The 70,578-nt window shown below is 46.2% G+C and overlaps 4 protein-coding genes across 8 annotated transcripts in view; 3 read left to right on the top strand and 1 right to left on the bottom strand.

Moving 5' to 3' along the window:
• The window catches only part of TMEM72 (transmembrane protein 72), a 23,658-nt gene extending 18,258 nt beyond the window's left edge, over window positions 1–5,400 (top strand). The window contains exons 3-5 of one of the 2 annotated variants that reach the window (XM_056130518.1): window positions 2,231–2,302; window positions 3,673–3,812; window positions 4,922–5,400. In XM_056130518.1, the coding sequence (XP_055986493.1) occupies window positions 2,231–2,302; window positions 3,673–3,812; window positions 4,922–5,400 (691 nt within the window). The remainder of the gene's footprint in view (window positions 1–2,230; window positions 2,303–3,672; window positions 3,813–4,921) is intronic. The other variant, XM_056130519.1, reaches the window with a different exon arrangement.
• A 21,675-nt stretch (window positions 5,401–27,075) lies between these two features.
• RASSF4 (Ras association domain family member 4) lies at window positions 27,076–64,535 on the top strand. Of its 3 annotated transcripts, XM_056130502.1 has the most exons (11): window positions 27,076–27,172; window positions 37,103–37,194; window positions 42,698–42,773; window positions 53,580–53,722; window positions 55,172–55,263; window positions 55,859–56,013; window positions 59,290–59,391; window positions 59,648–59,699; window positions 60,444–60,565; window positions 61,395–61,492; window positions 62,728–64,535. In XM_056130502.1, exons 2-11 carry the CDS (start codon window positions 37,112–37,114, stop codon window positions 62,786–62,788), a joined length of 984 nt encoding a protein of 327 aa, XP_055986477.1. In that variant the 5' UTR covers window positions 27,076–27,172; window positions 37,103–37,111; the 3' UTR covers window positions 62,789–64,535. The 3 variants fall into 3 exon arrangements, with proteins under 3 accessions (XP_055986477.1, XP_055986479.1, XP_055986478.1); XM_056130504.1 differs by lacking the exon at window positions 59,290–59,391; XM_056130503.1 differs by lacking the exon at window positions 61,395–61,492.
• DEPP1 (DEPP autophagy regulator 1) lies at window positions 48,207–51,321 on the bottom strand. Of its 2 annotated transcripts, none has more exons than XM_056130506.1 (2): window positions 51,258–51,321; window positions 48,207–48,891 (listed from the first exon to the last, which is right to left on the bottom strand). In XM_056130506.1, exon 2 carries the CDS (start codon window positions 48,862–48,864, stop codon window positions 48,238–48,240), a length of 627 nt encoding a protein of 208 aa, XP_055986481.1. In that variant the 5' UTR covers window positions 48,865–48,891; window positions 51,258–51,321; the 3' UTR covers window positions 48,207–48,237. The 2 variants fall into 2 exon arrangements, with proteins under 2 accessions (XP_055986481.1, XP_055986480.1); XM_056130505.1 differs by lacking the exon at window positions 51,258–51,321 and adding an exon at window positions 49,469–49,649.
• Window positions 64,536–68,223: 3,688 nt separating the features above from the next.
• ZNF22 (zinc finger protein 22) overlaps window positions 68,224–70,578 on the top strand; it is a 3,923-nt gene continuing 1,568 nt past the window's right edge. The window contains exons 1-2 of the mRNA XM_056130443.1: window positions 68,224–68,268; window positions 70,230–70,578. The exon at window positions 70,230–70,578 is cut by the window's right edge and continues 1,568 nt beyond it. Coding sequence (XP_055986418.1) covers window positions 70,313–70,578 — 266 coding nt within the window. The 5' untranslated portion in view covers window positions 68,224–68,268; window positions 70,230–70,312. The remainder of the gene's footprint in view (window positions 68,269–70,229) is intronic.

Genomic DNA, 70,578 nt, shown 5'->3' with positions numbered 1-70,578 from the left:
ACCAAGTCCGTGAACAACAGGGCCCAGATCCAGCTCAGATCCATTTAGTTCTGCAGCCCCGGTCCTTTCTTTTCTGCCAGCTGCCTCTTCAAACCCTTCCTGAAGGGGAGGGGAGTGGGTCGGCACTGTGTGTCGGCATTATAATTACCCTCAAACTACCAAGAAGGAAACTGCAGCACAAAAAATGTCACTGTGATGGAAGAAGAGAGCCTATGGAGTGGGGGTAGAGAGGTCCGACAGGCTCTCTCCCCAGTGCCTCAGCAGTCAATTCTTAAGGGTACAGGAGGTCCCCATGCATCCTAAGTCTGTAGTCCCACTGGCTGAGAGAAATGCCTGCTATTCCTGCTACATCTTATTAACTCTGTTATGGTCAGTGGGCTCAAGTTTCTCTGGAATTCAGAAGCACACCACATCACCTCCTTTTCACCTGGTCCTCTAGTTCACCCATGAAGGTCAAGTTCTGGTAGAGGGCATTATCCTACTACAACAAACAATTCGGGTCTGCTTTTCACCCAGGACCCTGCACATCTGGTGACTCTGTGATCCAGTCCTAGAAGACACATTCTTTAATTCTGGCCTTGGGTCCTTCAGCCATTACTCTGAACTAGTTTATGTTCTCTACCCAGAGTACACTGTGAGATCAACACACTCACACTCCTCAATGGCCAGACAATCCTCTTCCTTCTTGTCCTCCTTATGACCAAAGTAAACACTGGAAGGCATAAGTAGAAGAGGAAAGAGGAGAGATTGAATGGTAAATGCTCACACAGAGAGAAACATACCTAAAATGTATATAATGATCAACATGTACCAGGCACATTCATAGGGCTTTATAAAAGTCAACTTATTTGGTCCTTAAAATCAGTTTTTTGCTTTTTGGGTCACACCCAGTGATGCTCAGGGGTTACTCTGAGCATCTGGCTCTGCACTCAGGAATTACTCCTGGCAGTGCGGGGGATGGGGGGGCCATATGGGATGCTGGGGTCATCCGCGTGCAAGGCAAATGCCCTACCCGCTGTGCTATCGCTCTAGCTCTGGGAGCATTATAATTACCCTCAAACTACCAAGAAGGAAACTGCAGCACAAAAAATGTCAACCCCCTCGCCTGTGATCATAGACCTTATCAGTAGCAGAAGCGATGTCCAATGTCCATAACTATAAGAAAAAAGGAACCCCCTGTCTCCCTTTCCTCAGTGATTACTCTTTGCTCAGTGATTACTCAGTGATTACCCTTTGCTCAGTGATTACTCTGAAGCATACCCATGGAATACATAACTACAAGCCTTTCCATGGTGGGTCCTGGCCACATGGAGGAATGAGCAGGATCTTCCCTCGGCAATTCACAACCTGACAGATCCGCTCACATTTAGAGCATAGAGAAAGAAAGAATTACCAGACAGATAAGAAGAGAAAGGGGGGATCCTTCAAGAAGGTAATGCAAGACCCCATGTCACTTCACAGCTTTCTGGTGGCTAGAGAGATGTGGAAATTCATCTGTGCTTTAAAAAATCATACAGGAAAATTTAATTCTAAAAGTCAACAAGACCCTTCTCTGGTGACAAATTACATTCTTTTCCCAAAAATTCTGATATGGGAATCATGAACTGACCCAGAATCTATGATTTTACAAATTCTCCAGGACATTCTAAATCGGAAATAGGGATTCTGGATTAGAAGAGTAACATCCAATTCATATGTCAGGAGTCCTGAGGGCAACCCAGTGGCGACAGACTAAAGAAACAGGAGAGTCAGGGAAACCAAGAGTCAGTACCAGGTACTAAGATCCGGGTGGAAGTCCCCAAGCTCCTGTGATGCAGTTGAGGCAAGAGAAAGGGAGTGATAGAGTGACAGTGATGCTAGGGCTGTTTTGAGAGTACAGCCCTCGCAACTGTTTGAATAATGGAATGTCCAACCAGACAGCGGGTGCCCATCTACTGACAGGAGGTCTAAGAACATCAGAGTCTGCATTTCTCTGCTGACCTGCAGCTCCCTCCACATCCATCTAATGGTCCTCATCCATCATCCCTTCCAAGACCAAGCCCCAGTCCAAAGTAAGGTCTGGCATCAAATCAGCTTTCTGGGGATAGGGCCATGGAGACAGAAACAGATCAGAAAAGTCTGGATCAGTGGCAGCTACAGATGCTGGGGAGGTCCAGTGTGCTGTGAGATCACAGTTCCGGAATGGCGAAGGGAGTGGGGTAATGGACTTACTCTCCTGTGTCCACCACAGGTTCACAGGAGCCGCGGTCTCCATGTGTGAAGGAGCCTTCTTTGTGGCTCAGTTGCTGGCTTTCTGCTTCAGGTAAGTAAATTTCAGAACAGCCCCTCCATTGTCTCCAGCCCTGGGCCCTCCCAGAAGCTGCCACCTGTGAGGTCACAGTCGGAGTAATGTTTCACTCCCCAAGTAACTGTGGATGTGAGACCCTCTCCCCTCGTGCAGAGAGTGCAGGACTTTGGATGGGCTCAGGCCACCGGGACCAGTGGTCCCTTTTACCAAGGGGATAAGTTAGCACATGCATTCAGAGACAGTTCCCACCCAGAATCCCCTGCAGAGCCCATCATGCAGTGAAGGACAGGATGCCACAATAGCCTGGTTTGGGGCAGGCAGAACCGGGCTGGAAAGAGTTGAGTCCATCCCCTACCAGGACCCAGGGATATGTCAAGGTCACAGTAGATCAGGCAGGGCCATGTCCTCTTGTGGCCCAGCAGTGCTAAGCTCCTGAAAGCTGTGGTCAGTGAGATCAAGGACTGTTTGTGAAGCACTGTTTCAGAACCTACACAGCTGGATTTCTCCATGGGCAGCAAAAAACCCAAATTCCAAATCTAGCTGTCTTGAAAAGCTTCCTTCCTCTAGGGGTCACTGAGACTGCAGGCTTCCCTGCTTTCTGCTGAAAGTCAGGGATCCTTTTACTAGCAAAGAAGGGAGGAGTCCTTGGCATAAAGGGGCATTTTATCTGCTCTGAATAAATTATTTACCACCAGAGGGCACCAAAGAGCCATGTCAGCAGTGTTGGCAGGTCAGTCTTGCCTTTAAGCCACCCTTTTCCCCTAAAACTAACCTGGAGCGTATTGCTTTCCAGAGTCCTGCTCCAGAAGCTTTCAGATAAAGGAGAGGAGTCTAAAGGCTGTCACTTTCCCCCTTTGAAAACCTGGAGGCAGTGACCCCTAAAGAAACCTGCTTGAGATCAGGCTTATATGAGTGGTCCACACATGCAGGTTAAGATAGAGATCCACCGGGGCTGATGCTGTCTCCTGACATCAGCTGCATTCCATCCCTCTCTCCAGGTCCTTTGTGCAGTGCACAATCTACATAACAGTCCAAAACAATCCAAGTCTCGGTGTTTTCCATGCTACATGCTTCCCTCCCCTGTGAATGTCCCTCATTGTCTCGCTGCCTTTGCCATGTCCTGGGTGATATTTTCCCTCCCCTCCCCCCTTCAGAAGGATGAATGACCTTGCAGAAAATGTGTAACCTCTGTGGAGAAGCTAGTAAGGACTTCAGCGTGTGTGTGTGTGTGTGTGTGTGTGTGTGTGTGTGTGTGTGTGTGAAGGCACAGAATCAACCAGAAGCTACTGCAGGACCTGCCCCCAGCCAGTGTCTGTGCCCATCACAGGGGCTTTTTCCTGGGGTGCCTTTTGCTTCCTGCTAATCCTGCACTCCCTCCCTACCAGGTGCCAGCCAGGGTCCCTGGCGTACAGAGCAAGGGAAAAGGCCCAATGGCTGGGCTGCTTCCAGAAGTTCCTGGCCTACATGCTGTTGTCTGTGGCCTGCTTCCTTCACCCAGTCCTGGTCTGGCATGTGACTATCCCAGGTAGGACCTCCAGGAAGTAGAGAGGCAGGCAGACTGAGCACAGGGCCTGAAAGCCCCCTTTCTGCTGGCACTGGTAAAAATGAGGCAGCAGCTCCTGCTGCCTAGATGGCAGGAATGCCCCCAGAGTGACTCCTCCCTCCAGAATCTATATCAACAAAAGAGGCCTTATCTCAGAGACACAAGCTTGCAGGGGATGCGAGAGGGTCACTTTTCTCCCCAACTTAGCTGTGTCTCCCTACCACCTACCCATCCATGCCCAACACCTCTGTGTGCGGGAAGTCCTGTCTGAATGGGCTGCAGCAGACTCCCAGGCCTGGCATCTCTCCCCACTCTCCCTCCTCCACACAATTTTTTTAGCATAGAAGCTCAATCTTGAAGGTTCCTCCTCCCTGAATCGATCCATTACCTTTTATGTCAGCACCTTCTCCCTCTTCCTTAGCTATGCAAATTCACCACTTTTTCAGGACCCAGCAGGGGAGGCCCAACAAACTCTCTTGAGAAGGAGGCTGAGCACCTTGTGAGAAGCCTGGGGGTGACAGCACCAGCATTTACTCTCAGGCTTGGGGCCCAAGGCACAGGATCCCCCACAAAGGGTGAAAGTGAGAACCCCAGCATGGGTTCTCTAACATGGCTTCCCCCCCCCCCTTTTTTTTAAATTTTTATTAGTGAAACACCATGAGGTACAGTTGAAGACTTACAAAATTTTGTGCTTAGATTTCAGTTATACAATGATAGAATACCAATCACTCCACCAGTGCCCATTCTCCACCACCACTGATCCCAGTATCCCACCCACCCCCCATCTCACCCCCCATCCCACCCTGCTTCTGTGGCAGGGCATACCCTTTTGCTCTCTCTCTCCTTTTGGGTGCTGTGGTTTTCAAAAGAGTGCAATCATAACATGGCTCCCTTGATCCTCACCATGCTGACCCACTAAGTCTGCGGTGGAGGTGGAGGACGAGTTAGACATGAAGGTCTGAGGCTCAGGTGGGGGCTGGGTGTGACCACACAGGTGCACTGAGGTGGCCTTTCAGAACCATGAGTGTGGACAGCTCCTGACTTCTTTCGGGGGGCAGATCCAGCATCCTGAACACCCAGATCTTTTCCAGGCTCCATGCTCATCACCACTGGACTGGCTTACTTCCTGCTGAGCAAGCGGAAGAAAATTAAACCTGCGCCCAATGGGCCGGCCCCTGTAGAGGAGTACACAGACCCCGCTAGCAGCGCCATGAGCACCACTGGCTCTGGGGACACGGAGCAAACCTACACCTTCCACGAGGCCCTCAAGGAGGGGCCCAGCTCCCTCTTCCTCCACGTGAAGAGCATCCTCAAGGGGACCACGAAGCCCAAAGTCCTCCCGTGCCCCGAGGCCTTGACGGAGCTGACGCTAGAGCCAGCTGACGGGCTGGCCAAGAGGAAGCAGGTGCACTTCGAAGACAGTGTGGTCAGAATCATCCCATCTCTGGCCGGAGGCCTGGATGATGAGGACAGCGAGCCTGAGGAGACCACCTCTGACACCACCCCCATCATCCCTCCCCCGCAGGCCCCACCCTTCCTGACCTCTCTCTCCGGGGCCGGCCTTTTCTGAACTGCTCGCTCCTGCTCTAGGGACACTCCGCAAGCGGTCGGTCTCCAGAGATCCCTGCCTAGAGTTCCTGACGTCAGTCAAGACCTTCCTTTCTAAAGCAGAGCTTTTTAACGGATCTTTATCAACTCTGCAGAGCTGGGGCCTCTGAGAGGGATCTCAGTGAACTTCACTGGGAGGCATCAGTGAAGTTCACACAGCTTCCAGCCTACTCAAAGCCCTTCCTCCTAGATGCAGAAGAGACTTTCCCCTCCGAGACGGTCATTCCCACCCCATTCAGGGCTGCCTCAGTCCCAGGGGAAGCCATCCAGTTTCTTCTGCTCCTGACAGAGGGCTCAGCTCTCAGCCATGACTCACGTCCACTCTACCCCTGCCCCAACATCTCAACTCTGAAGGCCCAGGGATTCACTGATAACATAAACCCCTTGAAGGCGAGTGTTGAGGGTTGTCCCGGGTGGAGAGGGAGAGGCGAGTGTGCGGGGCCTCCAGTGGGAGCAGCACCCAGCAGCGGCCCACATTCTTTGCATACTCTTGGGCTGGCGCCGGGATAGCAGGAGTCACAGAGCCACTCGACAAAACAATGCCACTCTGTGCTCACTGCAGGGAAAGCCAGGCCACATGAGTGGCGCTCATTCCAGAGCGCTGCTGAACACTCCCTGCATCCACACCATGTGGACTTTTTCAAGATTCTGAGTAGATGACATAAGCCAAGAGATCCCAAAAGCAGTGACAACATTCAGCAGGGAAAGCCACAGTATTTGCTCTTGACAACATTCAGCAGGGAAAGTCACAGTATCTGCTCTATACAAGGACCACAGAGGATTGTGCCCTAGAGATTCACACAGCACAGACTGGTGGCTCTGTGACACCTATGCATCTGGTGGCAGAATAGGGGACAATTATATGTTTGCTAAAAATGGAGGGAGGTAGGGAAAGGAGGGGAAGTGGAAGTATGGGGATTGGCAGGTAACTTCCTACCATGGGGATATGTAAGCAACAGTTAAGTTATAACAGATAAAAAAAAACTTGAATTTTTCTTTTTGCTTTTTGGGTCACACCCAGTGATGCTCAGTAGTTACTCCTGGCTCTGCACTCAGGAATTACTCCTGGCGGTGCTTGGGGGACCATATGGGATGCCGGGGATCAAACCTGGGTTGACCGCGTACAAGACAAATGCCCTACCCACTATACTATTGCTTTAGCCCCCAAACTTGAATCTTTTATCTTGTAGCTAGAGGACTTGCAATACAGTTTAATCATGAAATGAGTCATTGGGAAAGGGAGGCAACAAAAGCACATCAAAGAGCTGGAATCCATGCTTTGCATACTGGAGCCCCCAGTTAAATACCTGACAACATATGGTACCTAAATCAACACTAGGATTGACCCTCAAGAACCACCAGGTATGACCATTCCCCCCAAAAGGAAAATATCATTTGGTTCTTTGGTTATTGCAAGTGAGGCAAGATGCATTGCTCTTCATAAGAAAACTCAATGAGCAATATGAAAAAAAAAAACAACTATGTTACTTTGCAGGAAGTGTGTGCAACACTAGGGTTCTATAGAGCAAGCCTGGAATGCGTGTTTTAAAGTCTTAACAAGAATAGTATGTTCATTCCTGTGCATCTTTCAACATACCCTGTAAGTTATTTTGTAAACACACAGAAATAACAGCCAACCAGGAGCTAGAATCAGTTTTGTATCTAAATATACCAGACACCCCGTAAAAGAAAACTCTTCCTCCATAACCCAGTTCTTCTTAGAACCAAATGAGAAAAGACAAACTCGCACATTCCCACAATCCTCAGTGGTGGAAGTAGTGAAACTGTTTCTTCATTGGCCATTCAGGGTTCATGTTAGGATTTTGAAATTCTATATGCTGGCGATGCACCAGTAAAGGTTGGCTGAGATGATTGCCGTCTGGTTTATATCTGATGGATAGTGGACAGTATAGAGGATATGAGTCTTCAGGAATTCCCTCCAGTTCTTAAAGTTCCAGGTGGATCTGAGTAGCCTTCTGTGCACAGAAAGAGCCCAAGTAACTGGAACAGAGACCTTAAATGTGTCCTGTGGAGAGTGCAGGTGTGATCTGGACACAAACAGCCTCACAGCCTCTGGGGAAGAAATACCAAATCAGCAGAAATGAAAACAGGAAGCCAGACTGCAAGTATAAAGTCAGAGTTGAAAGATTATGTTTAATAATAAACACTGGCAAAACTAAGTGTGAGAGCACAGTTCGGAAAGCATTTTAGAGGTTAGGTATGTATTGGGAGTTCCAAAGGTCCAATATACATGTGGCTCTGAGACATCTGTGTTTTCTAGTGGTTGGCATCAGTTAAGAATGTGTCTTCTAGCAATGCACCAGTAGAGGTTGGCCAAGATGATTGCCGTCTGATTTAGACTAGAAAAGTAAAGTTCCCCAACACGCTCATAAATGGAAGCAAAAAGAAAAAAAATAAAGAAAAATCTGGATTGAGATCATTAACTGAGTCTAGCATTCTCACCTGAGTCAGTGGATTGGTCCAGAAAGGTAACTCCTCATAAGCACATGAACAAATGCTGTAGGTTTCCGTAGAATTTTGTTCCATAGTGTTTCCAGCCTGTGGCACACTACAGCCACATCCAAACCACTGCTGTCCCTACAATGGGACATTTTCTTCAGGTGAGTCTCTCTGAGGAAAGGAAAGGCTGCGTATCAACAGATCTTAATTTAGACATATAAATTCTAAAGAATTCTATTTCTTTTTGTCCTTGGTGAAAAGTTAAGTAGGTCCCAAATCTACATTTTACAGAACACAGGGTTGGTGGCATTAAAAGAACCTGCTGCTAGCGTGAGCATGACCGCAACCAACCTTCTGCCTCTGTGGTTCTTGGGTTCCCCTGTAAAGTGGATACAATTGCAATTCTCTCAGGATTGATGGCAATGGCTCATTCAAGAAAGAAGAGAACTGTGATTTAAAATAACCTTCTTTGTGTGAATGTGAGTTCTTGTTCCTCTGGGATTGGGTATTATAAGGAAGTGCGTCATCAAGACTTGTCTCTGGGGCAAGGCTGTTACTGACTCTCCCAAATGAGAAAGGAGCTTCTTTCTCAGTTCCACACTCCAGGGCCTTGACTTGGGAGGGTGCGGCCACCACCCTCCAGCCTATACAGAGCCAAAGAAAATCCCGGTCAGGAGGATCTGTGACTGGGAGTCACCCACTATGCTCTTTCTCTTCAAAACTCCTATGGAATTACTTTAGATTTTAAATATTTTTGTGAAGAGGTATATAATTCGAGTACCATAAAATTCACCTAAGTGCTTTTATTAGCATTGATAATCAAAAAAACCTAATATATATTGGATCCCCAGCCCACCCCACTCAACCCTATGCAACCATTGATCTACCCTTCTGCTTTAAACATTTCCCCTTTCTGGGCATTTCATATCAACGAAACCATATAATTTGTGGTCTCTTGTGCCTTGTTTTAACAGTGTTTTCTGAAGTGGGCAGTATCAGCCCCTAGGGGGTGCTAGAATGATCCATGGGGATGGTGATAGTATTAGGTGCAACTGGGGTTGGGGAGGTGGGGTTGGGTACATTTTGTTTTTCACTTGAAGGTAAATTTCCTGAGTAGGTGCTGAGTGATTTTTTTTTTCTGAAAAGAGGGGTGTAACGTAAATAAATTCAGAGACCGCTAACTTAGCATAATATTATTGGGGTTTAATGAAGGCCATGATGTATATATTTATTTCATTTGTTTTAAATGGCTGAATAATATTCTAAAGTATAGATATTCCACACACACACACACACACACACACACACACACACACATATATATATATTTATCTGTTGATGCTATTTTAGGTTGTTTTAATTTCATTCATATTATGAGTAGTGCTCTTTAATATTCAAATGTCAGTTTTAGGATGGATATACCTTTCTATTTCTCTTATACGTATACCTATAGGTGAGATTGCAGGGTAGATAGTAACTCAATGTTTAGCTTTTTGAAAAGCTGCCAAATTTTGACCAAAGAAACTGTATCCCTTACATACTCACCAACAGTCTTATTTCTCCACATTCTCACACTTATTATCTGTAATTTTAATTGTCATTATCCATTTATAATAGTTTTAATATGGATTATGCTAGTAACTAATGATGTTAGTCATCTTTTCAGGTAATTAATGACTAATAAATGACTATATATTCTTTGATAAATTTTCATTCAAATGTGTTGATTAATTTTTTATTGGATTATTTGCCTTGGCCACGCGACATCTTATTATCTACTTCTTACTCTGGAGAACCTGGCAGGCTACCAAAAGTGTCCTGCCCACCCGACAGAGTCTGGCAAACTCCCCGTGGTGTATTCAATATGCCAAAAGCCAGTAACAAAGATGGGTATCGTTCTCCTGACCCTGAAAGTGCCTCAAATGTGGCACTTTTTAAAATCTCAGGGCTAGGACGAAGGAGACGTTACTGGGGCCTGCTTGAGACAACCGATGAATAACAGGATGACAGTGATACAGTGATTTGCCTCAGTATTTTGACTTATAAAGCTTCTTTACATATTCCCAACACTAGGTCCCTATTATAAATATTTTCTCCCATTTCTTGAATTGTCTTTTTACCTTCTTGATTATGTTACTTGAAGCACACACACAAAACAATTTTGGTGATCCAATTTATCTTCTTTTTCCTTTTATTTTGTATTCTTTTGAATTCAAATCTTAGAAACTACTTCATGAAAATGTGTTCCTACAACTTATTATATGAGTTTTATATGTTTGGCTCTTAAATTAGAAATCTGATCAATTTTAAATAAATAGTTTCTGTTTGAGTAAGTCGCACACTAACTTCCTTTTTTTAACCTGTGGATAGGTAGTTGTACTATCACCATTTGTTGAATTAAGTTATTTTAGTACCTTTATCAAAAACACATGTACAGGTTTATTTCTGGACTTGCATTTCTGTTCCATGGATCTGCTTGTGTATCCTGTGACATTACCATCATAAACACTGCAACTGTGTGAAATAGTATAGTTTTGTAGTTAAGTACTTTTTAAAAACAGGAAAGTGAGCCCCAAACTTTATTTTAGCTGAAGGACCCTTATGCTTCCAATAAAACCTATAGGATAAATTGTCAATATTTGCATCAGTGTAGGCCATATTCTTATCTTAATATTAAATCTTCCGAAATATCAGTAGGGAGTATATTGTATTTATTTGTATATTTATTTAAGTCTTTAATACCTTTCAGTGATATTTTGTTGCTTCCAGTGTTATCCTTCTTTTAAAAACTATTCCTGAACATTGTATTCTTTCATATGATTTTCTAAATGGAATTTTTTACTTTTTCAGCTTTATTGTGGTGAAATTAAAAATATATATATAATTAGATGTACAGTATAATAACTTGATATATTTACATTGTGAAATAATTTCCACACCTACAGGTATATAGCACCTCAAATAGTTACCTTTTTGTTTCATTTTCAGGTGCTAGTGTATGTAAATAAAATTGGTATTATGTATTAATCTTGTATAGTGCAAATTTACTAAATGGATTATTTTAAGTCAATAATTAATAAAGTTATCAACCATGGTGTACCAAATTCTCAGAAATCATATTCATCTTAGAGCTTAATTTCTGTGCTTTCTATCTTGTCCTGAGCAGCTACAAATGTCTAGATAGTCACACTGCACCACCCACTACTTCCCACCCCTAAAAACACATTGTTCTATTTTTTGAAAGGTGAAACTGAGTCCATGTTTCACACCTTGCACAAAAGTTAATTCAAGCTGGAACAGTGCCAGAATCCATAAAATACATTGAAAAAAATATGAGCAGAACACTCCAGGATTAGGCCGCAAAGGTTTTTTTCCAATATGATTCCTTTAGCAAAGGTGACGAATAAAAATGAACAAATGAGGCTCCATCACATAAAAAAGAGTCCCTGCATGGCGAAAGAAACATGAGCTAAAACTTAAAGATACCCAACTGAATGGGACAAAGTATTGCAGTCAACACATCAGATAAAGATTTAATATCCAAGATATATATAAGGAACTGAGATTAACAGCAACTACAAAATCATATCCAAAAATTTGGAGAAGAAATGAACAGGCACTTCTCTAAAGAAGATAGACAAATGGTGAAGGGCACATAAAAAAAAAACGCTTATCAACAATTATCCAGAAAATAGAAATCAAAACCACAATGAGAATGACATGTATCAAAAATAATGGAAGCAATCTGTTGGCAGGGCTGTGAAAAAAGGAACTCTCATCCATTCTGGTGGGAATGTGGTGTGGTGTCAACCCCTATGGGAACAGTATAGAAATTTTTTCAGAAAACTAAAAATAGAGTTTCCGTTCATCATTGAGCAATGAAAGGAACGAGGCCCTGTTGCTCCATCCCAGCCTGCAAAACATGGAGATTTCTCTTCAGATTAGTTAATATTTTAACCTTTATCTTCCCATCAAAACTCTCAGTTCAGCTGCAATCTCAAGTTGCTGGTTTACTACCATATAGCCAACTATTTGACCAGTAGAAAGGATTGGAAAAGATAACACTCTTGGAACACAAAGAGGGCTGTCCTCATTGTCTGGATCCCAAGGCAGAAACTGAATGGTTATCTTTTCATTATCCCTAACATAAGGAAGCACTGATAAGTCTAGACCTTTGCTCAGGAATAAATGTAATTGCCAAGGTTCATTGAAGTGAACATTATGCTCACAGTTTCGCATTATGACAAGATTAAAAGCTGTTTTACAGAAGGACTGGGGAGAGAGCTCAAAGGACTGGAGCACATGCCTTGGATTCATGAAATTCCTTACTGAACATCACTGGTTGTAGCCCTAAAGGTCCCCTCTAAGGTGTGTACCTCGACACCATTGGGCCTAAACAGCTTTTCAACACTAGGCCCCATCTGGATTTTCATCACTATCTGACCCCACTGGATCAATATCACCAGGAGTGATTCCCAAGCTCCCTAAGCACTATTCAAAAGAAAAGTCTTCATAGAAAAATGCTTCCAAGAGGCAAGAAACATGGTTCCACTTGGCTCTGCCAAAATTTGAGGTCTTTCCTCTTCAAAAATTTGGGTCTTTTCTCATCCATAACGAAATGAATGAGATCATCTCTAAACATCCTGCCAGATTCAAGTTTTATTCTCCCAGCTGTGCACATTAGCAGAGAACATTTGCCCAGACTTCAAGGTAGGCCTGAGGAAAATCCAATACTGAGGCTAAATATAAGCATTGCAATTTTTTTAATAGCATGAGTTTCTGGGAAGTTTACATCATCTCTTAGGACAGTGATCAGGAAAAGTGGATAGCATTAGAACTGGAGAAGCATAATGGGAATAGTCTGGGGCAGGTGCAAGAGCCCATCCAGTGGAATGTTTCCCCATCTAATGGATATTGAAAGCCTCTGAGTCTCTAATCAAATTTCCCTTAACGAGAAGATAACAAGTAGTGTGAAAGAGCAGTGCCTGTGATGATTCATTTATCCCCAAACTGCTGCTTCTCTCTGAAGCTCCACATAGTCCAGAATGGGTCCACTGTCACTACAGTTTCCAGGAAACTCTGAAAGATGTTTTGAGGCCACAAGGCTTGGGTTCCTCTTTTCAGAATAGAACATGTTCCTTCATTATAAACCAACAGTGTCATTGCAATACGTCTCTCTCTCTCTACATATATATAGACATACACTTATACATATATGTATATCATTCAGTTATGTGTGTTTGCATAAGAACAAATTTAATTTAAAAAACATTTATGAAGCATCTACTGGTGGGCCAGGTATAAGGCAGGGTGAAGCCTGAAGAAGTAAGCCAGGCAAGCTGCCTAATCCTATCACTAAAACCTAAGTGTGGCTGACACGAGCAGATATAAAAGTTATGATGGAACTGTTAGCAATCTGGCAAGAAGATAAATTCAGAGTTAAATCTAAGTAAGTCTAGATGTGTCGAGCTTCAAGAGTAGGACTAAAATAGTATCATATACTTAATGGTCTATCCAGGGACAAGAGAAGCATGGCCAAGCCTATTAAAGTCTGAATCCAGCAGTACTATAACAAAAAATATCTCTGCAATAAAAGAGTAAAAGGCACCATTTTAACAACAGTGACAATAACAAAGGACAGACCTGACCTGAGACCTGGAGTATGCAGGGGAGGGGAGAGTGTGAAGGGGACCTCTGTGTTTTGCAAGTTCGATCTCTACTGATCTATAGAGTCTGTGAAGCAGGGAATCCTTCCAGTAAAGGCATCTAAGATTCTACTGTTTGTCAGGATTAGGGAGAGAAAGAGAACAAGACAGGAGGGATAAAGGAAGGTACACAATGGGAGAAGTAAATGAATGGGGATGAAATAGAAAACCAGCTCTCACTTGTGTTGTGACCATGTTGTGTTTACCAGTTTTTGTGGCTCACATTCCTGGGAGCAGTTTCTAGTCTAAACACAAACCCCTAGTTGCCTCCAAGCACATGCCTGATTCGCTCTCCTCCCCTGAAGGATCAGGGCCTCATATGCTGCTTTCAAGCTGCTCATAATTTCTGGTGCCTATTGGCTTTCCCCAGATGTCTGCTAGGCCTGAGAAGAGCCTGGAAGCCGAGTCAAACCCTCCAGCAAAGCCTGTCTCCAAGCCCACGTCAAAACACCCAAACTGAGCAGGGCCTCCTTGCTGGCCTAGGCCAGCCAGAAGTGGCAAAAGAAATACCATTTGGACACAAAGGAATGCAGCACAAACATCCCAGTTCTCCCTCAGGTTTCCTTTCTTTATCCTCCCTGCCTCCCTCCAACTCTCTTGCCGCCCCTGTTTTCTGCACCCCACTCTCTGGGACTCATAAAGAAGGTTAGCAGAGAAAGCGCAGCCAGCACATTCTACCCAAATCTCTTGCTCTTCTGACCTTAGAGCAAAGAGCCTCCCATGGGGACCTTTCTGACCAGAGGAACACATAGCTGCTCTACATTTCTCCACAGACATTTTCAGTTTCTGCTTTTCCAGCTTGGGGAGCTCCCTGTGCTTAGGGTCAACTATTTTTCTCCAGCTAAGATTCTCCCTGGAACCGAACCCAAACTGCACTCCAAACTCTCCAGCCTGTTTCTCTTCTTTCTTGTCCTTGAGACACAGCTCTCTCATCGTCACATGATGCCTTTGCCCCATGAAAATTCAGGCTTCACCTCACTGACTGGGACTGCGCTAGAGCAGACATTGCTGGGCTTCTTCCCACACACTCATGGTTCCTGGATTTCCATGGCTCACCTACCTTCTTCCCTTCGGCTCACGGTGTGCTGCACCTGACCAATTACAGAGACTCTATTCTCTGCTGCACCTGAGTACCCTAGTTTTGGTTTGTGAAAAGTGTAGGCAGAGAGTCCTATTCCTTCCTGATATGTACATCCTTCTTCTTCCCCATAATGTGATCATGTCAGTTAGCAAATATAAGCCTTTGTACATACCAGAGGGAACTAAAGAAATGTACTGAAGATTGGGAGCCAGAAAGACACAAAGCAGGTAAGGAGCTTGTCTTGCATGGAGCTAACCTGGGTTTGATTCCCAGCATGTCATATGGTCCCCCAAGCCCACGAGGAGTGATTCCTGGACCAGAAGTTATTCTGGAGAATCACTGGATGTGGCCCAAAAACAAACAAACAAACAAAAAAACAGAAATGTGCTGAAGATGACAGAATGCAAAAATGGAAAGAACCTAGGACTTTAAAGTTATCTTGAAGAGCTGAGTTAAAACTAACCCTGGACCTAATCATTTCTACTTTTCTTCTTATGTGACATAATGAAAAACTTTTTGCTTTTATAAAAAAATTCCTTAGCAGTTGAAAGCTTTTCTAACCCCAGATACAACTATCTGCCTTCTTTGCCCAAATGTGGCATAGTAAAGGGGTCTAATATGACCAAACTCTTCCTTAACCATGGACCAAATCAAGCTCTCTGCCTACTTTTATAATGAAAGTTTTATTGTAACATAACCACATCATTTATTTCAAGGTTGTCTGTGTGTTCACAAAATAAATGAGTGAACGGGTGGTTGTGTGGTCTCTCACCCGCCATGTGCGTTCAATGGCCAAGAGCCACTTCCCCATCCTGGCCTGCCACCGCCGCCAACAGACATATGAAGGAAGGAACAAAGCTGCCAGGGTGGTTGGTGATCTGTCACAGTTTATTCCAGTCTTGTCTCCCTCTGCCTCCTTCCAGTCTCACTCCCATATTCCTCCTGTCCCACATGCTAGTCTCTCCATGCTCTGTCTCTCGCAATCTTGGTCTAGAGCCCTCTCCAAGCATCCAAGCATTCCAGGTAGCAACTACACCCCTAGGTCAGATAGCACAACCACATATGAAAGCCCTTCCTTCCTGGGGAAGTTCTTCTAGGATAAGACAAAGATCTCCTGCTAGGAGATTCCCTCAAGGGCAGAATTTCATGTAGGGCCATATTTCTCCTTTTCTTAGTCCATAGCCATTTAAACAGTCACCTTAAGTTTACTTCTTAATAATCTTTCTAGTCATTTGGTATGGACACAGTAGGAGCTATATTAAGCTTGTAGAGTAGCTCTCGTGGGGACATCTTATTTTAGATCCCAGACTACAGTGCTCAGGCCAGATTAGTCTTTCCCAACCCTAGCAGGATCCTATTCAGTTGTTTCTCTTTGGATCATGACAAAATTTGTCCATGACCGTGCTCTTAACTTATAGTCAAGTATTATGTCACTTGGTTTTTCTCGTTTCGATGCTAGAGTAGCTCACAGCTTGCCCTGGGTCCATCCAGTCCCTTCATCGGCCCCCCTGCTTTTGGGGTACTAGGAACTAAGGGCATCTGGGGCTTAAGTCAAGTAAATATGACAGATGCCTAGAAGTTATTCGAAGTCAATTAACTCCCAAGTTACAAAATCATAGCATAACTGTCTTCCTGTGTCTAGACAAAAAGGACATTTCTCTAAAGTAAACTATGCAAAGGACATAAGGAAAAGAGAAAGGTGATAATTTCACTTACAAATACAAATCCAGAGATCTCTGAAGAGTTTGACTTTACAAGTTACTTTACAAGTCACTGTGTAAGGGAAATGAGTGATTAACAGGTAGAGAAAGCAGAACACAGAGAAAATACTGAGGAAATGGGAGTGCTTTGGGAGCATTGTGTTGGGTATTACTCAGTAAACCTAAGACCTTGTGGCAGAGAAGAAAGCAGAAGTCAATGTTATCTGACAGTTGTCTATGGATACTTTTACTTGGATAAGAGCAAAATGATACTGGGGTACAAATATCAAAATTTATGTGATCTGATCAACAGCCTAGTTTTACTTTATAAGATGGGGAAAGTTCCTCAAAATTTGTCATAGCCTTTATCAGTACATTAAAACATGAAATCCATGAATAAGGTGACACTGCTACATCCTATAGATTCTCATAATGCCTGCTATCAGACCACACCTTGCCAAAGAGTCTGCCCTGAGAGAGACATAAGTAGGTATGAGCTTTTGGTCAAACTCATGAGTTGTGATGGTTAACTTTATGTGCTCATATGACTAGGCCACGGTATCCATTTGTTTGGTCAAACAATAATCTAGATGGCACTGTGAAGACATTTCTTTATAAATGATTAAGGATTTAAATGTCAATTTAATTACATTAGTACATTATAGGGGCTGGAGCGATAGCACAGCAGGTAGGGCATTTGCCTTGCACATGAACGACCTGAGTTTGATTCTTCTGTCCCTCTCAGAAAGCCTGGCAAGCTACCAAAAGTATCCCACTAGCATGGCAGAGCCTGGCAAGCTCCCCTTGGCCTATTCAATATGCCAAAAACAGTAACAAGTCTCACTATGGTGACATTACTGGTGCCCACTCGAGCAAATCAATGAACAATGGGAGGACAGTGCTACAGTGCTACAGTACACTATAAATTATATTTAACTGTTAATGTTAACTTACTCAATAGCCATGAAGTAAAGCCAAATACTCAGCCCACTGTGGAGAATCTCATCCAGTCAGTTTGGAAAAGCAAAATCAAGTTTCCTCAGAAAGAAGCAAATCTGTCCCAAGGATGCAACAAGGAAATCCCGTCTGATCTTTCAGCTTTCTAGACTGCAGATTTCAGCAGATTTTAACAACAAATCTAATATTAACTTTTACATCAAATAAATATCTTCAGCCTGCCAGCCTTCCCAAAAGCTTCTTCCAATGTCTCTTCTTATCTCAGCTGCTATGGTTCCTACTGCTTGTTTTCTTGGAAAACCTAAAAAATACACTGACCATTCAAATTCTGCCTGAATCAAGCAATCATCATCTTATTTGGATTAATTATACTATTAACGTTTATCTATAATGCTAAAATTTTTCAGAGTGAAAAGCCAGTGAGGATTGCCAAATAAACACAAATTTTAAGAAATTTATGATCTGATGGCACTATCCTTCCTTGAACACACAGGTGCTTTGCTCACAGTTATAAAGGTCGAAACAGAAACTTGGGGACGGACAGTGCCTGCCACCCCAGGAACTAAACAGAGTTGGCTTTGATGGTAGGTTCAGAGGGGAGGTCAGCTCAGCTGAAACAGCTTTTCAAACACAGGGTTAGCAGGTCAAGTCTGGCCAGTCTGCCCCTTCCCCACTGGGGATGTTTGACATTCCTTGGGAAGCAGTGCGCCCGGGAGAAGAGGTAGAAGGGGCTGTTCTTCCCTTCACGACTCAGCAACAGCCACATTCTCTAGCTGATGAGTCTCCTCAGAGTGCCTTGGGGATGATCCTCTCCAAAATACAGGCTTGAGCACTGGACAAATGGCCCTTGTTTATATAAAAGCTCTGTACTTTCTCAAGGTTCCTTTCTTTTCCATCTGAAAGATCTCTACTTCCTTTGGCTGTTTAATATCCTGGCTTGAGGGAAGGTCCTGATCGCTTATTAGTTCTCAGTCTTGAACCTCAGTCAGTATCTTGCTATTCATGGAGATTCTGATTCCCAGGCAACACCAGGCTCTTTGTGGAGGGCAATCCTTACTTAACACATTCTTCTTGGAGAATGGCCTGTCCTTCTTCTTTTTTTTTTTTTTTGATTGTCTCCCTGGATTTTATTTTCAGCATTTCCCTTGGACACTAACTTTCAAGTTTGTTTTGACTTTATTTTATTTATTTATTTATTTATTTGTGAGACATCATAAGGTACAGTTGTAGACTTACAAATTTTTGTGCTTGGGTTTCAATTATACAATGATCAAATACCCATCCTTCCACCAGTGCCCATTTCCCACCACCACGGATCCCAGTATCCCTCCCACCCCTCATCCCCCCCCATCTCACCCTGCCTCTGTGGCAGGGCATTCCCTTTTGTTCTCTCTCTCTTATTGGGTATTGTGGTTTGCAAAAGAGGCAATGGGTGACAATCATGTTTGGTCTATAGTCTACTTTTAGCATGCTTCTCCCATCCTGGGAGGATCCTCCCAACACCTTTCTTTGGTGTTCCCTTCTCTATCTGAGCTCCTTTTCCCCTAGCATGTATGGTTGGTCTCCAGGCCATGGAGTAAAATTCCTGGTACTAATCTCTGGCCTGTCCTTCTTAAGCCCTTCAGACTTTCTAATGTTTCATGTTTAAATCCCTGGGCTCAAAAAGTGTCTTGAAATTCAATAAATGAATCAAAATATTGGATAGCACAGAACCATTTTCTAATATTAAATTTCGAATTGTATTGACAATGTAGTTTGTTAGTATACTGCATTAGTTCGTTTTTATTGTTCTGTTAGTTTTATTTGGGGGAGGTAGACTGGGGAGCATCCACAAGCACTGCCTAGAGAACCTGAGGAGCCCTTCTGGTGATACTCAGGCAGTCAGGTCAGATGGTTCAATGCTGGGGCCAGGAAAAGCTGAGGGCCACCAGGGCCATACCTGGTCATGCTAGGGACAGAAGGGATGGTACTGCAGTGTTAGAGATTGAATTTAGAATATTGCACAAGCAAAGTATGTGTCCCTGACATGTGCGCTCTCTCCACCTTTGGCATAATTTGTCTAAGTCATTATTGACTCATAACTGTGATTATCAATAATAACAACATTTCTGAAGCCACAGGAATAGTTGCCAAGTGGAAGGATGTAGGATGTGAGGGCGTAAAAGGAGGTTACACAGGTCTGAGAGAGGTTGGAGAAGGCAGGGAAGGGCTAAAGAAGTGGGAGACTTTCCTTTCCCTATATTTCTGATTTGTACTGTTGGATGAGCAAAAAACATTTTTTTCAAGCATACATTTATGATATTAAAAGTTTAGGGAGAGTGAAGAGAAGTGTGTAAACACACAAAAAATAAAAGGCCGGCGGTCTGGCCGTTTCCCCACTCCAGGGAGGTCGATGGCGATGGTCAGGCGAAGGAAGGAAACGAGGCCAAGCTGGTTGGTCTTAGCAGCCGTTTATTACATGGAAGAGATGTATGTCATGGAGGTCTTAGGAATCCTCGAGCACGTGCACCTTTGTTCTCTCCGCTTCTGTCCTCAGCCCCATCTTCCCAGGTTCTCTGATGCACGTGTCCCCCAGAGAGCCCTGAAATCTCCCTTATATAGATCATAGTACCTCTGAAGGGCGCAATATAGTGATGTCATCAAAAGGAGTTACAGAAAGAACACTGAGGCGGCAAACATACATTGTTTCCTTACATCCGCAGGCCAGTAATCCTGGCCTCACCTTTTCACAAGCTACAAGCACTTAGATTAGCACAACAAAGACCAGTCTGCTAGAGCTTGGAATCTACATCTCCAAAAAAGCAGTCTCATCCAAGCTAGTCAGGACACACAGGAAACTGCTTCTAGGACGTGTTTCTCCTCTCCTTGTCCAACCAACATATAAGCATACATAATATTAATCATTTCGTATGGACACAGTAAGAAATACTTTGAGCTTATAGAATCGCTCTCCTAGGGCCATCTCGATCTCAGACTGCAGTGCTCAGGCCAGATATCTTTCCTATTCCTAGCAGCAGGGCCCTAGTCTTGTCATTACTTTTGGATCATGACATCATTTGCCTATGATCAAACTCTTAACTTATAGTTAAGAATCGTGGCACCTTGGCCTGGCCCATCGCAATGCCAGGGTAGCACATAACTTACCGGCTTGCCCTGGTTCCATCCAGTCCCACGTCGGGACCCTGCCCTTGGGATGCTAGGAAGTGAGGGCAACTGAGGCTTAAGTTGAGAAGGCAGATGCCCAGGAGTGAATAATATTCAAAGCCAATCAATTCCTAAGTTATAAAGCATAATATTAATTAATTAATTAATTGCATTACTTTAATGCAATGTCTATACAAAAGGACATTGCATTAAAGTAAACTGCTCAAAAGACATAAGGAGAGGAGAAAGGCAATATTAACTTACAATACAGCTTCAGTGTCTAAGAAGGATGAGACCTTACAAATTGGTTGGGGAAGAGAGCATAGAAGTGGTTACAGACTGACAAAGTAATGGGAGTGACTCGGGAGCACTGTGATGGGTACAATCTGATATACCTAAGCTCCGTGTACTCCAACAGAGAAGGACCTTTGACTCATACAATCATACACTAAGCCTATCCATCATACTCTCTGCCCATGCACCAGTATACTTGGAGCAGACTTCCAAAAAGCTATGTCCTTTTCTTTTTTTGGAAAAAAATAATTAGGGTATAACTAAATATAGCATCTAGTTATATATATATGTAATTATTTTATATTTATGTAATTGTGAAATGATCACAATAAATATAGTAAACAATGCATCAACACATAAAAATTTTTCCTCCTTTAAAATCCACCCTTAGCCACTTTCAAATATGTTGCACAGTATTGTAACTATAGTCATTATAGTTACACATGACACCTATAGTTTATTTTATAACTGGACGTTTGCAACTTCTGAGGACCCATCCATTTTAACCACCCTCAACCTCATATGAATTCACAGTTGTGAGAGTTTGGGGTTACTGTGATTTTTTTTTAGATTTTTTAAAATTTTATTGATTCACTATGAGATATAGTTACAAGCTTTCATGTTTGAGTTACAATAACACAATGATCAAACACCCATCCCTCCACCAGTGGACAAACACACTTTCTTTTTCATATTTTTTTTTTTTTGCTTTTTGGGTGACACCCGGTGATGCTCAGGGGTTACTCCGGGCTTTGCACTCAGGAATCACTCCTGGCGGTGCTCGGGGAACCATATGGGATGCTGGGAATTGAACCCGGGTCGGCCGTGTGCAAGGCAAATGCTCTACCCACTGTGCTATTGCTCCAGCCCCAGACAAACACTTTCTTACAGAGCCAAATAGTTCATCTTTTAGACCTTGCAGATCATATGATTTATGTTCAACAACTTAATTCAGGTTTTTCTTTTTTTCAAAAAAAAACCACTTCACATGTAAGTCATACTCTTTACTCAACATCTAGTAAAGTCTTTAATTAAGCATATGTTTTCTCCAAAAAGTAAGCTTTGCCCCAAGTTTGCTGTGTCACCTTTTAAAGCAACTTCTCTTACTTCCAGAGAATCTTGTTCCTAAGAACATATCCATTCTTCAATGTGGGGTACAAATGATTTTTCCAAAGTGTTACCATAAAAGAAAATTAATAGATGAAGCCTGTGGATGTGTAACATTGAAGGCATTTATGTGACTTACATCATTGAAATTTGTGCCAATCTGGAACATAAATTCTCATTTTTATGCCACCTCCAGTATGGGTTGATAAACTTTATATATTCAACCTAAATTTATTATTTATATGCTAACAAATGAAGTTAATGAAAATCACTTCATAAATAAAAGAAGGATAGAGTGTACACAGACTATTTGAGAAATCATCTGAAAACTGGTGGTGAAACCCTGCTGTAGGTGAAGATCCTACAGTGAGATGCCCTCACTCTGAAGGATTCCACCAAAACAAAGCTGCAGGGAGCACTTTGTTAGGGGCCCACTTTCTGCTGGTGGGTTAAAAAAACGGACCATTAAAGGCAAAGAAAAGCTGTTTGGTTGCAAATGGGTCTCATAAATTTCAATCAAGTGCAAACACCCAATTGTTTTCTATACATTTGAAATTATATGGACTTTCTGAAAAATTTCTATGAAAAGTCACTTGCTATAAATCTTATGTTAGAGGAAGTGAGGGAAAAAAATGAATCATATGAAGTTATCTATGAAATATCCTTAACAACTAACCAGCCATTTGAATGCAAACTCGAATTTGCTGTTCCAAGGAAGGCGTTCTGAAAATACTCTCATTATTAATATCGCTTTAGTTAAACGCAGAGAGCTATTTTTCAAGATCAGAGAAACCTAAATTGCATTTCAACATGTGATTATGTGTAACCATGTTCACCATTTACACTTGAAACACCAGAGGGAAGAAGGCAATTTCTCTATGTTCTTGGAGCCCTGCCCTGGTGCCAAGAAGCCTCAGGCAATAGCCTCGCTGAGCACCTGGCCCCAGACACAGCCTCACTTGACACAAGCAGTCACATGTCTCCTATCAGACTCTCAGTCTCCTTTAACCTTCTTGACTTGCAGATCAAATATAAACTATTTCTTTGTCACTCTTCTTTGATTTGGGGGACTAAAACTATTGACCCTGTTTTCTTTATATATTTTACAAGTCAGGCTGAACCATTCACCAACTAATGACTTTTCTTTAAAAAGTTCTATTGTAGGTTTGCTATGTAAGAGAGAGACAGAGAGAGAGAGAGAGAGACAGAGAGAGAGAGAGAGAGAGAGTTTCCAAGTTGAACAGAATAGAATCCTATTTCCATTAAGGCTTATTGGATTCCCAAAGGCCCATGAAGGGAGCAATACCCCAGAGCGGGTAGTCTTGCAGAAATCTCTGTGTCGCCTCGGCTTACCTCCTCTAAGGGGATCTTCCAGTAACAGTAGATGTTGTTTTACCTTCAGTCCCTGGTGGCACAACCATGACTACCTGAACCAGGACACAGATTGAATTTGCCACCTGACTAACTCACTGTGTTCTTGCTTGTCTGAGTCTGTTTTCTCAACTGAATCTGGCAGAAGGAGGGAAAAAGCAACCATGCACCAAACACGGATTAAGCCCCTGTCACCTTCCTGGCAGAGTAGTGACCTAAGGAAGTAAGCACAACCTCCTCCTGACAAAGAGCTCATGGAAAAGGGAAATACACAATACTCTAGGAGCAGTATGTGGGGGTCAGGAAATGGTGTCTTAGTTACAAGCCACGAAGACCTCAATGAGAAAGCAACCAGTGGGGCTTGATTTGAAGGAGGTGATTGATCAGTCCTATAGACATAGTGGGAAGCTCAATTTAAGTTGCGAGAAGAACAAATGTTTTAGGTCCTAAGAAAGGAGCAGCCCTGATGTGTGGGAAAAAGAATATGACCAAGGTAGAGAGAAAGAGAGGAGGCAGGAGGAAATGAAACCAGAGCAGCGGTAAAGAGGACAAGATGTCTTCAGGAGAGGCACTGGACCTCAGTTCAACAGGGCATGGCTTCTATTTTAAAAGAGAGGAGAGTATAAGATCATCGAGGGAAAGAGTTAGCAAACTCTGACCCATGGATCACATGTGGCCTACCACTTGTTTCATAGTTTGGTTGAAACTACAGCCAGGCCCTTTGTTTTATTTGTTGTCTATGGCTGCTTTCAGCGTACAAGAGCAGGGCTAAGTACTAGCAAGACAAAAATCTAAATATTTACTCTATGATCATCTACAGAAAAGGTTTACCAACCTCTGATTCAAGCATGCAAGAGTTTTCTTAGGGAAAGAAGTGTAGAGCAGAGAGTATGGCGATTATGCAGCTGCTCTGTGGTGCCAAGAAAGAGTCTGATATCTGCCTTTTGTTTGTTTGCTTCGCGTGTCCTAACATATGGAAATATAGTATCTTGATCTCAATGTGGCTGACAACACTCCAGACCTTACATATTACATCCACATTTGAGACAGAAAGGCTGGAGGAAGCAGTATCTATTTCTTCTGTCAGAAAAGTAAACGAGTCTTTATCATTCCATGTATCTCTCTTCATGCATTTTCTCCTGTCATGTGACATGTCTAGCTTATAAAAGAGGCTATAAAAGTCATGAGGAGGATTTTCAAGAATGATACAAAGCCAGGCTGAAGCTATAGTACAGCAGGTAAGGCATTCGTTATGGTCCCCTGAACCAGGATGATCCCTGAGAGCAGAGCCAAGAGTAAGCCCTGAGCACTGCCAGGTGTGGCCCCAAAACAAACAAATTTTTTATAAAAGAATGATGCAAGTAGAAACTTTAAAATTTGGACTGTGACTCACAGTGAGAAAGACACTTTATCTCACAGCCTAATGTATGCAACTAAAAGATAAATAATGCAAACAAAAGTCTTGTGAAACGTCATATTCATTTACTGAAGGTAGATATGTCCTCTTCTGCTGCTCTGTGAGGGAAAGTCCTCCAAGAGGTGCTCAGGAGCCCCCGAGGCCCCTGCTGGAAATTCTCAGCCAACTGAGAGTTGAGTTCAATGTGAGGACCCAACAAGGGCGATGCTGGGTTTGGACTTTTCGGTGGGGATTGCAAGCTGCACCTGGAGATGCTCCAGGAACCATGTAGTGCCAGGGTCTGAAACAAACTGGGGTTGGCCACATGGAAGACATACAACTTAATCCCTGTTCTCTGCCTCATGTTCCTTTTCTTCTACTTTTTGAAACGCTAGTTCTATATCAGTTACTAAATTAATTTCATTACTTGTTATTAGGTTTAATAATTTTTCAGTTTGAGAAATTGAAAACCGGTCATGACCCATTTGGGGCTGGTACATTGTTTCTCAAAAAATCAAGTTTTTCTCAAGTCCCCCGAGTTCCACTGGTTTGGTCCTGGAGAATCCCGAGTACCACCAGAATGGCCCTAGTGTCACCAGCACCACAGGGCTTAAGTAGCATCCTCAGACCTAGTTCTGAGCCACTAATGTTGCCAAGAGTGGCCACTGGGCCTCTGATTGCTTGGGAGTTCTCCCACAAGTCTTCTCTCTCTCTCTCTTTCTCTCTCTCTCTCTCTCTCTCTCTTTCTCACTCACTCTCTCTTCTCTCTTTTCCTTTCTTTTCCTTCCCCCTCTCTTTTTTTCCCACAGAAGGGAATAGATATTGTTTTGGCAATTTACATTATCCACAACACCAGCACAGGTAAACTGAAAGTCAAATAAAATTCCATTAAATACTGACGTAAAGCGTGGCCCTCCTTCTGAAGGAGCCGCAGCCTTGAGCAGGAGCACATGTGTTCTATGTAAAAGACAGGCATAATCCAGCACTGTCTCACCAGGAGTGTGCAGTGGGTTCTTACTAGAACCCAGATGTAAAACATCTAGCAAAGCACAGGTGCAGGAAAAGTCTGGCTGCTATTTCAAAAGCAGTCATCCTGTGGGGCCCATCCTGGTAGCCTCGAGTTAGTCAGAAGGAATGATTTTCATGCATGTGCTGCAAAGTATCAGGAAAATTTCATATTACCTAATGTTAGTTTTGTTTATGTATTCTTTTGGACATGGATGAGGGCTGAATTTTATGCCCTGATTTAAAAGTCTCTTAAGAAGCACCCAATTATTGACCTCAGTTTTGGTAACCAGACCTCTTGATGGTGCAGGAACCAAGGCCAGGGGAATCCTCTGGGCCAGCAGAAGATGAAATTCATCCTGGAATTCATCAGAGACAAATTTAAAGGACCCCTGAACTAATCATTTTTAGCCCCTTTAATTTTCCAGATAGGGAAACTGAGGCATAGGTCACACAGGAAGCAATGACAGTGACAAATCTCTTAAACCCAAATCCAGTAGACCTAAAACAGGTTATCTCAAGTGGGACTCAGGGGCCCATAGATTCAAAACCCAGACTGGGTTTACCTCTACATTTTCCTGAACAGTCTTTATCTGCTGTCAGGTGCCAGAATGGTCATTTAACTCTTAAATGATAGGGAACCACCAACTGAGTGAAGCTAAAATGACTTATGTCTCAGTAGGTGGGGAAGAGGTTCCAGCTCAGGACTAGAGATCGTGAGATAAAACAGAAATTGCAAATGTTTCCATGACACCCGCCCTCGCCCTTGCCCCAACCTCTCACCCAGAAGCAAAAAATTAAAGGCCAGTGATCACTCTCACTGCCTCTACGCAGTCAAATCCTTGTCAAAAAGGCAGTCACTGGGAAGGAAGTTTATTTTTCCAATCATCCCATCTTGATTTTTTAAAATTTTTTTTCAATGCAGTGGAGCTGAGAGTCTACGACAAGCAAACAGCCAGCATGCACTCAGGTAACCCTTGAGCAAAAGATCTGGCTTCTTAGATAAAGTCCTCCCAGTGACTCGGACCCTCATGGCATTGTCCCTGCGGCAGTCTTTGTTGGAAGCCAGGGGTCCGCATCACCTGCAAGGATCTTAGCCCGCGGCTTGGACCCTGCCGGCACCGCCAGGGGTCTGCTTCCTCAGTTCATTCCCGGACTCCCTGCTGGTGGTCCGGGTACACCCCAAGGCCTAACTAAGGTCCAGAAGCTTCCCGGCCACTTCTCCAGCACCTTGCAGCGCAGACACGCCTTCGAGCGCAGTGGGCGGGGCAAGGAGGGCCGGGCAGAACGAGGTGGCACCATTGGCTGGCGCGGGTGAGGGGCGTTCCCGGGGCGGGGCTAAAGGGACGCATGGGCCGCACTATTGGCCCGCGAGGGACGAGGGGCGGGGCGGGGCGGGCTCGACGAGCGGAGCCCCGGAGGCCGGCGCGGGAGGCACTGGCGAACGCAGCACCCGTGCCAGCGAGGGCACTGCAGCAACAGCAGCTTCGGGGCGGCGGCACGATGAGTGAACGGTGAGTGCTGCGCGGGCTGAGAGTTCGGGGGCGGCCTCGGGGCACTGGCCCAGCACTTTACCAGCCCGAGACCGCCCCCGACTCTGAACTCTGGAGGCCAGGCACTGCTGGCTTCAGCTGCCCAGACCTGGTCCCCTCCCCCTGTCTGCCAGGCGCTGCCAGGGCCTCAGGCACTATGCTGAGAGTGGGCACCGCGCCAGGGACCTCCTCCCAGGGGAAGGCCCTTTAAGGGGGTGGGAGGGTAAAGCCTGAGTAGGACAGGTGAGCATGACTCCCGGGTACAGACACCACTGCCCACCTCGTCGTTCATCTCAGCCCATGGTCCAGAAGCTTTGACCTCAGAGTTGTGGAAAGAGGCTCAAAGAGCCTTTGCCACAACACTCAGCTTTCAGAGATGGAAAATCGGGGCAAATAATTAAAGAAATAATAGAAGGGGGCTTGTCTCACCCTTGCTGTTTATAAAGGAATTAGTTTCCTTGTTCCAAGATCTGTGTTAAGGACTTCAGCATAATAAGCCACCTACTCCCCCACAGCCCTGGTCTTCCAGTATTCCCCGTTTCAGAAGAGAAAAGAGAGCTACAGTGTTATGGAAGGGAGCAGGTTTTCCCAGAGGAGTCGGTGATGGAATCAGAAACCTGAACCCCCAGCTTTGTTGTCTCATGCATTTTGCCCACTGATTTCAGCACTCATTCTGCTCTTCCTCATGTTCCTGACTGTCAGCCCAGCCTGGTCCTCCCATCTCCTGGAGATGCTTCGGTGGTTTAATTAATCTGACACAGTCACAGCCCTAGGGAACAAGGCGGGAGTAGGCGGAGGGAGTCTCCTCTCACACCAGAATCAGTGCTGGGCCAGTGATTTCTTTAAATACTGGAAGGACAACATGGGTGACCTCATTTAGCAGAGAACTTGAGTAAGATCACAACAAATAAAGGTTGGGGTTCTGGAATTGGATCCCAAGCGGGTGAGATATGAAGCCAAGTGATTTCATTGACACAGGAGAACCTCCTTGGCACCTCTGTAGTGTAAAAGCCAGCAGTACAGTCAATATTTGTTGTCTTGAGGTTGGAGATATAGTATAGGGTTAAAGCACTTGCCTTGCATGGGCTGGCCCCGGTTCAGTCCCCAGCACCACATATGATCCCTTGAACACCACCAGGAATGATCCCTGAACAGAGAGCTAGGAATAAGTGATTGTTGCTGAACCTATGATTTCTTAAGAAAGCAAACCACTTGATAAAAAGTAAAATTTTAAAATTTAACAACACTCTAAGCAAATTGGTGTAATTAGCAAGCGAGTGCTGCTTTGTCTGCCTCCAGCTCCCTTGTGTAGTTCCTGAGCTGCTGCCACCAGGGAGGGGGCAGAGGGAGGAGGGGGCTGGGAAAAGGAGAAGAAAGGAAGGGGAAGGAGAGAAGAGGAAGAAAGAAAAGAGAAGATTGAACACATTCAACTTAGGTCAGAATGTTGCTGCCTGGTAGTCATAGGGATGTGTTTCAGGACTGTTCACGTTAAGTCAGCTCTCATTCATTCTTTTCATTTTTCTCTCCACTATGCTTTCTCCACCATGCTCTCTGTAGTACTGGCAATTCAAGACCTTAGTAAGTAAATTCCTCACATGGAAAGTATGAGAGTGAAAGCAGGGAGAGAGGGCTGGTTCCCTCCACCCCACCCCCACCCCCAAGACTCCAGTAGGTGGCTTGGAGGTCGAGAGAGTGAAGAAGCTTTTGGATCCGGGTGGATTGGACAGGGACATGCCACAAAGAACATCAACAGAGTGTAGGCATCTGTGTCGAAGTTTTGATCTTGTCACTGCAAAGCCTCAAAGGGGTGACTAGCAGGTCTGCCAGAGAGCACCCAGGAGACTGGGGCTTCGAATTTGAAAGTGAATCAGCCATCTGTCCCAGCTCATGGCGAGGCCTTGATGGGTCTTGCATGAAGTCCCAGGAGCCCTGCTGTCTCTCCAGAGCCCAGATTTCAATTGGGACCTGTAAGAGGAACTTCTGTTTATGGGCGCTGAGGCCCATCCGACATTTCTCCTGATTCACCTTCAAAGCAGTGATTCAATTTCTAAGCAACCTGAGGTTCAGGGGCAGAGCAGAGCTTTAAACCCAGAGCCTCACTGAAGCTGGTTGTTTCACCCCTCAGAGAATACACCCAAATATTTTGAAATTATCTTAAAGCAAATTAAAATAACTTTGTGATAGAGCACTTACTTGCCTCGCCTGAGTGGGGCCTGGGTTCTTTCAATCCCTAGGCTCTGCAAAAACAAATAAATACTCATAAAATAGGAAGTGACTGCACCTTCCTCCTGAGGCTTCTGTCCTAGTTCTGTTCCCATTCCTGTTAAGGAAAATTTTGTAAATTCTCACTCTCTTTTCCTGACTTTCTGACCTCCTTCCCCATGATGTGTAGCTGAGACAAAGATTTAGAGCCCTTCTCTCTTGCCCTGCCTTACACTGGGGGCAAGAGCAACATGCAGGCTCAAAGCCACAGGGCTGGCAAGAGCCCTGAAGACTCTGGTCAGTTGCTGAATTGATGACTGAGAGATGGTGCATCATGCTGAAGTCACATGCCAAGTTGGATGCCCCTTTATCTCCTGAGCCAGTTTCTGTAGAAGTCTTTTTTTTTTCTTTTTGGGTCACACTTGGCGTTGTACCCAGGTTATACCTGGCTCATGCATTTAGGAATTACTCCTGGCAGTGCTCAGGGGACCATATGGGATAATGGGAATCGAACCCAAGTTGGCCGCAGGCAAGGCAAATGCCTGCTGTGCTATCACTCCAGCCCCTTCTGTAGAAGTCTTAATCTAGGGTAGGGGGTTCAAGGGCACATAGTGCAGGCTTCTTGATGATTAACAGGCACCCCCCTGTGAAAGGGTAAGGATTCCGTGTGCATGTGAGCATGTTTGTGTACGCATGCACACACGGGCAGCTTTCAGTGGAGAACAGTGTTATCTGTCACAAGGTTCCAAAGTGCTCCGGAAGTTTCTGTCATTCATTATCACATGGAAGCTGGCTCCTAGCTACTGTTCCTGGTGTAAATGTCTGTGTCTGGCATTGCGGGTAGCACAGGTGGCACAGCCCAGCCTTGAGGGCCCCAGTACAGCCCTGCAGCAGCCTTTGCTCCCTGTGGAGCACTGCTGGCCGTCTCCCCCACCCAACACAACTTGGATATTGAACAGTGGTCATTGCGAGTACTTGAGAACACAAGTAAACACAATTGAGAGGATTCCTGAGTGTAGAGATTCCTTTACCTGGGGGCAAGATCTGAGCTGGTTTGGGGAGTAAGAATCCTAGTAGGTAGTGAGGTATGTATATAAAGGAAGTAGGCGGTGAAAGGACTGAAAAGGGCTTTCTTTTTTTTTCTTTTTGGGTCACACCCAGCAATGCACAGGGGTCACTCCTGGCTCTGCACTCAGGAATTACTCCTGGCACTGCTCAGGGGACTTATGGGATGCTGGGAATAGAACCTGAGTCAGCCGCGTGCAAGGCAAACACCCTACCCTCTGTGCTATCGCTCCAACCCTGAAAAAGGTTTTCTTGACCAAAGTCCCAGTGCTCTAAAAGCAAGGGCAGAGCCGTAAAGTGACCACCAGAGTCTGAGTGAGCTACTGCCTTTGAAGTGCGGTTGACAGGCAGCCAGGGGAAAGTCTGGCCTGTGTACATGCAGAGGAAGGACAGTGGTGCCACGGGGCCTGGCAGCTGAAATGAACTCAGATGGAACTGAAACTGTGATGGGGATCCAGAACCTGGGTGGCACACAGTGATGGTGAGTTGGGGTCTGCACTGAACCCAGGAAGGTAGTTCAGGGAAGATTTACCCCAACAAAGGCAGGAACCTCTCCTGGTGGCATTTCCATCTAGATAGTTCACAGTATCTTCCTGGGCATCAGGACTTGTGTAGGGGTGTGGCTGAGTCAGAGAGCCATGATAGTGAGAGGGAGGATAGCACTTGGAGGGGGTGTGGTAATTGCATTGCTGAGTCACTGTCTGCCATCCGAATCCCAGCAACTGAGTTTCTCTGCAAAAAAAAAAAAAAAAAATGTACTGTGGAGGGGGCATCCTGTCTGGCCAGACCTCCTCGCAGAGGCAGCTGGGACCAGCAGGCACTGCAGCTTCTCTCCTGTTCAAGCTTCTACCATTTGCTGGTAGACAGGTGTGGGGAAAGCCCCTTGAAAGGATTATTGTCGTCAGTGCCTTCCTGCTGGCCCTACATGACATTTAAAAGTTATAGGCACAGGCTGCAGAGCAAAGAACTTAGGCTTCCCAGGAGTGCGTGAGAGCCACCCCTGTAGCTGCCAGTCACTCAGAAACTCCGATGTCCAGATCTTCCCCCACCCCTCTGCTTCTGCTTCCTATGTCACTTTCTTCCTCTCTTTACCTAAGTGCAAGTTGCATTTTATGAAGAAGTGTTACAACACCGATTACCAAGCTCTCAGATTTCACTGACATATATCAGAAAGTCTTAAATTGGATACCTTTTGCCAAGTAAGGACAACAGCTACCTTTTTTTGTTGTTTTTGCTTTTTTGGGTCACACCCAGCAATGTTCGGGGTTACTCCTGGCTTTGCACTCAGGAATTACTCCTGGCAGTGCTCAGGGGACCATAAGGGATGATGGGAATCGAATCCGGGTCGACCGTGTGCAAGGCGAACGCCCTACCCGCTGTGCTGTCGCTCCAGCCCCTCCCTTCTATTTCTGACATCAATTTAAACAAGAGAGGGCTTCGTCAGGCTACAACATCAGTCCCACATACTCCTGGTTGCAGTTCACTCCCTGGCACTCTTTGAATATGCGTCTGTCAGCCTTCTCTGATTCCTTTTGCTCTTGGTCAACAGGTATTGGGCTGCAGTGGTGACCTGAGAGCCATGAACTGCCTCTGTGATAGCCTGCCCCATGACCACAAAAGAGAAGAAATCAGCCAAGTCTAGCAGTTGAAAGGATTTAGCGTCCTTTGTCCTAAACCAAAGGCCAGGGACAATAGCAGGGCAGACTGGCTGTGCTCAGCAGCCCCTCCAAGCAGACACCAGCCAAATGGAAAGTGAAAACAATTCCCTGCCTGTTCACTGGGGACAGGTAACCAGGGCTGCCACTCCGCCTTGGGGCTCCTTCCCTAGGGAGTAGGGAACCCTGACTGCAGCTGAGACCCTGATCAGGGCCAGAGCCTCCCCCAGCCGGGAAAATCAAGCATAGAGACTTGAGCCATGGGCCCTGGAGCCTGGGGGAGGGGAACAGGACAGGACAAAGGCGGCTGGGCTCCCCAGAGCACGGGCCAGGCCTGCCCAGCTGCATCTGTCACTCTGGTTTCCAGGCTGTGCCTTACTTTCATCCATTTGTGTTCTAGGCTTCTGCCTAGGATTTTATTTAAACATTATATTTTTTATAAAAGACTGAAAAATATCCCAATAGAAAGTCTCTGAAATCTTCCAAGGAATCTCAGTTTTATCAAAGGAATGCACACTCTCTCTCTCTCTTTCTTTCTTTCTCACTCTCTCTCTCACCCTGTCTCTGTTCTTCTCTCCTTTCTCACATGACTGGTAACTATAGAACTTAAAAGACACCAGGAGTATCGCAGACATGCAAATCCTTTCAGTGTTAAGTAAAGGAGACAACATTACACGATGCTGAGAATTGGCATGGGATTGGCATGGGATTCTATGAATAATTCCCAGAGCTCAGGACTGGTGCTCAGGGAGACAGATCTTGCCTTCCTGGACTGGAGGACCAGGACATATATTTGAACCACAACTACCCAACTTGTTGAGAGTCGCACAGATGGTAAACATCAGTTCCCAAAAGATGTGATTTCCTGAAAATAGGGTTTTCTGTAGGGCTGAGATCCCTACCCCAGAAAACTCACGACCCAGACCAGCAAGTTGGCAGCAAGTTGGCAACTCTGTTTCATCCAAGCTAAGTTGTCTGCACCTATGAACCGCCCTTTTCTTTCTCCCTTTACTTCTGTCATCAGCTACTAGAGTTGCCCTTCATTTTCCTTCCAGTTAGTTCACTACACCAGTTGATGCTCTCCAGTTCCAGCTGGACATGGTTGATCATATCTTTTAAATAAGGGGGTTCTTAAGGGCAAAGAACTCCTAAATGCCAATGCAGAGAAGATCTCGTGTCAATCAGCACAGTGCTCAGAAGTTAATATCACCTGGAATCTGGGAAACTCTCAGGATGGGGATGGGGGAGGGGGCCACCACCCAGCTCAGGGCAAACCAGAGCAGCCCTTCTTGTCTGGTTTGAGCAAAAGGTCCTACAGTTGAGAAGTCGTCTCACCCATAGAAGGGTCAGTGTTTTCACTGTAGTTGGGAAAATTAAAACTCTGAGCGGAGACACTTACAACTGACACCACATGGGTTCAGCAGTTCTGGACCCAAACCACTTTCTATTAATAACGAACTGCTGTTTGATGTATCGAGAACACCAATTGTCACAGTTCCTATTGTACAGAACAAAATAGATATATGTAGTGGGAAAATGAAAGTTTTATGAACTAAGTTAAAAAAAATCACAAACTGGAGCCCCTCTAAGGGCTCATCTCTTGCAAGCAGATTTTGTCTGACTTCAGTTTATTTTTCATAACTAATCATCCATTTTAACTGCACTGTTGGCAGCACTCATCAGGATAGTCTAAGGCAACACAGGTTGTGCCACTGAAACACATTCCTGAAACTGCAGCCACTGCTCACAGCAAGGGTTTGTTTCTCTCTCTCCCAGGCCACAGCCATGTGAATTGTCAGGAGACACGATGCACAGACATAATCAGATACCCCAGGGGTCCATTATAAGCCACACTAAATGGGACAACATGTGTGTTTCTGAGTCACCACGATAAGAGATGGGAATGCCGTAGGGCCACAGGCTACCTTCAGTGCATGGGCCTGGAAATGACACAGGCGCTTGTATCTGCAGAGCTTGTCACATGTTCCCACAGCTGCAGGGAGCTGGAGAACGGATGCCCTCATGCATTCATTTCGGTGGCCCTGCTTTTCTCCCCCATTGTATTCGACTTTAGCCGGTGAAATAGAGCCGATGAAAATTCAGTTTCCTAGTTTCTCATCACTTTGCACAAGAGCTTTGCCTTTCTAGGAAGAACGTGTTCCCCCAATTTCCCATGGACTCCATCTGTCATTGTCCCTCCACTAAATTCTCCATTCCCAGGGAGACTTTTACATTGATGACAGTGGAAAAATCTGGAAAAGTTTGTTTAGGAGAGCCTTGTAAATTTGATATTATTGCCATTAAATAGCCATGTGTGAACCTCAAGTCTTGATTCTGGAAGTAGGTGTTCAAGCAAGAAAGCAATGCCCATTGTATACTTTTTCAGGTGTAATGGGGAAGGAGGAGGTAGGAGGAGAAGAGGAGGCAGGCTCAGCATTTGGGAAGCTGGGACCAGTTTCTGGGGTGGGGGTGGGGGGCAACTCCTGGTTCTGGCTGAGGAGGACTGCTGTGACCAGGGTTCCTGCTGTAGCTCACATCAAATACATTAAATGGAGAGTAGAAGGATGCCAGGTTCTGGACAGAAGGTGGCACTGTAAAATCTCAAGCATAAAATGTAATTCAGGGGAATTATGAGCAGGTCGGGGAGGCTGTGACTCAGCAGAACACAAGGAAGTTAGTACAGTGAAAGATGAGGGGGGAAAAATCACCTGCTTCTATTTCTAGGCAAATCTGGCCCTTCCTAGAATGAACTATTAAGACCGAGAGGGGCTGGAGTGATAGCACAGCAGGTAGGACAATTGCCTTAAATGTGACCACCCGGGTTCAATTCCCAGCATCCCATATGTTCCCCCAAGCACCTCCAGGAGTAATTCCTGAGTGCATAAGCCAGGAGTAACCACTGTGCATTGCCGGGTGTGACCCAAAAAGCAAAAATAAATAAATAAATAAATAAATAAATAAATAAATAAAAAAGACCAAGAGAGTGGAACCCTATACCTACAGTTCTCTCTGCACTGAGGGAGAACCCAGAAGCATAGTCTTGCCCTGGGAGTGAAGCCAGCTCTTTGCAGGAGGCCTTTGAGGAACTATCCAGAGAAGGAGGCCAGCAAATCACTGTTTGCATGGGAAAGCCAACGTGCTGAGGAACTGAAACCCTGTTTTGCAATCCTTGTTGCCTAGCAGAGAAGAAGGCAACTGAGGTGCTCTATTCCAGGCCCCATGAGTACCCACCCCTTCCTGTGCCCTAGCAGTGAAGCCTAGATGTGATGCTGTCTGTGCTTAGAGACCAGCTGGCAGGGGCCACCTAGAGGCCTCTGAAAGCCAGGATTTGCTCCATGCTAGACCAAGGCAGAAGCGAGGTATTTGGAAAATGATTCTGAGGTCCCTGGGATGCCACCTTCTTCAAACCGCTCCCCATCTCCACACTAGCCGTTTCCCCCATCTTTGGAGTCAGACACCCTTTGGGGGCAGATGCCCACACAGAGTCAGGCAGATCTTGTATGTGGGAGTTGTCACACAAGTAGAGGGGGATGTGGAAGTAGTCAGAGGCAGTTTCCAGAAAGACAGGAAACAGAGCACTCTGTGGTGACATTAGTAAGCAGGAGCCAGATCTAACATTGGCCTCTCAGTGACATTGGTACAGACACAGGCTGGGGAGACAGGACTGAGCCAGGAGACACAGGCTGGGAAGACAGGACTGAGCCAGGAGCGCATGAATGAGTAGATGTTGGGTTTTGTGAAAGAGCTCACCTCCACTGTATGGAGGAGAGACTGTATCCCGCTTGTGTCATCTCCCAGTGGATCTCTCAGATTCCTAACGACGGCTTGGGAGAAGAGAGGTAGAGGCACGGTCAAGACTAGAGTGTGTGTGAAGCTGTGGCCCACTGCCAGCCCCAGGGGGGGCCATAAGGAGAAAGAACCATCAGGTGGAATCTCATGAGGAGAAATAAGGATCTGTGCTGGAGATGCCCACAGCATCGATAAAGTGTTAGTGGGTTTACTCTTCGTCGATGGAATCTAGCTGGGATTTGAGAGCTCCCCACCCAAACCTTTCCAAGTTGTATATGGGAACAGATAAAATGAACCTGTGAATCTCCTAACAATCCTGTAGCAGAGAGACAACCCCACTGCTTTGATAGGAGGAAGAAGGAGTCTGACGAAGTTGATGTTTAAGATCAGTGTAGAGGCACACCTCGATTCTGGGATCACTTGCATCTTTTCCTTTCACTCTACAGGGTTCTGAAGAAGCTCACATTCTCTGTCTCTTTCTCATATATTCCCTGAATAAAACTATTTTAGTTCATAAAAGAGAGATTGGTATTGAGAAGGGGTTAACCAAGAATTCAGGGTCTAAACGCTTGTATTGAAGCAGAACTTTGCCACTTACTCTTTGGAATTCCAGAGCAAAGTACCTAACTTATGCCCCCATTTTATCTATTTTATCATGCATAAAATGAGGAAAGGAAAGTACTTTTCCTGTAATGTTTTGATAAAGAGTAAATTAAATGATTCATAGGAACTATGCAGCCCAGTCTCTTAGATTCACTGAGCAAGGTGCTGGTTAATCCATCCCTATCAGAGATAGCCCAGGTGGACAGAGGTGTGGAGAAATAATGGAGGAAGAAACCAGCTTCCCAGGTGCCCTGTTCCTGTCAAGAAGGCCTGAAACAGCCAAAAGATTGATCCTGATTCCTGGGCTGATAGGGTTTGTAAGGCTGACTCAGTAGTTCTGATGTTCTCCACCAGGGGGCACTCAGCTGACATGTTACCGGTACCACCTCTTTAAGGCCTCTGAGTCTCACCCTGCGGTCATGGACTCAGGACCCTATGTAGAGTTTGGGGGGAGTTTTGCTAAGAAATAGGGGACGAGGGCGAGGGTGTCGGTGGTGTGAAGTGAGGCCAAGACTTCTAACCTCTGAGTCAAGGTTCTTGGGCCCTGCCCAGACCTGAGCCCTTCTAACCTCAAATGTCTTTTTCATCTTCCCAGCAGGTAACTTTCATGTCCACAGACAACCAGAAGATGAAGGAAGATTGTCCACCCAGTTCTCATGTGCCCATCAGTGACAGCAAATTCATTCTGAAGTAAGCCTTTGTGTACAGATGTCTTCATTCCAGCCACCTTCTGTGGCCACTTCCTTCAGTGGGTATTTTAGGGGGATCCTGGGCTCTTTTCTTCACTATGAAAGTACATCTGGTCTGTGGCTAATGATGGAGGAACTTATTTTGTTACTGCTGCCAGGGGCTTCACAAGGCAGTTCTTTGATTCAACCCAGGGCTGTACACACACAAGGTCTGTGCTCTACCACTTGAGACGCTTCCTCACTCAGGACACTATTATTTTCGAGTCTTAAGAATCTCTTTGGGGTGTGGTTTTGACCCCTCTGCCTTGAATTTACAAAACCAGGAAAGCATCATAATGCTTGCTGAGATTCTATAGAACTGGCATCTAATTTATTTAAATACCAAACTATCCTATGTTCATTGTATCAAGAAGTTCAGGGAGAACTAAAACTTGAGAAAACTTATCTTAAAAGTATAATGATGACATTGGTTTTCTAGTACAATAGACTTTAAAAAAATTTTATTAGTGAATCACCATGAGGTATAGTTACAGACTTACAAACTTTCATGCTTACATTTCAGTCATACAATGATTGAATACCTTGGGGGGGGGGGGAATGGGAGAGTGGTGTGAGGGATAATAGACTTATTTTTTTAATTATAGTTCAGTTAACATTCTTACAATTGTGTTAATGTTTATGGTTTTCATATAAAGAGTTACTGTAAGAACCAAAATGACCAAGTCTCTCTGCCACTGTTCTTATGTCACTTCAAGGCCGCTTCTCCTTCCCTCTTCTCTCCCGCCCATTGTCTGGTGATCTTAGTTTTATAATCCAAGACCAAGAGTTTGTATAACATTGGTCTATAATTTAATTTTTATTTTATTTTATCTCATTCTAAAGAATTAATTAGCAGTCTTTTCTAAATTCATTCCCACATTAAATGAAAGAACTTTTTTTCATTTCATCATCGTTTTTGAGTCCAGAGTTCAAATATTTTCTAAATCTGTGGCAGTTCTTTTATGCCACCCTGAAGACGGGTCAACTCCTTGTGGTCTAGCTTTTGTTACATGGGGTCCCCGTTAGAAACCTTGAAAAGGCAAAGGGATTCCATTGTAGCACTTCACAAGACTGCCCATAGCATTACTTTCCCTATTTCTGTTGTCTGAGAGCAATGCCACAAGATTAAAGAGAAGGTGGAAAAGTCATAATAATTATGACATGATTAATTTTACATAAATATCTCCTAATAATTTAAACGTCGGCATTTCACACACATGTGACAGGGCACCAACAGATCCTGCTTTCTGAAGTAAATTGCTTCCCTATTAATTACCATCATCCCCCGTCACAGTTGGGTGAGCACACCACAGTGTGCTCAGGGAGATGGTTCAGCCCCTGCCAGCGTTGCTGGGTGAAGATAAAGGGAATACCTTGAGAGGTTCTAAAGCAGCACTGTACAGAAGAAAAAGGTGGGACCAACCCACACATGAGTGTGGTTGAACAGGAGTACTTACTCTAAAAGACCCTCCCACTAACAAGCTTTTCTTACCCCTAAAATAATGAGGAAGATCCTGTTAATAGCGTGTCAGATTTCGGAAGGGAGAACATTGGGAACACATATCCATCCTGTGGAATTTGGTATGTCGGCAAGTGGACGTGGCTATCAAAGAGATTTGAGTAGAAGTTATGGATAATCTTCTCCATTACTGTTCTGGAGAATGTGATAGATCCATCAGGATGTCGGAGGACAGTCATCTTGGTCTTGTAGTTGGTGAAGGACAGGCAGGCATTATGAATACTTTTCCTGGCTTCTGCCGCATCTACCAGCACTTCTGCTCTTCTCTCTTTGAGGTCTTCCTTGATCGCATCTCTGCACTGCTTTGCGAGCTCGGACATTCGCTTGCGGTTGCCTGAGGCATGCGCCAAACCACGTTGGTGAATAAGCTCAAGAGTTTTCAAAGACAGGCGTTTTTTCATGGCTATCTCTCTCTTGGCACAATCATGGAGGTGCTGAATCATTCTATCATATTCCTCATCAATGTTGTCAACAATGGCATCTTGTCATGTTGCCGCAATAGTGCCAAAGAGCTCCCAGTTGGTGGTCGTTCTGGGAGTTCTCTTTTTAAACTTTGCAGCCCTTTCTCCCCGCTCTGTGAAGTAGAATTTTGCACAAAGGAGACGGTGGCCTGATCCCGTTTGGAATTTTGGGACAATAGCGACATCGGTCAGGCAAAACCATCGATTGAATATGATGTGGTCTATTTCGTTGTGGAATCATCCACCGGGAGACTCCCATGTCCAACGTTTAGATTCGGCCTTCTGGAACTGTGAGTTACCATGGATGGTCTTGGTCGACATGATGAACTCAGACAGACTCTCACCCTGTTCGTTCCATTCTAGGCCATGAGTCCCAATGTGAAGTTCATCGGCTGATCTTCTCAGTCCTATCTTGGCATTAAAATCACCCACAATGATTTTGTAGAAGGTGTGGTCTTCTTTATAGAACTTCTCCAGCTCCATGTAGAACTTCTCAATTTCTCCTTCATCATAAATAGATGTTGATGCATAGACAACGAAGATAGAAACTGCCAGCAGTGAGCCACATCTATTCAAATGTAAACGTCTGATTTGGGTTGTTAGGCATTCAAATGAATCAATGCTCCTGGCTAAGTTTGTGTTGACAAGAACACCTACGCCTCCAACACCTCTTTTGTCGCATGTTCCGAGGAACAATTCTTCTCCAGTGTCGAAAACGGCATGATGAGATTGGTGTCTTCTTGTCTCGGTCAGACCAATGGTGTCATACTTGATCTTAAACGCTTGTACCATCAGGTCCTCGATGGATGCATCTGATGCTAGCGTACGTGCATTGAAAGTACAGACGATCATTTTTGTATTCCTTCATTGTGGCAGCCTAGTTTGGCCTTGAGATTTTATCGGCCTCTCCTTTCTCAGTAAAGAAACGAACAGCACCCGGCCCAGACAAGGTCAGACCTGAACACCTGAAGAACCTGCCATCAGTACTCATCAATATGCTGGCTCGGCTCTTCACACGCTACCTGTCTGAATGCAAGATTCCATCCCAATGGAAAATCAGCAGGACTGTACTACTGTTCAAGAAGGGAGACATTCATGACATTGGCAACTATCGCCCTATCTGCCTACTGTTTGTCATCTACAAGTTGTTCACTCGAGTCATCCTAAATAGGATTGGCAGAACACTAGATGAAGGACAACCACGCGAGCAAGCCAGGTTCCGCAAAGGATTCAGCACCACCGACTATATCCACACCATAACCAAGCTCATTGAGGTTTCTTGGGAGTTCAAGATGCCGCTCTGTCTAACGTTCATTGATTTAAAGAAGGCCTTTGATTCTATTGAGATGGAAGCGGTCATTGAAGCCCTAGCCAATCAGGGCATTCAAGCCCAATACATCAAGATCCTCTGTGAGCTGTATTGCGGATTCACTACCAGGATCTCACCATTCTACAAGGAAGTGATCATTCATGTCAAGAGAGGGGTTCGGCAGGGTGATACCATTTCACCGAAACTCTTCAGTGCCACCCTCGAGAACATCATGCGACGACTGGAATGGGAAGGAATGGGAGTGAAGATAGATGGTCGGCAATTACACCACCTCCGCTTTGCTGATGACATTGTTTTAATAACACCAAACATCAGCCAAGCGGCACAAATGCTGGCCGACTTTGACCATGAGTGTGGAAAGGTAGGACTACAGCTGAATCTTACGAAGACAATGTTTATGAGAAACAGCCTCATTCCTGATGCCCCATTCGCTCTCAACGGAACGGCCATCTCCGAATGCAACAGCTATGTGTACCTAGGTCGAGAAGTCAACATGACAAATGACCTGGCACCCGAGCTGCGCAGGAGGAAGAGAGCAGCTTGGAACGCCTTCAAGAGCGTTGAAGAAATAGCTAAAAGGACAAAGAACCTCCGGCTCCGGGCACATCTCTTTGATTCCACTGTTCTTCGTGCATTAACATACGCCTCAGAGACCTGGGCCCTACGCAAACAGGATGAGAACGCTATTCCTCTCCCAAAGAGGAATCGAAAGAGCTATGCGTGGAATATCACGTTTCACTCAAAAGAGAGAAAGAATCCGGAGTTCCGACCTCTGTCGATGATCAAGAATCAGGGACGTTGTCTCGTTTGCCAAGGCATCAAAAATCAGATGGGCTGGTCACGTAATGAGATTTAAAGACGACCGCTGGACTAGAGCTGTTACCGACTGGATTCCACGGGATGTCAAAAGACCACGTGGCCACCCAACTACCAGATGGTCAGACTTCTTCATCAAGATATGAACGATCGGTTTGAGGCTCTTCGTGTTCCTAGAGCGAACAGATGCCATTGGGCTACACTAGCACGGGACAGGGACAAATGGAGACATTACTGGTGCCCGCTCGAGCAAATCGACGATTAACGGGAAGTCAAGTGATCAAGTGATCCTGTTAATCTCTGTGTTGAATTTATGTTGACAGGATCATACTTTAAATCTATTGGATTATTCGATCTAGGTATACTCATGGTCACGGTCACCCCGTTGTTCATCGATTTGCTTGAGCGGGCCCAGTAACATTGTGAGACTTGTTACTGTGTTTGGCATATCGAATACATCATGGGGAGCTTGCCAGGCGTTGCCGTGCGGGCGAGATACTCTCAGTAGCTTGCTGGGTTCTCCGAGAGGGATGGAGGAATTGAACTCGGGTCGGCCATGTTGGCTGCGTGCAAGGCAAACGCCCTACCCGCTGTGGTATTGCTCCAGCCCCTAGGTATACTAGATAATATATTTTAAAAATATGTTTCTACAGAAAATTTCGCCTATTTGATTTTCCTTTGTAACGTGACAACTAGGAGCTCTGGAACTGCACATGTGCATGCCACTTCCTACCTATTGGACTATGCTGCTCTGCAGAGCTCAGCTCAGGTGCAGGGAATGGTCCTCAACTTTCTGCCACACCCAGCCAATGCACAAACCCTGACTGCCCCTTTATTTGAGACACAGTGCTCTCCCTAAGACCTTTGGGATTTTCCTGCTTTCATTCTCAACTTCACCCCTTATCTGGAAATTCAGGACAACAGTCCTCATAAGCCACTGTAGAAACAAATATGAGGTCATTCGAATGCCAGTATACCCCAATCTGGGGGATTTATCCAGAGGAAGTGACTCATAAGTAAAGTTGGAAAGTTTTATTGTAATAGTGAGAATATGCAAACACTCTCCGTGTAGAGATTTGTGGAATTTGAGTGCCATTCTGAGTTTCACTTCCTTTGGGGGCCTCACCCTTACCCCTTCCAGGAGGGCAGATAAGCAAAACCATCTAGAAGACTAAAGGGTACATCTCTGTTGGTTTGCTCTCTCAACAGATTTTGTGTGCTGTTTTGATGTGTATTAACGGGCCCATTTTTCAGATGTGACTGAGGTCAGTGAGAGTGGGTGCCTTGCCCACTGCCCCATTGCACTCCTAGAATGTGTGTGTTTTTACCTTTCTTTTAGGTCAGAGCTCTTAAGCCTGCTGAAAACCTACAACTGCTACCATGAGGGCAGAAGCTTCCAGCTGAGACACCGAGAGGTGAGGCCAGTTCTGTTCTTGATTCAGAGGGTCCCCATGGATCCGGGCTTGCTAGGAATCATCCTCATTTAGAACTGTTACTCCAGGGTCACTGGCTTTCCCCTTCACTCTCAGAAGTGTCTCCAGTTATTAGACAATGGATTACATGGTTACCCTGTCACTCATTGGCTGAGCTGAGCACCAGGTTACCAGCCACCAGGATCTCTTCTCTGATGTTCCTACTGGTCGGGTAAAGGGAAGCAAATCCCTGAGAGGTTTCAGCAAGGTAAAAAAGACCTGGTAGGCTCTCCTCCTTCACCTAGGACTGTTGTCTCAGTGCATTGCTGAGGCATTGCTGTTTGAACTCAGAGACTGCCTCGCTCATTCCTTCCTCCACACATCTCACAACGCAGATAAGGATCACAGCACAGGGTCCTGGCATACTTGAGTTTGTGGGCACCAAAGAAGAGGGAAAACAGCTTCTGTGCTTATCAGTCAGAATAAACATCAGAGGAAAGCCTATGTAGGAGAGTTCACAGGCCAGGGGGCCTGACCTTGAGAGGCAGGAGGGGTTGACTGCTGCACATCAGCTAACACCCACTGCGCCATCCCGGAGTGTGGGTTCGGTAAAGGCAGAGCTTTTCTGATATATTGAAAGAAGATAGATAAGGAATTTCCTGTGGGATTCTTCAGACCTCAAATTTTTATGTGGGTAAATAAAACATGCCTATATCTCAGACACAGCTCGTGGTTACTATCTGGACTCCAGGGAACCTCCAGCAGACCCAAGAGCCACTCAGAGGCAGATAGAGTGGAAGCCTGATCTTGCCAACCTCTAGAACTTCTGGACCTTTCACTGGGGAACTTTGACTGGTGGATTGGACACCGCCAGGCTCTCGTTCCATTTATTTTAAAGTCAGTTGCAGAGTATAACCCCAACAAGGGTTTTTTTTTTTAGGGGACTTTCCAAGACTGAGATTGGAATGGCTCCTGACTGTCTCTAGCCCATCAGCAACTGTCCTAGGAGCCCCCTCTGCTGTGGAGTGAGAGATGCGCAGTTCAGTACCGATCTGCATACAGAGACTGAATCTAGGAGGAAGCCTCTGTTAACTAAATCTTCCATCTGTTAGTGTTCCCGCCGCCACAATCCTTTTAGAGTTTAAGTCAAGAATCTAAGCCCCAGTGTTCTTGGCAGCTGGGGGTCATAAGTCAGTGGCAGGGAGAAGAGTTTCTAGCATCCATCCATCTGCCTGAGGTGCTGGCAGCCAGCTCAGGTGTGTCATTGGAAGGAGACTGCTGGCCTCTGATCAAAGTGGGACAGGGCTTCTGAAGACCTGGAGTGGCATAAGTATGACCCTTCAGCTCTCCTTGACCTACCCCTTCTGCACAGTTTTGGGAATAACCCTGATTTCTTATTCCCTACCTTCTCCCAGGCCTGGGATTCTCTGTTCATGCCCTCTCCTCTGCAGAGACCTCTCTGATACCAGCTTACTCTGATCTAGCTCCTTTCTGTTGCCAGCAGGATTGTGATCCTACTTTCAGTTCATTGTCTCTTATCTAACTTGAGTTGGGCCAAAATGACCTCCAGGACAGGCAGAATACAGACCTGTGCATGGGTGTTGGTTGACTAACCAGCAGATGCAAGCAAAGGGCATGGTATGGAGGAGTTCTGAGATCCACTCTGCCGATATTTTGAATCTTGGAGATAAGCGATACATCAGGTTCTTGAACTGTAGACCTGTAGTGTGCATAGGATTATTCTTCAGCTCACTCTGCACCATTCAGGGATTGATCTAAGACCTGTGTAATAGCCTGAAGACCAGCAAATTCTATATCTAGGAATTGGTTAGAAAGGTTGATTCCCACTCCCCTCTTTGCCTGCCTACAAATTCCTCATCCTCAGATCAGAGATTGTCTTTTAACAAAGGGGGATTCTGAAAATAGCAAACAGCTAGTCTGAGTTTAGTCTTGGAAGACTTTGGGATTTCTCCAAGACAGTTCCCTCTATAATAACAGCTATATGGGGAATAAGACTAGAATAATGGATGACTCATATGGAATAAGACCCCAACCTGGTCCTATATTTGGTGTGATGGAGAAGGGGGGACCACATGGAGAAGTGGGTACCCCACAAAGGGAAAGAGACAGTCTAGAAACCCCAGTAGCATGGAAATTAAACCACAGCTACTTTCATTCTTCTTGTTCTAAAGAAGTTGTGAGAATTTGACTTTATCTCCTCTGATCCAACCTTTCAGGGGCTTGAGTGATAATAACACCACCGGTAAATGCTTGCCTTGCACTCGGTCAACTCAGATTCAATTCTCAGCATCCCATTTGGTTCCCTGAGCACGGCCAGGAATGATTCCTGCATGCAGAGCTAGGAGTAACCCCTGAGCATGCTGAGTGTGGTCCCCCCAAACAAAATAGTACCTTTCATGAAGTAGCTGCAATTTTAGCAGTCAAGGAAGACCAGCCCGGAGGAATGTGCCTGTTTCGGTGGTGGTCACCAGCATGAAGGCAGTCTACAGAGAGGCGTGGAGTTCAAAGGCTGAACTCCATGGCTGGTTCCCTGCCAATATGTCCCTCCGTGATCTACCCACTGCCCTGTTTCTCAGTGCTGTGGTTGATTGGTAGCCAGGGCAAGACACACCTAGGTACTTGCTTCTGTTTTATTTATTATAATCTCAGAGCTTTGTTGCCTAGGAGTTGCCATTTTCCAAAGAGATGCAGGCCCTGTGTGTGTCTTATGGAAGATGATGCTGCAGCAAGTGAAAGATGCTACGTGGACTTGGCTCACGGTATAATAGTTTCTAACATTATCACTGCCAGCATTAAGCTTTGGGATCTGTGAAGGGCTTATTGAATGTCACCTAACAGGTTTTAGGGACACAGGGTGTTGTGTGTCACTCTTATCACCCAACTAAACATACCTTCAGTGTACAGAGATATTCAGCATGCTTGCCCCCAATCTTTGACCACCATGTTAGGCTCTGTAAGAGAACCCCATGCTCTGCTGTCACTGGATCTCCTCCAAAGTAGCTGTGCCTGCTGTGGTTTGGTGGCACTTTCTCCTCTATTCTCTCATCTGGCTCCATATAACTTAGAGAGATAAAGTGTTGTCACTGGACCATGGCCCAAGTGAGTGTTTTTCTCTGACCTTCTTCCAGCTTCAAAGGGCTAAATCAAAGAATCCCTCACTCAGGAGACCAAGACACTAGTTGAGTTTATGGTAAGTATTGCCTTTGGCTTGTATCACAATGAAAAGTGTGAGCAATTTGGAGCAATATGCCCGTTAAAGTTAGCAATAGGATTGACCTGGTTTGTTGGTCACCTGGATATTCCAGTTGATAACTAAAATGCTGCTGACAAACTGTGAGGGAGAGAAGTAGTAGGATACTCAAATAACCTTCTGTCCCCATATGTGGAACACCTCTAAAGGCTCACCTCCCACCCTGCCTGATGCTTCATGGGCTTAAACTCCCCTGATGACTCTGCACTTAGACCACTGTGGTCTCCTTCCTCAGTTCCAGGCCTGTTGTGCAGGAAGCAAACTCTGCCTGTGGTATCTTTGTTTTCCTAGAGGCAGAAAGGCCGGACTCTCCCTCTTTGACCATCATCTTTCTTCCTGGAAGCAGGAGTGAAGAGCAGTTGATAGAGCTCTGGCTCCTGGGGGATGCCGGTCTGGTCTGTGGATGTCCTGAAATGCTTCTTCACAATACTTTCTGGGTGAAATGTTGTGTCCCTCCTTGACCCCACAGTGAATGCGACTGTTTTAGGGTCCCCCACACTATGATGACTTCCCACTGAGAGGTCTTGTTCTCCCAGGAGCCTGAAACTCTTACCAGAAGTTCTTGCCTCAACCCTTTTTTCACTTACCTGGTATATTGGGAGTGTGTGTGTGTGTGTGTGTGTGTGTGTGTGTGTGTGTGTAAGGTAGAGGGTCACTTTCAGAGGATGCAAACAGCGTCCTTTGACCCTAGTTTTGCTCCCCTGAGTCTGGGTCCAGAGAACCAGCCAGGAACCCACTAGGTAGTTGTTCCTACCACCTCCTAAGCTGGATAAAGGCTGCCCACATGTCTTAGCCAAGGCACATGTCTTAGCCACAGCCTATGAGTTGAGCATATGAGTTGAGCTAACCACACACATAGCAGGTTTTAATAGCTACAAAGCTTGTATTGGTGCTTTTAACTCCATTTCCAAGATTATCTGTTCAGCTTTCTTAGCCCCTGTGGGATGGGATGGACAGCTGCTGTACTCATTTCATACATCGGAAAACTGAGTAAATCACCTATCTGGAAACTATTCAATGTATGTTTTGTATTCTATCTCTTCATAAAATAGACATAAAAGAGAACAGATAAACATGTTCAGTAGATAAAGCAATTAAAATAGCCCATCCCCCAAATTAAGGAAGAGAAAGAAGAGAGAGATGAGAGATGGGTGGAGAGAGAAACAGAGAGAGAGAGAGAGAGAGGAGAGAGAGAACCCACAGAATAAGGAGGTAGAAGAAACTGAAGCAGGCAAGTAAGCCTACCTGTAGCCCCAACTGCATCCTCCTCTCAGTCTCTTCTGCCCTGCCCAGGGTCAGTCAGTCAGTGCAAGGAATCAGGGTGACAACTGCCCAGGCCTCACTCTCTGAAGTCACAGCTGCTCTCTAAGGAGGACAATCCTGTCAACAATTCCTCTGGAATTCCCTGACCTGATGGATTCCTGGGAATAGGATGACAGTATAGGATTCTTATCTTTGTCCTATGGGACAAAGAAGTCACCTGGAGGCAGAGACAGGCTGAGATGGGTAGAGACCACCTGTTCCGGACTTATAAGCCCCTCTGGTCAAGCTAGAACAAGTTTTCTCTTGCCTCTCAGCATTGGAAAATGATCCCAATGACACCACAGGACTTGTAAGTTGGCACCCCTGAGGCACCCCCTGGCGTTCCAAACACAGCAGGTGCATTTGCTAAGACCTTGTGCTTTCTCTGGGACCTCAGGGAACATGAACTCTGGGTAGGAGCCAGAAGGCTGATTTAGGAGAGGACCCACACTCTGGAACTGCTGAGGCCTGAGCCTGCCATTCTCCAACCCCCCCCCCCAACTCTAGCTTTGTCCCTACCCCAAAGATAACACGTAATAGTAGCTCCAGGGCACACATCACCTGTAAAGTATGGGGAGGGACAAGGCAGAGCTGATTTACATGTCAGACAGCCTCCGCAGCTGGTCCTGTTGATTATCCCCATTTTAACCCTGAGAACTCTGAGGATCAGAGACATTCGATGCATAGCCCACAGGCTGGGCTGAACGGATGGGGCAGTGCTCCTGGGAGCACTAAAACCCCAACACAAGCAGGCCATGGGCACTGTTCAGTGTCAGGACTCTCTGTGACTTGCCAAAGAGGCTGCCCCTGTAGGGCCATGCTTCCCTCTGGGAGAGCGGGCAAGGAGACAGCACAGACCCACATGCTCTTTACAGAATCTTTATTGGGGTGCGGTCAGAGTTCGTGGATCACAGGAAGGTGCAAATATAGAGTTCTGAGGATGCCATTGGGCTGAGAGCCACACGGGGAGGCCAGAGCCCGGCCAGGGAGCCTGGAAACTCGGGTGTCCCGGTGGCCGTCCCTGGACGCTCTTACCAGAGAATTCTCAGGGGCCCTGGCCTCAAAGAGCCTTCCTCGGGGGCTTCCCCGCGCCTTGCCACTGTCCATCCGTCTGCAAGGACCCCAAGAGTCAGCAAGAGAGCCAGTTCTCAGCAACTCCCTCCTACTTGGTTGCTTTTCCTGGGACTCCCCAAAAAGCCAGTCCAGGGGGTCTGCAGTGGAGTCGCTGGGCGGTGCAGGTTGCTGGCCACTGAAATGGGCAGTGATATCCTGGAGGGACCCTGTGGGGCAGCTCTTCTCGAGGCCACCCGCTGGCCGTCGGAGGGATCTTCGGGGTCGGGCCCGAGCTCCTGCCTCCTCCAGCACTGAGGTGGGCTGCGCCAGCTGACGGATGGACCGCACGTAGTCATCCAGGCTGGGGGAGGCGGGGGGCTCCAGACCAGAGCTCGTGGCAAGTGACTCCTCCGAGGTCTCCCGAATGGTGGGCAGGTGGGTCACAGAAAGCAGAAGCCGGGACCTCATGGCCGTCTGCAGGAAAGAAGTAGTGCCCTGTGGGTGCAAGAATACAGGGGCTCAGCATCTTCCTGGCATCCCTCTCCGTCTTTGCATCACTGGACACTGCCCGTGGGAACTATGTGCCTGAGAGTGGTTTTGAATTATCCTTCAGCACAGGCTTGGTCTCCTGGCCTCTTTCTGCTAATATTGAAGCCCCCACCCACCCCACCTCACACATGTGTGCTTACGAACCCATACATATAAGCAAACCCAGTCCAATAGATTGGGACCAGAAAATCTGGGTTCAGAGCTACTCTCTGCCACCTCCAGGTCTTGGGACTTTGGCAGTCTCGCCTCTCTCAGCCTCTACTCACTCATCCATTCTATGGGCTTGCAAATGATCACAGGGCATTCAGAGCCACACATGGAAAGAAACATCATGTGGACCCCGTTAGGAATACAAAGCCTTCCACAGCTGCAATCACTGCATCAACTTTCTCCCCCTATCCGGCATTCATTGCCTCCTTGGCTTCTAGTTCCCTGTGGACTGCTTAAGTCTCCGGCTGAGAACAGTCCTCAGACATAAAGTCTTTGCATTTAATTTTAAAACATAAAGCAGTGGCTCACTTACCTGTGTCTGTGGGGTTCTGGAGTTGTAGGGAAGCTGGATTAGCGGGGAGCCTGTGGGACCTCCCCAGTAAGCTCCGCAGAAGGATGGAAGTCCCGAGGTTGAGCTCTGAGGACAGTGTGCTGCAGCTCTCTGCCCTGTGTGGCCAGGCACAGGGCCTAGCAGCTGCTTTTATACCCTTCCACCAGCCATCCGTTATTGTCACGAGGGCCAGAAATAGCAGTGCTCAGGAAGGATCTCAGAGGAAAACAGCTTGGTGGGCGGGGCCTCATCTAGCTGCCAGGCTGGAGTGTTTGCTCTTGCAGTTCTGGGAATGTTTACACAGTATGAGGGGGAGGGGCACACACAGCTCCTGGCCACCTCAGGTCACCCGGAGGCAGAGACTTGGAGTGCCACTGGGCTCCCACAGCCCTAGGGATCTGCCACCATCACCACCACCACCACCACCACCACCACCACCACCACCACCACCACTATCGGGAAGCACTTCCCACTATATATGACATCAGTTCCCTGCCAACTGGGGACATTTTGTCCTAGTGCTCCTTCTGGCAGAGTCCAGGGCCTATTTCTATGAGGCTCCTTGCCGGGCATGGTAATGCAAGCCAAGCACAGCCAGGAAAAGGGCTGTTAGGCTGAGTGGGGGGCGGGGGAAGTTTGGGGGGATGACCACTTTCAGGTTAGACATGCCACTGGGACCCAGAACTACCCACAAGGCCCTGGTATTGCCCTTTCCCAGCTACTGTGCTTCCCACGTGAGTGTGTGTTTGTGCAATTGTTTGCCAGGTGCTGTCGGTGCTTTTGTGTACTAGGGATGACCCTTAGCACAGAGAGCACAGCAGCGAATAGCCGTTGTCCCTGGAGTTTGCTTCATAGTGAGGGAGACAGCCGCAAGTGGGGTGCTGGAAACAGCCCAGCAGTCACAGCACAGACAAGAGTGGTCTTCAGGGTTTCCCTGAGATGGGTGATGGGCGCTAAGTAGAGGCCAGAGCAAGTGGGCTTGAGCATCCCCAGTGGAGGGGACAGACTGCGCAAAGCCCCTTAGAGGGGTGTGCAGGGCTTGCTCAGGGCACCATGTGGGCTGCATGCCTAGCCTACAGGGCGGAAGTGGACCTCGGCATGGGCTCTGGGGTTCCCTCCCAGAGAACAGAGGACAGGGCAGGGGTTCAGCAAGGGTACAACTGGGCAGGAGGGATCAAGCAAGGGTGCAGCTGGCTGGCTTCCAGTTTGAAGGCCTGATGTAGCCACTTTACACCCAGTGGCTGAAAGAGACAATGAATGGAACTCCTGAGTAGTTGGGCAGCTACTGACAGTGCCAGAGGGGACTGTGCTGGCACAAGAGGCAGCTGAGGATGAGTTGGTGACCATGAGAAAGGTCTCAGTACAGAGCTAGCCCCACGTACCTCTCTGACAAGGCACTGCGTCATTTGTCCAGTCACAGCCTCGCCTGGAACATACCTGTCTTGTGCCCACAGGCAGGGATGACAGGCAGACACTGGGACAGCAGCCCTGCCTGAGAGCTGACTGTGCAGCAAACTCCAGACTCCTGGCAGGCCAGAGGGCCTAGAGACCCCAATCTCTTCATTCTCGAGGGGTATTGCTCATGGAACGAAGGGGGGTCAGTAGGACTGTCCACAGCTGCAATCACTGCATCAACTTTCTCCCCCTATCTGGCATTCATTGTCTCCCTGGCATCTAGCCCCCTGTGGACTGCTTAAGTCTGGCTGAGAACAGTCCTTAGACATAAACTCTTTGCATTTAATTTTAAAACATAAAGCAGTGGCTCACTTACCTGTGTCTGTGGGGTTCTGGAGTTGTAGGGAAGCTGGATGAGTGGGGAGCCTGTGGGACCTCCCCAGTAAGCTCTGGGGAGTTAGTGATTGTTTAAAATAACCTGCAATCTTTAGGGTAAAAAAAGCAACAGAGTTATTCTCTGTTCAAGGTTAACTGATAAGCCGGACGGGCAGTATTTCAGCTGGGCATGGCACCCTCTCACTTGAGAACTCTTCTGTAGATGCTTCTGTCAAAACTTTTCCAGCTCTCTCTGAGTTTGTTAGCAGTCAGCACACTAGCCAGGGATTGGTCTGATGTGGACTGACTGGACAGAGGCTTAGCAGTACCAAAGGCCTTCCCCAGGGCTTGTGAAATTGTGAGGCCCCAGCACCCAGCTTCTCACCTGCTCCACCTGTAAGTATTTCCAACAGGTGGGTGAAAGTTGCCCTCTGTTTGGACCTCCAGATGACATCGCTATGGGGCTAAGTTGAGGGACAGGTAGAACTATAATGGGAGAAGGTTGGGAACAGAAAGGCCTGAGTCACATCAGGGTGGCTGGTTTCCCACTCAGCTGATCCATGGCTTCAGAGTCAGCACCCCTGGTCAGAGTCCTCCTCCCAGCCCCTGGGCTGTACTTCCCGCCTCCTTTTTCACTGCAGTGTCCCACCAGAACCCTCTCCTGGTGAGTGTCATTGAAAACTCAGCCTCAGTGCCCTGTCTCCCTGCACTGCCTCACTGGGTCCTCTCTTCCTCTCTCTGGAGCATTAAATGGTGCCCCAAGTCCCTCACAACTGCATCTGCTACATCTCTTCCCCACCCATGGCTCAGCATGGGGCTAGGCAGAAATGATTCTCTGGAAGTAAGTGCCAAGGCAGTCCAGTGTGGTCAGGGCTCTCTCCATCAGGGTGCTGAACATGTGACAGGGGCCAAGACTCATCCCATTTCAGGTTTTCTTAGTGTCCTTCTGGGTATTTTAAAGTCAATGGATTGATGTAGTCTTTCCTTGATGGAGAAGGTTTGTGACATATCTAAGCTCAGGTGATATCAGTGGTTATCAAAAATAGAACTTTTTAAAATTATTTTAAAACAAATAGTGCAAGATCTTTCCAGAAAACTCTGTTTAATTTTGATAACCTTGAACAGAGAATAACTCTGATGCATTGCTTTTTTTTTACCCTAAAGATTGCAGGTTATTTTAAACAATCACTAACTGGCCCAGAACTCATTACTACATTGTCTGTAAGGAAGCATTGCCATAGGTAAAAGAAATTTCCCACAAGTTTTTCTATGTTTGCAGGTGTTTGGCTGCTGAGGACAAAAAAAAAAAAAAAAAAAAAGACTGTGTACCTAAAATGGTGCTGGAGATAGCAGTGGGAGACTGGTGTTTTTGGTTCATTGCCTCATGTCAGAGACTAGTATCAGGGCAGAGTATGCACGTATCCATGGGAAAATGGTAGCACTGGAAAAGGCTGAGGCTGGGAAGTTTTCTGGAAGGGGCTTCGAAGATGCTAAGTAGCAGGATTGCAGTGCCTGCACGTGATTAGGCTGAGAGGTCAGAGAGCCTAGCAGAGGCCACAGGGAGAAAGAATGCCAACAAAGTCAGAGAAATGAAATCAGGACCTGAAGGGAGTGAGTGACAGAGGCCTAAGGGTGACTCTGGAGGACTTGACTGATGAGGTCCTAAAGGCTCATCAGCAAGGAAAATAGGGGGCACTGAAGGGGTCTGTTATTGCTATTTGACTTGTGTGTAACACCAGTTAGAAGCCCAGAGCTGGGGTCAGCCTATTGATGGGAACTGTGTGTTGTGAAGGGCAGGGCTGCCCAGCTACGAGGAGCAGCTCCCACACTGCAGAGGTGGGAAATCCAGCACCTTCAGGTCATCCCCAGTAAGATTTGGGAGGCCTCCCTTTCTGGGCCACGAAGTGAAAGAGGAGTTTTTTCCTTTGTACTTCATGGTGTTTGAGCCTAGCCACGCTTCCCTGATCAGAATTTCCTTCCCACTGTGTGGACGTGCCTGCTAGACAGTGTCTGGCTTCCTGTGGGCCACCAAATCGGCCACTCTGTGCCCTCGGGCCCGGGATGGGTGGGCTGAGCACAGAAGGGCACACCTCAGGCTTCCTGGGGTCAGCCCAATGGCCTTACGCCTCAGAACACATACAATCCCACAAGGACTCCCCAAGAGGAAGACAGGACACCAGGGAAGAGAGTGTCCTTGCAGGTGTGAGTGTCTGGGGTCCCACAGACAAGGGACTGGGTCCTGCGGGGACTCAGGGAAGGTGGGCGGTGATCCCTGGAGGCAGCAGGGCTGAAAGAAAGGGCTGATCACTGTGGGATTTTACAGGAAGAAGGGGCTCTAATCATCGAGGGTCTCCTCAACATCTCCTGGGGACTGAGACGACCCATCCGGCTCCAGATACAGGATGACAAGGAGCGCGTGCACCTGTCCTCAGCTTCCTGGATGCCTGGAGTGTCCAGCTGCCCCGTGTGAGTGCTGGGGACCTCTGTCACTCCCGTTTGACCCCATATGATTACTTGGGGGAGGGGGGGTGTACAGGTGTGTGGGGGGTGCTAACCCTCACCAACTCCAACGAGAGGCTTGAGCATGAAGCCTAACCCAACTTTATACCATCCCCTCTGATGGCTTCAGTCCATGGAAGCAGCCTCACCCCAGGAAGGAATTTCTAGGCAATGACTTTGTCACCTCTTGCCTGACGAAAGTTCTTGGTTCCCTATTCCATCTCAAAAATGCACATAAATTGGGGCTGGGATATATCACTACAGTCAACTTCATAGCTCACATATATGAGGTTCTGGATTTGAGTTCCAGCACTGAAAATACATGAGCAAATTAAAGAAGGCACATTTAGTTTCACATGGCCATGCTTATATTTACAATTCTGAAGTTTTTAATCTGTTTCCCAAAATTTAAGATAAGATTCATTTTCAGATCAGAAGACTGGTTTAATCACCATGAAATGATTGTCCTACCTGTCTTGTGATTCATTTGGCTTCTTCTACCCTCCACCATCTACACAAATGGGCAGTTAGCTCCTAAATTTTGCTTGCTTCTCGCACATAATCCTCCTTAGTTACAGAAATTCAGAACATGTTCTCCTTCAAATACTGGAGGAAAGTTGCTATCCTGAGGTCACCTGGTTGTCATGGGATGTTCCTGTTTGCTTCTTTGAATTTGAGCATCATAGACTTGAAGTGCAGATGAGCTCAGTAGAGGGGCTGCTGGTGGCTGAGATTTCTAGTCCCAGGGTCAAGCGGCCATAGGAGCAGTCACACACGGAGCAGTTCTGCCCTCCAGGAGTCTCTGCGGGAGCTTGGCTTCTCTATTTTCCTTACTCCCTTACACTGCAGTCCAGTTCCTATCATCCTCTCTCCAGTCACTGTTTTGACTCGGACTCTGCTCTATCCAGAGGCGTCTGGAGGTTGTCAGTGCTGACGCTGTGGAGGACTGAGGGACACCCCTAGGCATTCACAGCCACAGATGCGTGCCAGGGACACTTGCTGTGACTGTGTGTTCCTGCACCTCAGCTCAGGACAGAGGTCTTCAAGACACTCCTCCCTCCTAGCAGACTAGACTTTTTCTTTTGGAATTTTCTTTTTGTGTGGGGGCACACCCAGTGATGCTCAGGAGTTACTTCTGGCTGTGTACCAGAAGTCACTCCTGGTGGTGCTCAGGGATGCCAGGGATCAAATCTGTGTCAGCAGCATGCAAGGCAAGCATCTTACCCACTGTACTATCACTCTAGCCCCCAATTTTTTTTTTCTCTTTAAATGTTTCCATTGATTCTCTTACTGCAACCCAGCTCCCTGCTGGCACACCCTGCTGTCTATACATCCCCTGTCTGTCCATGAGGCAATGTGAATAACTTTTCTCTTCCAGCCAGCAGCCCCTGGATCACCTTGATTGTCTCTTTTCAGAAAGGAGTCTCCTCTTCAGGATGGCAGCATCACTGCCCAGGAGCCAAGCACTCGGCCTGAGCACACGGCAGAGGGTTCCAGAGACAGCTCAGGTAAGCAGACAGCTGCCAGCAGGACCCTGCCTCACTATATTAGGGTCACAGAGATGGGACTTATTTCGTGAGTACCATCTCTGAAGGAAAGCATGCAGAGTCACCAGAGGACGCCCATTGTTTTCAGTAGCAATCCATGCAAATAATTCCTCAATAGGAGACTTTGAACAGGTCTCCTAGTGATGCCTCACACATTGGACATCAGCGGAGGCTATGGTGCCCACTAAGCCTTGTCCATTCCTCCTTCTGATACTGTGATATTCCTCATTGTCTGTCTTTGTACCCTTCCCTCACACTCAACCAATGTCTATAATCCTAAAGTAAGCATCAGTGAATAGGGCTGGACCTACCAGAACCCTGCCCCTGGGGACTCTGAGATAGAGCTCCAGAAGCATATGGCCATGTGACATGAGGTTTCAGGCTCCCCTTTCTCAAGATCATCTTTCCTGCTGCAAAACCCAAGCTGGATCCCACAGGGGCCATCTGGAGAGCAGTGTTACTCTCTCAGCAACCCAGATTACTGAGCTGGACTAAGGCAGTTTTCAGTCACTGTGACCCACCCATGCATGGCTTTCTCATCCATTTCCTGCTGCAGAACCTCTGGAAGAAGACGAGACTCCACAGCTGATGCGGACCAAGAGTGATGCAGGCTGTGTGATCCAGAGAAGGCCTAGGTGCCGTGCACCCAGCGAGGCCCAGAGGATCCGGAGGCACCGGTTCTCCATCAATGGGCACTTTTACAACCATAAGGTAACACCCACCCTCCCTTTCTCCCTCACCCAGAAACTGAATCCCCAGGCACCAGCCCCAGGTGTAAGAATGATTTATTGGGTCTTTTGTAGACCAGTCCTCATAATACTCACGTCAAAATTCACCCTCACCATGTCCCTGTGTATGAGTATGGTCATCTTCTTGTCCTGCTATAGAAATAGGCTCAGGAGAAGGGTCATAACCAGAATCAACCAAAATAATGTTCTAGTTTGTGGCCCAGAAGCCTGCTTTAGTTCCCCACCAGATATCCACTGCCAATCCATTCTCATAAGTCACTTGGGTTAGGGGCAAGCAAGGCCAAGAGCATTTTCTATGAGGCTTCTACCCAAGCTCCATCAATTGTCTCATGAAAACATCGTGTATCTTGCAGTCAATCTTGGCAGGAGCTTAAGCCTACTAGGTTGAAGTGTGCCCAGCAGCATGGGCCTCTGTGTTCCAGAGAACATGTACTGCTCCCGATTCCCAGCACTTAGCCTTTTGTCCAAGTATGTATTGTACTGACCTCAGGAAAAGATCTCTTTCCCAGATGACATCAGTCCATAAACAAATGAAACTGTAAGAGAAGAAGTTGGCTGTTACTATAAATGGCCTGAGTGGCAGTGAGGGTGAGTGAGGCTCTGGAAGGAGTGTCCTGTAAATGGGGCCACATCCTGAAGTGCTAGGAAATAGAAGCAGAGCTTTCCAGTTTAAGCAGCTGCCTCTCTTGATAGGCAGTGACTCATGGCTTGTGGAGGGGACTAAGCAAAAGGAAATCTTAGGGTCAGAGCTGAAGAGCAGGAGTACAGGTTAAGCCGGCCAGGAAACAATCATGTTGCTCTCAGTACGCTTCAGACCATGGGAAGAAAAATTCAGCAAGGCAAGCTGAAAGTTCCTTGCTTTGAAACAACAACAAAAAATCAGGAACCAAACCCCCAACCCACCCTCCACCCTGGTTTCCTCCCTGCTAGGTTTACAACAATGAATGAGCTACAGTGTTTTCTAAATCCAGGAAAAACCAGAACTACTTGATAGTAGAGCTCCCTGAGAATGAAAGGGACAGGTCTCAGTTGACTAAAGATTAAGAACGGTTTAGATGCACCACACAACCTGGGATCTGTGCATCCTTGTTCCAACAGATGCTAATATTAGAATACATATTGATAATCTACTTTGAATGATTATGTAAAATGTTGAAAGAATTTTTACATGAAAGTTCTTTTTTATGGATTTAGTCTATTTCTAGTTCTATATTCCTTAAAGTAAGAATCTTTTGCTCCATACTTGGAGAACTTTGTCTTTTTTTTTTTACACCACTCCCTTTTAGGAGTCATTTTTCTCTAAGAGGCTTGTGTATCTGGCACAAATCTTAATTCAGGTAGTGCAAATGTGAAAGGGATGCGGCAGTGTCTGAGCACTTTGCAGTCTTTGAGAAGAGCAGAAATGAATAGTGGGTGCGCTCAGTTCCACTATAGCTACCTACCAAGAATGGCCAAGAAGGACTCCTCACCCAGCCAGTCTGACACTGGACACACCAGCTGAAGTCCAGGTTGAACATCTTTTCTTCCTAGAAACAGATTTCCTTTTGGACTGGAGACCCATTCTTCCAGGGCAAATTGTCTGATACTCAGTACATGAACTAGATCCCTTAGGCAGATTTGATAGTTGGTTTATGTTTTCTGGGTGAGTGGAGACTTCCTTATCTTACATCTTGCACTACAGATTTGGAATGGATATAATCCTTAGAAATCAGGTGCCAATTAAAGAAAAACAATTCCTAGAATTGACTTCCTAAAGTTGTTATTCAATTCTTAGCACTTGTTACTTCACTCAACCTTTATTCCTAGTTGCTGGTTGGTATCGTCTTGAGAAAAGACTTAAGATAAGAAAAGCATTAACAGTGTCTTGTTCACAAGACCTATTTTCTCCATGATATAGTCATCATTCCTCTATTTATTTCATATTCCTTGGGAATTGAAAACCTGGTTCTGACTTTCTGTCTAACCCAGAGTCTCAACCCAGAGTTCTGTGTCTCAAAAATGGAGAAGACAGATCCAGGTGGGAGTCTGGCTTTGGAACTTGGTCAATAGCTGGAAAATTGGACCAAATTCCTCATGTACCCCAAGTCCCCATTATATTCTGGGAAACATATAGTTGAGACCAAGAGTCATGTGAAAATAACAGTTTAATTTGGAAATCAAGGAGACTCTCACCTGGAGAGAGGGGATGCACAAGGGGGCCCTAGTACAATGACAGTAAAGCACTGGGTTCTGGTTCCCTCACTGTAAAGATATGGGACCCTGAAAAGCTACTTAACCTCCCCAAGCTTTTTTGACCTTCCTAAGAAAGGGGAATTTGAGCCAAGCATTTCAAAGAGATTTTGTAAAGAACAAATAAAAGATTATTCATAAAGTGCTTAGCAGGTTTCCTCCCTGGCTAGTTTTCATTTAGGTCTTATTACACCTCAGGTCTTATTCAGGATATATCATGGAGAAAATATATCTGTATAAGGCAATATACATATATGAAATAAATGGTTCCCCCAAACTATAAAGAAGCCATGTGGTTGGAGCATGGAGTTGAAGGTCTTGGACAGGAATCAACACATCACAACAACATAGCAATATCAGAAACTGCAGATGGTATTGTTTAAGTTATGGGAAATTTTCAGATACTTTTCACTAGAATTGTGCAAGAAGATAACAAAGAGCCTAGCTTAATATTATCCTCTTCATTCTGATTCTGGTTCAGGAACCTGGCACTCTATGCTGATGCAAATGGTTCAGCACAAGTTAAAGTTGCAAGATTTTCCAAAGAGTCTTTCACTGGACCACAGAGAATGAGTGGAAAAGATCAAAACTTGAAGGGAAAAATCTAGACAGGGACGTGGTCTGAACTGAACCTGCTGAAAGAATGAAGGGAGTAGACAGATATGAGAACTTGGAGTCTTAAAATTAAAAAACCTTTGGTAATTTGATTGAGAGAGTGAGAGAGGGAGGGGGGTTTCCCCCACCCCCTGTAAATTAGATTCCAGGATGGTGGCTTATAAGATCTGGACATGACACTTGCTTCAGTTTTGGGGAAGACAGATATGAAATATTAACTCCCTACATTTACTTAGACCTAGGCATGGCTTGTGTGAATCTATGCGAATGGACAGGTGTCTTCAGAGCACAGGTTCACCTGAAGCCTCAGCTTTCTCAGCTTCACCTAGCTGCCAGGCTGCCCAGCCCTCTGGCCTCTGGACCCTGCTCTTAACCACCCACATTCCCTATACAGACATCCGTGTTTACTCCTGCCTATGGGTCCGTGACCAACGTGAGGGTCAACAGCACCATGACGACCCTGCATGTGCTCACTCTACTGCTGAACAAATTTCGGGTGAGTCTCGCCAAATGGCTTTGCCCTTATGCTGATGGTTTGCTGTTTTAGTTGGGAGAGGGGCTTGGGGGAGGCTGCCTGTGGGTCCTAAGGATGGTTTCTCCTACTGAGCTTGTGCCTCAGACTTTAAGCAGAGAGAGGGGAAGAGTCCAAGCAACTTGTGTGTGCGGCATTAGGGGTGAGGTTACCGCCAAGATCATTTTCTGTCCCTTCTCTCGAAAAGCAGTGGTTTGACTTCCTATTTCTACCTATGCAGGTGGAAAATGGCCCTAGTGAGTTTGCACTCTACATCGTTCATGAGTCTGGGGGTGAGTATCTGCCTTTCTCAGGACCATAAAATTGAAAGTCTTTCATTTTTATAGTGACCTTGCTTCTTTGAGAGCCTGTTAGCCTGTGCATGACCTAGAGATATGTTGTGTCCCCACCATAAAATTCTCTTTCTGGGGGGCTGGAGCGATAGCACAGCGAGTAAGTCGTTTGCCTTGCACGCAGCCAACATGGCTGACACAGGTTCGATTCCCAGCATCCCATATGGTCCCCCGAGCACGGCCAGGAGCAATTCCTGAGTGCATGAGCCAGGAGTAATCCCTGAGCATCGCCAGGTGTGACCCAAAAAGCAAAAAAAAAAAAAAAATCCTCTTTCTGGTCCAAACCCACACACAACTGTCATTTCGTTCAGAAACCTACCTAGAACACATGATAAGCGCCCATCACTCCCTCAAGTAGGTGGGGTGAAGTGCTTGTCAGATCTAGGTGGAGCTGAAGCCCCTCCTCAGTGTGAGTCAGCACTGCAGAGCCAGTACTCTCTGGGCAGTGCTCTCTGGCTCAGTCTGGCTACTGGATAGCCTGGTGTCCCCATGTAGACTCTCCCCTTCCTTCTGCTCCTGCAGCAATTGCTCCTCTCCAATATGAGCATTTGCTGAATCATGAGATCTCTCAGGGGAAGTTCTCTAGCCTGCCCAGAGATCCATCTTCTGTCACATTCCTGTCCTGGACCAAAGAGGGACCATCCTAATGCCTGGTGAATTTTATAAACCCCCTTCTTTTTTCAGAGCGGACAAAATTAAAGGACTGCGAGTTCCCACTGATTTCCAGAATCCTGCAGGGGCCATGTGAAAAGATCGCAAAGATTTTCCTGATGGAAGCTGACTTAGGCGAGGAAGTCCCACATGATGTGAGTTGGGGTTGAGGTTCAGAAAAGGCCTGATCCCGAGTTGGCGACAGGGAAGGGGGCATTCCTTAAGATTCTGAATGTGACTTTTGCCTAAGCTTCCTCAGGAGATGTCTCTAAGTGCCAAATGACTGCCCTAAAGGGCCCCCAGCCCAGCCCAGCAGCGCTTCTAGCCTTCCTCTGTCTGCAGTCACTGCTCCTTCAGCTGGCTTAGAGGCAAATCGGAAGTCGGTCCTTAAAAACCAAGCACTGTTTTCCCTTTCAGGCATGTAGAATCTTTTGCTTTATTGGAATGTGTTGTGTTTTTATTGCCTTAAAAGACACAGCGGCTCCTTAACTAAACATGTGGAACAGAGTCTAAATCTTACTACAGCCTGAGTCCCAGCAAAAGATAAACTCCCCCAAATCCCCAGACTCCCCAGTTTTCAAGGAAAAGACCTGTATATAGGGCTTAGGCCCAAGAACAATACCCTGTAACCCTGTATTCTTGAGGCCATTCACTGGCAGTAGAGTTTCACTCAATTGTTAGAAAAACAATGATCGTTCCACCACTCCCTCCCTAGAATCCTGAGAATATCTACCAAGACTGTACACACTATTGAACGCTTTTCCTAACATTCATTTTAACCATTCCTTTGTGTCAGAAACCACTCCCTTCTCCCATCTGAGGACATACACAGAGCAGAGTTGGGGGAGTGGGGGTGGGAAGAGGGTCAGCCACATACAATGACAGGAGACTTTGCTGAATTGGCCACTTTGGAAGCCATGAGGGAAGGAGACTATGTTTTGGGCTTCTAATTAAAACACATTAAAATGTTCTTGGATTTTCTAGGTCGCTCAGTACATTAAATTTGAAATGCCGGTGCTGGACAGTTTTGTTGAAAAATTAAAAGAAGAGGAGGAAAGAGAAATAATCAAACTGACCATGAAGTAAGCAGCACTTACAGAGCCAGTCGTGGGTCCTGGACAGCAGGACATATGTGCAGGGCAGAGCACCCAGGGCGGGGGCTGGGAGATTTCTCTCCCTCTAGAGTACCAGAGGCCCTGGAAGAGACTGGGGGGCCAACTAACTCTGGCTCCCCAGCACTGCCCTATGCACCCCTCACCCCTTGCTCAGTACTGACTCCAAGCTGACAGCCTGAAAGTCTCAGCTCCTTGGAGCAAGGGAAGGGCACAAGTGACTGCTGGGCAGGAGAGTTAGGCCCGAGCACCAGGGGGGAAGGGCTCGACCAAGGTTGTGAGTTTGGCTTATCTGCACAGCTCTGGTGGAAAGGGTCTTCTCAGTACACATTCTGCCTGTGGCCTGTGCCCTTCATGCTTGTGGGAACTCTGGTTGGTGGTAATCCTCATGCTAGCTGTGTACAGCTGCAGGGAATCAGTTTGATGGAAAAGTGAGCAGGTACCACCTGCAAGCTACTGGGGACACTTACGTCAGAGCCCAGCTGTGACATTAGCCAAGACGCATATCCCAATGATCTCTCTCTCTCCCTTGCAGAGTAAATCACAAAAGGGACGGGGAGCACAGGAAGAAGGCTCTCTTAGGATGGGAAAGAGGGAGTTCACTGAGAGAGCCTATAGTTCAAAGTTTAGTCCGGGTTTTAGGGTCCGGCCGAATGATGTTCTTAGAAAGCCACAGACTGACATCAGTCCCCTTATATCCATGAGCTCAAGGCCTCCTGTGAGTAGTGAATAGAGACTCCAATCAGAGGCAACAGTCTATTGCATGGTCAGCAGCATCACTACAGGATTTGAGAGCTTCAAGAGACCTGAAGGGTTACCTAGTCAGGTTTCAGAAAGGTCCAGGTTGAGGAAGACAGCAACATGGATTATTGCAGAGGCAGCCTTGAACACTTGATTCCTGACCCTTGATCTGCTACCCTGTCTTCTCCAGCATGCTCTTGCCCAGAGAGTCTTTTGAATAGAAAATTCAGCTTTCTGCTTCAAAGTTTGCAGTCTTGCTGCTTTACTACTGTTTGGCCTGTTTTACTACTTCTAGAAGCCAGTGGCCTCTCAGGATGTCAACCCACCCTTTCCTCAGCCAGCAACTAATTAGCTAGTCTGGAGCTATGGGTCTTCCAGACCAGCACCTCTGTCCACACTTACTCTGCTCCCCTGCCCTATCACCTTCAGTGTTAGTGAATTCTCTTGATTATGTCTCCCCACAGGTTCCAAGCCCTACGTCTGACAATGCTGCAGCGACTGGAGCAGCTGGTGGAGGCCAAGTAGCCCAGTCAGTGCCCACCTCCTCTGAAACCCCCAGCAATGAGTGGACACTAAGTGTTGTGGTCAACCCTGACTGATGCCATTGACCAAAGGCCACTGGATGAAGAATGTAGCCCCCATGTGTCTGCCTGCCTAAGTATTTTGAGACCCTTGTTTCTTGCCCTTGGCCCCAAGGAGAACACTCACAGGATCAAGACCCAGGCCCAAGGAACCAAGAACTTGCGAGGTGGGGTCTGCTGGTTAGCAAGCAGCTCTGAAGTTATGACATGCCCTGAAGTTATGACACTGCTAGTTGGTAGGACCGGTTCTGTTTGTACCACACTTCTGCTGCTCATAAAAGAAGTACCAGACTGAGTCCGTAGAGTATGGGATCCATCTATTTTCCCAGCTTTGTGCACAGGGCTTCAGAGAAACCACAAGTCACTGTCTGCATCATACATATAAAGTTCTTGTCTGTCTTTGGGAGCAAGAACTGCTAGAAAGATCAGGCATTCCATTATGCATCCCTTCTTCTCTCTGGACCACTCTTAATTTCCTTTGTGAAACTGAAAGGAATTGTCTAAGGAGTCCTTCACATTCTCTCTCAGAAACCTACTGATTTGGCTCATCAAAGGAGGTGATCCACTTGGAATTGCGAGGATGCCTCTCTGTGGATGAGAGTTCAGGGGTGTCCCCGAGCTGCCTCCTCACAGCTTAGAAAGTTACTGCTCTGTTGCCTCTATCACAGTGGCGTCCTGTGGATACCTCTATGGGAGTGCCTCTTACATCTCTTTTTATCTTGCATCTTATTTCCTTTTATTTTTGTTTGGTTTTTGGTTTGGGGCCACACACAGTGATGTTTGGGGGTTACTCCTAGCTCTGCACTCAGGAATCTCTCCTAGCAGGGACCATATGGAATGTCAGAGATCAAACCTGGCTCAGCCTCTTGCGAGGCAAGTGCTTTAACTGATTATCACTCTGACCCTAGTTTTCTTTTCTTCTCTTTCAATACTTCCCATTAAAGAGGCCATGGTGAAGAGAAATGACATTTTGAGGAAAACAAACTTAAAATTCCCTGAGGTCAGATACTGAGCAGTTTGGATTTTTCAGCTTCAGGGGCAGTTCCAGAATGCACACAAAGTTGAGAAACTATGCAAGTTTACATTGGTCATTGGAAGTGTTTGTCCAATCTAAAGCAAACTGAAGAACAAATTCTTCTCCCATCAGAGTCTATATTTGGATCAGTACTTAAAGCTGGAGCAATATCACAGCAGTAACGCGTTTGCCTTGCGTGCAGCCAGCCCGGCTGAGCCGGGTTCGATTCCTTCGCCCCTCTCAGAGAGCTCGGCAAGCTACCAAGAGTATCTTGCCCACACGGCAAAGCCTGGCAAGCTACCCATGACGTATTCAATATCCCAAACACAGTAACAACAAGTCTCAAAATGAAGACGTTACTGAGCCCGCTCGAGCAAATTGATGAACAATGGGAGGACAGTGCTACAGTGCTACTTAAAGGGAAGACTCATGAAGGTGTCCAAATATAGAAAGACTCCATCGCCGCTTCATGCTGTGGCTCCTGACAGTGCCTTCCAGACCATGACTTTGGGCATCAGTGCCACACAACGTGAACCCATTTTTCAAGGAGAGCTTCACACCGGGATTTTCCCAGTCTAGATCTATGGTCACAAAGATATGCCTAGAGGTACAGTGTCTCTTTGGCAGCATAGTTTCTTAGATGCTTAATAAAGTTGTGCTAAATTGAAGGCAGGAGGACCAGGCTTTCCTTTTCTTTTATGCATCCAGCCTGACTCCCTAATCTCTGAGACTCTTGCCCTACATTATGTGTAACAGAGTTTGGCAAAGGAGTCCAGTGTGAGTCACAGCCCACTCTCTTGGCACCAATAGAACTCTATGTCTGTGTATGTCCTGGGGATTATGTGAGGCCTGAGGATGGGTAGTTGGGCACTGCTATGGGGGGATCTGGGTAGCTTGAATGATAAGGGTCATAGTTACCCTGAATTGCAAAATTATGACACCAGATGAACCTAAGAAATCGTAAGTTCTTCCAGCGAAGGTATGGGGTGGCATGGCATCAGGGCCTAGGAAAAGGTGGAAATGGAATCAAATAGCACTTTCCAGCGACTTTACTCCCCTCCATACATAAACAACAGACTTCCATAGTTTCGCAGTAAATGAGCAACTGCCCTATGCCAAGTCTGTGTTCAGTCCTGGAGTCACAAAGACAACACCATGGTCCAATGTGTGTTCAGTATATCTCCTTGTGGGGAAGATCAAGTCAGATACTCAGAACTATCAGGGGACCAGCAGAGCAAAGATGAATGTTCTGAAGGGAACCGAGGGCTGAGCTGGAGTTAGCTACAATAATGTGTCTGGTTTCCAGATCAGAGAAACCACCAATCCAGCCTACCAATCCAGTAGCAGGACAGGAACTGGCACATGGGAAGCCCTCTGATTCAGTCCTCCTTCTCTAAATACTTTTCAGTATATTTTTCACTGTTTCTGCTGTTGTTACATTTCATTTAAAATGTGTCCTGTCCCACATGGTCCCCCAAGCACGCCAGGAGGAATTCCTGAGTGCAGAGCCAGGAATAGTTCCTGAGCATTGCCAGGTGTGATTCCCCCCATCAAAAAAATAAATAAATAAATAAAAATGAAACCTATCCTGTTGAGTGGCACATTTGAAAATTTCTCAAAACTAACTTTTGAATATGAGAGGTAAGAAAGAAATTGCCAGCAAAAATGATATACTTCTTCAGACATCTAAGGGGTTAAAAATTTTCATTGACAACGTGTTGTTCTACAGTGACGATTTAAAAACTAGTTCAACTCACCAGAACACCATCTTTTCAGGTTTTCTATTAGGCCTTGTGGTTTCCTCAGACACTGTGTTTCAGCCCTTCTCTGCAAGTCTCTGTGGTTTCCTGCAGTCTTATAGGCAGCTTTGTCTTATTTTCTCCACAGAGCACATGATATTTCCCATAGGCTTCTTCACTAACTGGTATCTCAGGTAATAAATGGGTCCAAAGATAAAGTGAACCTTCCCTTCAGAAGGTGTCCTCTCCTAAATCAAAACTGCTTTTCTAAGCCAGGCTGCAGGAACCAGAGAAAATAATAAACACAGGATAAAATCAACATGATTGAAAAAAGGAGGATAACTCAGGGAAAACAGGATTATTTTTCCCAGAACAAACTACCAAAAGAAATAAAAAAACAACTTGTTTTTCCGGTGGTGATAACCATATGCTACTACTTGGATTGTTTACCAGATAGTGAATTTAAGACCTTTCCCCTGTCAAAATAAAATCTTGCGTTTACCCAGGATACATCTGGCCCCTTAGTCCAGAGAAACAAAGCAAGAGGCTTATTATGCATATGATCAAGTGACTTGTGAAAGCGCTGCCTATGGACAATGTGGAGGTGTGAGTGGAACCTGGGCCACCTGCAGCTGCAGAAAAGCAGGGGGGTATCCTTGTCAGGTGCCCTGTGGGCAACAGTTCCCCTGTCCCCCAGTCCCTTGGCTCTGATTAGGCAGGAAGTACAGTCAGAGTCAAACCATTCCAAGTATAAAAATTAACAAATTCACACACCATCCGGGACCCACAAGTCATGGAAAAAGCCAGCTGCTGACCACTCCAGGAATTACTGTTCGAGAGGTGGAGCTCTGCTTATACTTGGCAGGAATTCTAACAGAGATCCTTGCTGTACAGGAAGCAATGGGAATTCCCAGAGTTTCCTTTCCCAGAGAACCCAAAAGAAACAGAAAGCAAAGGCTTGGTGGATTGAACCACTGTTCAGGAGCCTTCTGTAGCTTCTGATCACTCTTGTTATTGCACTCAGGCCACCCCTATGGCTGACCTCCTTTCCACAGTGTCCAAATGCAGATCCAAAACAGGTTGTCTTGACTCAATTTCCTTAGGAAGGTGTGCTTTTAGGAGGAGATGGCATTTGAATGCATTAGTCTATCTTGCTGTCCTTATTGTCCAAGTATGCCCTCCTTCTGCTTTGTTTTGTAACTATCATGACCAATTTTAAAAATGGAATTTTGCCTTAAAGTAACCCCACATTCCATTTTAGAACTTCTGATATATTGAAGTTAAGAGTATAGTCTTTGGAACCAGGCTGTCTAGTTTCAAAGTCTAGTTCTACAACTTATGTATGTGTGACTTTGGGCAAATTATTTGCCTCATTTTTCTTTGTAAAATGAGGATAACAACACTTTGAACTCGGTGTTATGGGATATGTATCATTAGTTTTGCAACAGCATCAATAAAAAGCTCAGTGGTTACAAGAGCAATTATTTATCTCGCACATTTCTTGTAACTGCAGGTGGCTGCAGATGGATGTATGTTTCTCTGCTCCTCCTCTTCAAAGGGGTTCTAGGCTAGAGGAACAGGCCCTATTGAGGACATGTTCTTTCTGGAAGATAGTGAAAGAAAAGAATGACAGCGGAATCAGTGAACTCAAGTTTCTTCAGAGAGGAGACTTGACTTGTATCACTCACAGGTAGCTGACCAACTCTAGTCACTTGTAAAGTCAGCATCCGCGGGCTCTGGAGCTGTTTGATAGGAGCCGCACAGCAGCAGTGAGGGTGGTTGTTAAGATCAAAGGACACAGCAAGTGCTGAGGAACAAACTGCAGGTATATTGAGTGAATATTGCAAATGCTTCAAGCAGTCGCTGACACAGAATGATCATCATTCAGTAAGCAAAACTATTATTATACTAATAAATCTTTGCATCCCAGAGTCCGACTGCAGTTACCAATGGGGAACCTTCAGCGCATAGGGCTGCAGGCGCAAGTATCCACTGGAAAAGTTCCCCAGGTGGATGGGGCACCCGGGGAGCAGGAGGAACGTGTGAGGCAGGAGAAAGAGGGAAGTCACTACTACATAGAAGAGGGGGCTCGAGAGTGCTGTTGAAAATCACGATGCTTTAGAGAAGAAGAGATCTGCTTCAGCCCTAGACCGTTCAGCAGAAGTCGGGGTATGAACTGAGGAAATTTCTCGGTGCTTTCCCCATCTGACTCTGCTCATTCCCATCTTGCGCGGGCATTTCTGAGGGTACTTCAATAAGCCGGCTTATTGGAAAAACAAGAAACAAACAAACAGAAAACCCAGAACAGGCACAGCTTAGCCTTCCCCAGCGTTTCCTCTCAGTCATAGAAAGTCAAGATTTGTGAAAGCCGGGTTGCTCTTTGGCATTTCACAACCCCTCACACAAGCTGCGGTGCGTCAGGGTCCGCTGGCCCCGGCTCCACGCTCCGGGGGGGAAGTCGGGCTTCTTTCCAAAGGATGGACGAGGGGGTGGGGAAACGACCCAGAGGAAACCAACCACTTCCCTTTCTTTCCAAGGGGCCCAGGACCATAGAGGGCCGCTCCTCCGCGCTCCTAGAGCGGCCGCGCCAGCGCCCGCGAGCGGCGCGGCCCACACTTCCGGCGGCGCGAGGAGCCAGCGAGCGCGCGCGGGCAGCGGCGGGTCGGCGCGGTGAGTGGGCCGGGGCGCGTGGCCCTGAGTCGGGCCGCACGGGCGCAAGCTGCCTGGTGCGAGGCAGCGCGGACGCGGGGCCGGGCGCGGAGCCAGCTGGGGACGGCGGCCGAGGGAGCAGGGGCGGGCTGGGTCTCCGGGAAGAAGCCGGTGGCGGCCGAGTCGAGCGCCGAGGCCCCGCTGGGCACCCCCAGCGGGTCGGGGGTCGGAGGCGGACGCGCCCCTCCTGGCGCTGCATCCTTGACGTGGCCGCTGGCGGGGCACACGGGACTCCTTGCAAACCCTGACCCGTGGAGACGTCCAACACCTGCACGGTGTAGGGGCTTTCTTATCTCCCCAGTATTGCATGGGCTTGCACTGGAGCAGGGGCTGGGGACTGGGGGTCCCCTGAGCATTCACGTTCACCTTCATAACCCCCCACCCCACCTCTGCCCGGGAGCTCAGCAGAGCCCCGCGCACCGCCCAAGACCACTGCGGGGTTCTGGTTTTGGCAGAAGTGGCTACATCACTTGAGTTCTGCAGTACTGTCCCTGCGCTCAGGCTGCCCAGCGATGCAACGTGGCTAAAACCAAGCTTCCTGCGTCTCTGCTGTTCCTTAGAGTTAAAGTGCAGACATTGACCGTAAAGCAGCAGTGCCTTAAAAAAAAAAAAAAGGCAACATATGAATTGTTAAGATGACTTATTCTGTACTGTTTAGATTCATCTCTGAGTTTTCTCCCAGATCTGATTTATCCTTTTATTTTCTCTAATACCACTAAAGTATTGTCCCTCCTTTTTAACCCTTTATAAGTACATGCTCATTTGATAATAATTTGATAGTAAATTATATATTTAATGTTGCGACTTTCTTTTTTTCTCATCCTTCCCCATCAAGCAAAACTCCTAAGGTAAATTCAGTTTTAAGTTGGTTGTATTTATTTGTGAATTTTAAATTCACGTTATTCAAGTTGGAATTACTTTAGATATTTTCTTCTCGGGATTGTCTTTGTTTTCATAGGTATTGAATATATATGTTTTTTTCAAATTGCATTCTAGTCATCCTGTTAATGGTAGGGTTGGTTTTATGCATAAAATATTCCAACACCACACTCTCTAGAGTATTTGCTTCAAACCACAGCACCCAAAAGGAGAGAGAGAACAAAAGGGAATGCCCTGCCACAGAGGCGGGGGGATGGGGGGTCGGAGGGATACTGGGATCAGTGGTGGTGGAGAATGGGCACTGGTGGAGGGATGGATACTCTATCATTGTATAATTGAAATCCAAGCACAAAAATTTGTAAGTCCACAACCGTACCTCATGGTGCTTTACTAAATAAAAATTAAATAAATAAAATAATAATTTGAAAATTTAAAAAAAAAAGTATTTGTTTCACTCCACCATTGCCCCAGTGTCTCCAAGCCCCTATCCATTTCCTGTGGAAAACTTTGAACTGAAGACCAGTTCTTGATTTCTGTTGTTTTTGGGTAATTGTTATTTTCTTCCTATGTTTCTTTATATCTCACATATGAGAAAAATCATTCTATATCTGTCACTCCCCTGACTTAATTTCATTCAGTATGATACTCTCCAGGTCCATCTAGTAGTAGCAAATTTCATGATTTCATCTTAAGGCCAAGTAAGTATATGATGTGTATATGTATCATAGTTTATCCAGCAATCTGTTCTTGGACATTTGGTTAAATATTTAATTTAGGGAGTGACTGATAGTACAGTGGGTAGGGCACATGTCTTGTATGCAGCTGACCCAGTTTTGAGCATTAGCATTCCCATCTGGTCCCATTAGCACTATCAGGAGTAATTCTTGAATGCAGAGTAGGGAGTAACCTCTAAGCATCACTGGGTGTGACCCCAAACCAAATAAATAAATTTTTAGTTTAAACAGGATGCAGTTTTGATGATTTGATGAAGTATTAAAAAGTTGAATAACAAACCATCTATACTTTTTTGTTTCTCTGCACAGAAATTCTGAACTGTTGATCTGAGGAAGTAAACAGTTCATTCAGAAGAAAGTAGGCTCTATTAGAACATATTTGACTCTTCACCATGCGGCTAGAAAAACCTAAGGGAGGTATTTCTCGGAACTCAAGTCAAGGAAAAGCTTTTGAGAACCAGCGCAAAACAGGCCGCCAACAGCGACAAAAATGGGGAGTGACTGTTCGGTTTGATTCAAGCTTGAGTAGATTTAGAAGAAGCCTGGATGAGAAGCCCTATAAATGTCTTGAATGTGAAAAAAGTTTCAGTCAGAGCTCAACTCTTTTTCAGCACCAGAAGATCCATACTGGAAAGAAATCTCATAAATGTGCTGATTG

Source organism: Sorex fumeus, unplaced genomic scaffold (genome assembly GCF_029834395.1).
Source record: "Sorex fumeus unplaced genomic scaffold, SorFum_2.1 ptg000078l, whole genome shotgun sequence".
In the NCBI taxonomy this organism is placed as follows: Eukaryota; Metazoa; Chordata; class Mammalia; order Eulipotyphla; family Soricidae; genus Sorex; species Sorex fumeus.
Note: the sequence above shows the minus strand (reverse complement) of the source record. Positions and strands in the feature narration are given on the sequence as shown.

Coding starts and splice junctions, on each gene's coding strand:
- RASSF4 (XM_056130502.1), top strand. CDS start 37,112: ATGTCCACAGACAACCAGAAGATGAAGGAAGATTGTCCACCCAGTTCT. Junction 53,723..55,171: donor GGAGTGTCCAGCTGCCCCGT/GTGAGTGCTGGG, acceptor GTCTCTTTTCAG/AAAGGAGTCTCCTCTTCAGG. Junction 59,392..59,647: donor TACTGCTGAACAAATTTCGG/GTGAGTCTCGCC, acceptor CTACCTATGCAG/GTGGAAAATGGCCCTAGTGA.
- DEPP1 (XM_056130506.1), bottom strand. CDS start 48,864: ATGAGGTCCCGGCTTCTGCTTTCTGTGACCCACCTGCCCACCATTCGG.